Raw genomic sequence first — 72089 nt, forward strand, 5'->3', positions numbered from 1 at the left:
TGACCATCATGACAAGGGGGTATCAGTACATCAATATTTGCAACACATGTTCTTTTTATCTATTCAGATGGAATATGATTATATTCTTTTTTTTATTTACTTAAAATTGTAATGATTCCATGACATCATAATTCATGTTAAAGTAAATGGTTTTAGTGTTTATAGTATTTATCATTGCAAAATCATCTATTACAATGCTATTATTTTAGATATTTTTTCTAAAAATTTTGAATGTAATGGATTATACAATATAACTAATATGACACGCACCCTTTCCTGTAATACAATATATAATTAAATAAGTCGTGACGGCTTGACAAATAAATTAATTTCGCCACGTGAGTATTCACCACGTGTTATAGATATGTTGAATTATGAACCAAGTTCGATTTCTAATGCACAAAGGGTGATTGGGGGGAAATTGCTTAATTATTTTTATTTTTTGACCGAGAGTTTTTATTTTGATATATTTTGCTAATAATAAAATTTATATTTGAGGAGATTGTGTTTTAATTTGTGGGATCATTACATGCATACCGAAATCTAAACACACACTGCTTATTAACTTCATTTGTTATCCCACTGTATATAAAATTTTAGATAGCTTACTATGATGTGCTGATACCCCCTGCTAAATTGGTTACTTGATCATCCTTACACTATGGTAAACTTGTGTTCGATCCTACGGGGTGGTGAGAAAAGAATAAATTATTGCCCCTATGATTTTTTTCTTTTCTTCTCATCTTATGTACGAGTATATTTTATACAATTTCTAAAATCAAAATACATTTATGAGTATTTGTTATACAATTTCTAGAATCATAAACATAACTTGTATGATTCCGTGCTATACAATAGCTTCAACATCACATTGTCACTTAGTTAAGAAAGCAACCATTGTCACTTCCAATTCATCATTTTCAGTTTCGGAGAAAGTCGAATAATAACACATTGCCATATTTAGTTCTCTACTACACCTTGTTACACCTAGTACATCACAACTGAAACTAGATTAAATTTTAATGAAACTTTCTTGGTAATTTCATCAAACATGTTATATGAATCATTAAACCATGGAAGGTTTTTTAATGGCCGACATTTAGATGCTTCTAAAATGTCATATGAAACTCACGAACTCATTAACATAGTTATGGGTATCGAAAATGGCAGAAATTAAAAAAGCTTTCTCTATTTATGTGCTACGAAAATGGCAAAAAATTATGAAAAATTGTAAAACCTTTCTCTAGTTATAAATGGAAGAAATTGAAAGATGAAAATTTGGAAGAAAATGATATAAATTGAAGCTTTCTCTTGTTAGATACATATGAAAGTTTATGAAAAATGGTAAAAGTTTTCTCTAGTTGTTTGGCGCTCACCAAATTAGTTCCCGCTCAAGCTGACTTTGGGCGCAATTTGCTGAAATTTTTAGCGCCTAAAATATCATTTTCAGATTGTTTTCCCCCCTCTTTTTTAGTGGGATCAGTGAGGTGGCATTGTTTAATTGATGGTGTGCAAGATACCTTTGCACACTAAGTGTACTCCTAGCCTTTTTCGGAGTTTAACTGATTCATTTCTTGAAATATTTTGATTTTTATGAATTTATTTTTTCCAAAATTAGTGGATAGAAGATGAACAGAACATGATTTTACTTACCTAGGCCCCACTAAATAAGTTGAAATTTTGATAGAAACACATAACCAACAACATAAAATTATATGTGAAAAGTAAAATTGCGAGTGTACTTATGAAGTTGTGAGATTTTCCTTGTGCGTGCTTGTGGAGGAAATTTAGTTGAATAGCTAGTTTGGTTTGACTAACCAGTATGAAAGTGTTGGATAAATGGTTCTTAGCTGTTACTTTTTTCAGTTACAGAGTATAAAATGTTCAATAAGGCCCTGATTTTTTAAGTTGTATTTGAATTGAATGGAGTTAAACTGAACTTAATGGAATTATATGAATAATAAACAATAAACAATACACAATGAATAATATAAATTTTTGTAAATAATAATATAAAAATAGTAAACACAACAACAACAACAACAATAATAATAATAATAAAACAAATCAAGATAAACATTACAATATAATTAATAGAAATATTTAACATTGTGATAATAAAAATAAAAATAAAATAAGATAATAAATACGGATTTTTCATGAAATACCCCTCAATTTTCACGAAATTCACCAAATGCCCCTCGACTTTCAGAAATTCACCAAATGCCCCTCACCTTTAATATAATACTCAAAATACCCTTATACTTAACGGACGTTAAGTCGCCGTTAGCTTCCTTTTACTATTTTGCCCTTATTTTACTTTTAGTTATTTGCAGTCTTCTCCTTCCCAGATCTACATCGCCATTGTAGCACCTTCAACTGAGAGAGAGAGTGAACAAGTAATTTTCTCCCTCCTTCGAACTTGTGCAAAATCTCCAATTTTGTTCTCTCACTTTTCAAAGATCCGCATCTCAATCATGTCCAATATCACGCAATCAATGTCGTCGAATTTCTAGGGTTTTTGCAATTCGATCTAAATCCACTGAGAATAGGGAAAAATAATCAATCGATTGATAATGGAGTCACGATCTTCCCATCATCTTCACCATCAAGCGAGAATACATCTCAAGAACAAGCTCAAATTCATCTCTTTCAAGTAAGACGATTTTCGAGCAAAAATCTCTCACCAATTCTCAATAATCCCCACTCTTTTCGCTCTAGCGACGCTTCGTCGTGGCTTGGGTGGTGGTCTTCACCGACTTCGGTGATTTTTCCCGAATTCGCCCCGATTAATGCCTCCAAACGTGAAGATAAATTCTCGGCAATGAATGAGAATTTGGTGTTGCAGTAGAGATTTTCGCAGTATTTGGATGTGGTGGAGATGCATTTGGTGAAGGAGATATGGGTGCGGTCAAATTCGTGTGGTAATTTAAGTGTCAGAGCTCAACACCATTTTTTTCTGCTGCGTTTCTTGTGCTAGAGTTGGGGATGAGGCAACTGTAAGTGTCAGAGATCTTTGTGTGGTAATTTGTTGCGTTTCTTGTGCTAGAGTTGGGGATGAGTCAACTTTGAGTATAAGTTTGGGTGGGTTGTCTCAATTTCCTGGTTAGGCTTTCCTTCTCCTTCCCCTGTTCCCCTAAACCACCGTAAGAGTGATCAGGTTGGTAACTACTAACTAGGATACTTCATATGTTGATGAAGACAACAAGAACAACCTAGTATCGTAGTATGTATATCGTGTACGCGTGTTGGCAGAGATTTCGTGTACTCAGTCTATTACACGAGTCCTCCAGTGAAGCTCAGCTTCTGAAAAGTCGACATTGGACAACAAATGTCGAAACTCTTTGAATTTGTGCTATGCATAAAAGGCGTTTGATCATAGGTACCCAAAGAAGGGAACATCTCATGAAGAAAAATGCTGGTCCGAAATGAACATATCATACCGATGTTAATTCAATTTTCTTTTCTTATTGCTCAGAATTTGTTTAGGGCATTCCTGCTAAGCTTAGAAATAAATAGTATTTTGTAATAGAGCATCATTTTTTGATAATTAATGTTAAAGAAAGTGAACATGATGTTGAGTATTGTTGTACGGTTATCGAGATGTCGAAGCAGAAAAGGTGAGTTCCCTATTGAAACACCAAGCAAAGAAGAGAAAAATCTCATTGTTGCTGAAATGGGCTATTGGTGAATTATGTTTTAGAATAGGGTATTTGGTGATATAAGTATTATAATAGGGGCATTTGGTGAATTGGAAAGTAGGTTAACGGAGGACTTAACGGCACGTCATTAGTAAGGCTAGTTTGAGTATTATATTAAAGGTGAGGGGCATTTGGTGAATTTCTGAAAGTCGAGGGGCATTTGGTGAATTTCGTGAAAATTCAGGGGTATTTCATGAAAAATCCGTAATAAATACACACTACATTAATTGGACACATAGTTTAAGTAAACAAAATGTCTTGTATATACAAGGACCGAGTTTTTTTTGTAACTTTAACTAGTTTTTGTAACTTTTAATATGTTTTGATTAACTTTTATATTATAGAAACAAAGTTGATAAATAATCATTTTATAGGTTTAAAATTATTAATTTTATTCATTACTCCGTTAATTCGGGTTGCACTTTACGTTAATTAGTATGTTATGTTCAAGGCGACTCAAGACTCTACACAAGACATAACAATTAAACAATTAAACAATTAAACAATGACGCTTCATTTTAATCCATTAGGACTTGTGATCAAACATAGGACTCAAGTGAAATTACTCCCATTGTTCCTTCACAAAAACACTGTTTGAGATAACTCGACATTGCCTATTAACAAGCGAGGTGTGCCCTTAGCACGAATTGTCCTTAGTTCAATTCATATAGACTCTCTAAACATATTCTACCCCTATGGTAGAATAAACAATGCACTCCGGCAATATTCAATAGGCTCAAAGTATGCTAGACATCCCGTACTATAGAATAATCATAATAACATGCATGCGCAACACTCATACATGCTTACCAACTTGAACAACATGCTTAACATAATTCAACGATTATAAAAGTCCATAACATGATAGTTCAACATAATCTATAAAGCATAAATCAATTCATAACATGCTCGTTCACATAGATTCAATAACAATTCTCACATGCTTGTCTACACACCAAACATGAATTCCCAACACATAAGTTCACATGAATCGCATTCAATACACTTCATAAAGTCCTCAAGGGATGGGTGGTCACTCTAGTCTTGTACGTACCTGGAATACCTAAGTACGGGAGCCACTGTGCGAATCACGACTCACTAGAAATCAACTCCTATAAACACAAAGGATAAACTTAATTATTAATCATGTTTACTAAATTTCCAGAAACTATTTAAGAAACTAAAACCCTTGGTTTAATTAGAAATTAATCGTTATTCATTAAATTAATAGTCTCAAATAGTCAACTCAAGTCCTAGCATAAAAACATTGACTTTTTGGCTTTAAAATCATTAAAATCAACACTTTAAAGCTTAATAACAAATCTGAAAATTTAAGTTGATTCCCATAATTTAAATTGTCATTAAATTATGTGATACAATCTGTTGAACGATCGGAATTAAAATCCTACTAATAGATCATTAATAAAATCATGTTTTGACCTTAAAAATTGACACTTTAATTAACCTTGAAATCTGAAAATTATAATTCTTTTGAAATCAAAACCAATCTCATCAATTCGAATACTAAATATTAAAACACGGTGTCCCCATAACCGTTCCAATCAATTTAAATAACCCAAATAACTAAATAATCACAATTAAAAAATTAAAACAATTTAAAACTGAAAATTGAAAAGTTTAAAAGTATACAATTTGATTATCAACAATCAACAACACACACACACACACACACACAACAATTGATGTGTTGTGTGTGTGGGAGCGACGGAGCAACAACAACAACACACGGCACACGGGCAGCAGCAGCGCTGCGTGTGTGGGCGAGTGGGCGAGCGACGAGGCCTGGGCGTTGGGCGAGGGCACGCGAGGTGCGCTGGGAGAGAGAGAGAGAGGACACGCGAGGTGCGCGCACAACAGCAGCAACGAGCAGCGATGAGTGCTCGGCTGCGGGCTGGGAGGGCGAGGGAGATAGGGCAGCGAATGGTGCGCGTGAGGCGCGGCTGGGCACACGAGCACAAGGACTCGAGCACGAGGCTGGTGCCTTGTGGCTGAAGAAAAGGGCGGACGAAAAAGGAGAGAGAGAGAGAGGAGAGAGAAAATTCAGAAATTAAAGTTTGGGGATCTCATGAAGGGGAGGGATATTTATAGGTTCTCATCCCTTCATGGGCTAGGTTTTAAGGTTTAAGGTTGGGCTTGCTTACGGGCTTGTTTAATATTAATTCCTTGCAATCCTTGTTGAGTTTGATCATGGAATTTAACTAGGCTTTGATTAAATTAAATTCGTTTTCAAAATACGACCCAACAAATCGCGATTAAATAAATTCGTTGAATTTATATAATAAAAATACGGTTTTCGTAATTAATTAATAATTAAATTAATTAAAAATAAAATACATTTAATTCCCATTAAATGCAATTAAATTCATAAAAATACTTTATAAATACAGAAAAATACGAGGTATTACAACCTGGCCCTGTACTTTTTTTTATGAATGGCTAGCCTATATTTTAGTTTTAAATTAAAAAACAATTTTTTTCCTATACCTAGAACACTTAAAGCTTCAAAATAAAGGTTTTAAGAGAAATGAGGGCCAGAAGTCATCATTTCAACGGCAAAATCCCAATATTAATATAGATTCGATGCTGGTGAGCGGGTATATATAAGGATAACATGTACCTCACTTTATGGTGCGAGTTTAAATTTGCACTTAGAAAACTCACCCGATCTTAATTTTGAATTATAACTTTTAAATATTTTATGAATATTAGTATAGCTGATACAATTAATTTTAATAATAAAGTTATGTCAATATATTCAAAAGTTAGGTAAAGGCAAAGTGACTCATTTACCGAATATAGGGATGTTAGGTTGTCAGTGGGGTAAATCTTTTGGGAGATCCCTCGCGCATCCTCTCCAAGTGGGCGGGAATGAAGGAAAATTTAATTTGGTAGGTGATGGGGTTAAAAATGTATTTGTCGCAGGTAAAGGGGCGCGAATGGATTTTAGATAGGACCCGTATGCATCGCTTATCTTTCATCTAATTGATTATGAACATATGTACATTAATTTTACTACTAACGTACATATCATAATATTTTTTTATTTATTAAATTAATCGAATCAGGCAACTGAATTATCGAAGACGCCATAACATAGTTTTACAATTCAAAACCTTTTTACCAAAAAAAGAAAGTTGAATGTAAGGGTGGGTTTACATAGTGGGTGATGGAGCGTGGATGAATTTTGTACTCGGCCTCTCGAGACGGGGAATGGGAGGGGTGGGTAGGAGTTAAGTGATCAAATAATGAGGTAAACAAAGCGAATATTAAGTGAGTATGACTACCGAAATGAAGGGTGAATGAGATAACTTTATGTTTGACAAGGAGTGGTGATTGGGGATGAAAATAATTTAGTCCATGTACCATTATTTGGTTTGATTTTTTTAAAATAAATAAGACATTGAAAGGGAAAATAAAAATTTATTCGTCATCTTTTTTAATTAAGAGAATATCTATAAGCACTATTTTAATGGTAATTATCTACCAAACTTTCATATAAATTTATATTTAGATTACAAACCGTGCATCGCACGAGAACTATACTAGTTATGTCTAAACGCTACAAAAATAAAAATGCATCACTCGTATAGAACGAAGGGAGTAGATATATGATTGATAATGAAAAAATTAAAAAAAAATCCCGTACTCCCGTATAGAGCAAAAAGTAGGTAATGGCCCTATCCCCAAGGGCAAAGGCGATATGGTTGGCTATTGGCTAACCGTCTACAAGGCTAAATTTGCTGAATTGCTGACGTCATGCTATTGTTCGCCATACCTACATTTCTCTTTCTATTTTAACTAATGTTGGGTATTTTCCTTGATTTAAGCCGGCCCGGAACATTTTTCTTCATGTGTTTAGGTCTTTAGGACTTTTGGTTTATTTTGTTGTTGTTATCCTTTGGTTCATCCTTAGGGATAATTCGTATTTGGGATGAGTCTTGAATGGTTTGTGTTTCCAGCTTATTCCTGATTTCTTATGGTCATAAGTTATACGAAGTATGAAATTTAAATTATTTGGTAAATTCGGATACTTCATACGCTTATAGGTAATTTTATAGAGCAACTTGCTTACGCTGTTGATTTCAAGAAACTGATTTTATTAACTTTTGCATATTATTTTGACAGTGAATCATGGGTTTATATAAACGAGTAAATTGAGGTTTTATATATAGCGAGTATGAAATTATTATTTGACATGCCAAATTTATACCTCCAAGATTGTCAACCATGATGCATACAAGTTTTATTTGTACGAAAATGTTTGTAAATGTCTTTTCATAACTAAACTATTAAGACCAACTTAACATTAATTTTAATAGATACTCCATAGGATTATAGGTATTTTCTTCCTCTGAAAAACTGTCATAATTTAAGCCTCGTTTGTTTTGGGGGAAAACCAACCCGAAAGAAAATGATTTTCTTACTTTCCTCCGTTGTTTGGAAAACCCAACCGAAGGAAAAGTGGGACAAAAAAGAGTTTTCTGTAGAGTAAAATACCTTTTGCTTTGCAATATTTGAAACGCCGCATATTCCTTTCTTTTCCCCTACATCTCTTCTCTTCCAACGTGATTTGTCTCTCCTCCTTTGTTGTGTTATCGTCGATCTCAACACCAACCAAGTAAAAATTCATTGTTTGATTATAATTTGATTTTGTCTCTTTAGATTAATTAGCATTTTTTGTCTTAAAGTGATCGTAATTACTTTTATTTTAAGTTTACTTTCCGTAATTTCCCAAACCCGTAATTTTGGTGAAACTTTAAATTTCATCTTTTTTGAGTTGATTTTTTTCTCCTAATATTTTATTGAAGAAGCAATCTTCTGGTTTTACAATATAATTTTGTGTTAATTTCTTTTTTTTATATAGAAATTACAGCGACTGATTTATTATAGGTATTTTGGGTACTCTATTCCCCTAAAATTATTTTCATATAAACAAACAAGGGAAAATTACTTTTCATTTGGGGTTTCCTCCGGAAAATCATTTTCCTTTGTACATGTTTACCGTCTAAAAAATCGGAGCCTTAGTGAAAATTTTATCAATTACTCCCTTCGTCCTATAATGTTTTACCCATTTCCTGTTAGGTGTCCCAAAATATTATTCTCATTTCATTTCTTTCATTAAAATCATATTTGTTTTCCTAAAATACCCTTATAACTTTTAAATGAAAATTTTATAGAAAATTATGGCCACATTGAATAAAATATACATGGGTAAGTGCTTTTATTATTTTAAATTCAAAGACCAGTTGAAATAACCTCCCAACATTGAATTGTGCAATCTATACTATTATTAAATCTCCAAGGTAAATAATGTCACGCCGCCATGTGTCACCTTTTCTAAACATGACAAGGCGCCACATCAACAATATCAACAATGACATGGAGGATGTGCTTTTTTTATATTGATACACAAAATATTTTTGTTAGGGTTAGAACATGGAACCAACAAACAATGTAGTAAAAATCTTACCATCTTAGCTATACTATTATTTATGCTTTTTAACTCTATTTAAATATATTTAAGTGGGATAGAATTAGTGTACGTGTATTTATACTATTTTTTCACATGGGTTATGTTATTAATTTTATAATTTCACCACATAGTGATTGAAAGAAAATTTAATTTTGTTACTATTATTGAAAATGGTTTTGAATAATGACTGCATTTTTAATTTGTCCATTTTCTAAATACAATAGAACACGTTTTTCCATTAATCAGTAAACAGTTGTGTTAGCATATCTAGATCATAACATATACACAAAACATTTGTTAGATATTGGACATGATTTACAAATACTAATTCACAACCCAGACCAATTGAGGTTGGCATGAGTGGTTAAGGGCCTCTTGCTCCTTAACCAAGGTCTCGGGTTCGAGCCTTGGGAATGGAAAAAATCTCATTGGGAGGGATGCTGCACATCGAGGTACCCATGCAAACTCCCGCGGGAGATTAATTCACTCGCCGAAGGCGGTGGGAACTCCTCGTAAAAAAAAAAAAAAAAACTAATTCACAACCCAAAAAGGGAAGAACACTATTACTGAAAATTGATACGTACTACATACAATACATCACATCCAAATAAAATAAACGATCTCCGAATAGTTATTATAAAAATGTCAAACTCGCATACGCAACACATGCAAACAATGCGTAAAAATTTCGTATATTTTCCAACATTGTAATCGGGGCATCGCCCGAATCACACACTAATTTCTTATAAAAACACAAATACAAATGTATAATAATTGTAACTCTCATAATGTTTCAAATTCATTATTTACGGTGAAAAACATCAAGGGGTGGAGGGAGTGCTACCTAGCTTATATAATAGAGATTTATCATTACTACTTATCTGAATAAAAGTTGTCAATTACTCTCCAGTTTTATATGACAAAGTAACAAGTGATGTCAATTGATACCTTAATCTATTTTTCGGCAAATTAGTCGACTAATGATATAATACTTATCTCTAGTTATTTTAATATAATTTTAATGAACAATTGTAAGCACAATAAATACGTTATTGTTACTATATATGGTTGGGTGTGATATAATTTGGGTTTGACTCGTACAACCATACGTCATTTTATGGTTGATTTTATTTTTTATTTTTTTGTTCTACTACGAGGAGACTAATCTATCGCGAGAGTTTGTATGGGTACCTCGATGGGCAACATCCCACCCAGTTGAGATTTTTTCCATACTCAAGACTCAAATCCAAGACCTTAGTCAAGGAGCAAGAAGCCCTTAACTACTCATGTCAACCTCAATTAGTATTTTATAAGGGTGAATTTGACTACACATTAGCTTATGTATGATACTTTGTTATTAAGTGAACATATATTGTACATTTGTACCCGTACACTTCACTAAGATACGCTTGTATTTATTACGCTACTTAATTAAAAATATAATAATTAGTGTTTTAAAATCTCTCAGTATTTTGGGTCGATCGGACCCAAACCCGAAAACTTTGAGTCATGAACAAGCACTTGTAAACATGAACTCAAAAATGACCGACCCGAGTTAGTCTCGAACCGAAACTAATTTACTACTCCTACCGTCCCTAATTTAAAAGATTGCCCCAGTTTACTTTTTGGTCTGTCCCTTTGAGTTTGCCCTATTACATTTATAATATGTGGTACTCACATGTTTCCTCTCGTATTCTATAGAGTATTATTATTAGCAAAAAGACAAAACTACCAGCCAAAATACTTTCATTTTACATTATAGCGTGGGACAATCTGTTAGGGATGGAAGAAGTACGTAATTCGTAAAACCTGATCCGGTCCGACCCGACCCGACCCGGGTGGATAGTCTATGCACAGACGCACAGTACATCTAAGAATTTTTTTCAGTTGACAAATTGGGGGTTTCTGAAAATATTGAAAAAGAAAAACCAACCCTCAAGATTTGGCAGTAGATTTTGTGAATCGAGGAAGAGATAGATACACTATGATTACTGACACTCTTCTATGCCGCCATGCCGGCCTCTTCCTCTTCTTCTCCTTTAACATGACAATTTCCAATTAAAAACAATACAATAAATATTGATTTATATATATATATTTTTAATTTTATTTTCTAAAACCAACCCAAATGAATTTCCTCCTCATTTTCTCTCTCCTCAACTAGGAGTATATAAGTAAGAAGCATGAACCCTAAGAAACTTCAGACAACCTTTTAAAAAATAAAAAAATGGGTTATTGTCACTCTCAAGGAAAAAGAAGCTTAAACCCTGATGCCCCAGAATTCCACCCCAATTTCAACTGTTTTTCTACTAATCACACTAATACTAGTGTTACTAATTTAATTCGCCCTCCTAATCATATTCATGTTCATCCCCCTAATTACTATCATTCACATCTTCCTCTTCCTCTTCCTCACAATCATTTTCTCTCTCCTCCAATTCACCAAAACTACCCTTATAACGGTGTAGTCTTCCCTCACCTTAACCATCCTGGCCCAAGCCCCATGCAACCACAGCCGCAACCGCAACCGCAACCGCCGCAAAGGCAGCTAGCTGAAGCTCCTCTAGTGTGGCGGCCTAAAAGCCGAGCTGCTTCTAGACTAAAAGGCGGTGGTGTGGCTGTGAGAGGAAGAAGTACTAGTAGAAGAAGGGTTGAGTTTAGCAATAAAGAGAGAAAACAAGGGTTTGAGTATAATAATAATAATAATAATAATAATGATTTTAGTAAATTAGGGAGAATAAGTGGAGAGAAAATGAGAGAGAAAGCGGTGATTATTCCGGTGAAGCCTAATGGAACGGAGACTACTGCCATGATCAGGAACATTCCTAATCAATATACGTAATTCTTTTTTTTATCTCTCTCTATTTTTAAATAAAAAATTATCTTGCTTAATTTTTGAGTTGTTATTAGTAAATTCAATTTGGTATCAGTTTATATATGAAATTCTATCATCTTCATATTTATGCTTTTTGTTTTTGTTAAAAAAAGGAAAATACAAGAAATTGATTAGAAAATAAAAATGTGCTATTTTATTAAATAATTAAATTCATGCATTTTGTGATTTTTGATGGTGATCCAAGTTTAAGTACTCATATTTTATTTTTACAACATGAGAGTAAAAATGAAAGCTTTATCTTTTTGTTTAAAACTTTAAATAGGGAAGTCAAAAATTGAAATTATAAGGGCCGGATTTGATTTATTATTTTCTGGCCAAATTAATAATATGCATATATAAAAAATAAAATCAGTTCACCTCTATTTAATTTGTTTTGTTCCTTGGTTTTTTTTTTTTTGTCATTATTAATTTACCTCTATTTGTTTTGTATAGTTAAATAAATTAATGACTTGTTCATTTGGGGAAAATATACGGAGTAATTATGTTGCCTTCCTTTTTTTGGGGTGTAAATGTCATAATTGCCTTGAAAACACAAACTAATGTTCTTGCATTTAAAATAATAAAATGGATACATGCATAAGTACAGTCCTTTGATCTTCTCTCTTAATTAGATAAACTTGATTGATTGATTGATTGGTTTTTCCTATTTCAGAAAGGTCTATATATATTATATTGTAGCTTAGCTTAGCTATAAGTGGTACTATTAAGAAATAGGAGTAATTATTAGTTTTTCATATGAGTAAATTTTAATGATCACTAATTTAAATTTAAATATATATATATATATATACTCCACATTTGATAAACTTGTTGCAGGCGTGAGATGTTGATTAAGTTTTTGGATGAGTTCTGCCGTTTGGAGAATCAAAAATTGGAGCCGAATGATAAGCGTCAACCATTTGCTGCATACAATTTCATCTACTTGCCTATAGACTTCGTGTAACGATTTCAATCATTCTTTTAGTACATTTGGTTGTTAAAAATTAACAAACTAGTATTAATTCGCTTTATTTATGGGTTCGTTGTTGATGCATTTTAATTATGTTGGTACAATATAATAGGAGACGTGCTAACAAAGGGTATGCCTTTGTCAATTTCACCAATCCGGTCGCGGTGTGGAAGCTTCACCTTGCTTATAGTAATCAGACCTGGGATCATTTCAAGTCTACTAAGATTTGTAGGATCAATTGTGCTACCATCCAGGTATATCAACAATTGCATGCTTTGATTTAGCAATTATCTTAATGTTTAAACTGCGATGAATGTGCATGGGTTTGGGACTATAGTTTGTGGAGGTTTTATTAGGACTTTGGTGTATGCAGTATGCCCTTAACATGGATGGTTCCTCTTGAACATGAGAAGTTGCACTTTCTATTTTGCGCAACAATAATAACATGACTACTAGTCTTGGCCTTTTGTGTGTATATGTTGTTTCTTTCCACCGCCCTGTTAACATTAGCATTACTAGTGTAAGCCTCTAGTGTAGGAATCTGTTTGGTAACTCATTTCATTTAGCTTAAATAACCAGTTTGCTGAAATTTAACATGCCTAAAACAAATACATGTGCTTGGTATCAACCTGAAACATGTTTAAGTGATTTCCTCAACAACAAAAAAATGGTGTTCAGCTAAATTATTATTAGGAGTTACGAGTATGAAAATATGTAAACTATCAATATATCACATTTTATACAATATAATATCAATTCAATGCATATTTCATAATTCATCGAATAATTTCAGCTAATTAAACATTTATTTTTACTAAACAATTGTTGTAATTAGGTAACTTATAAGTTTTAGCTACTTATCAGTTCCAGTTATCACCTACCTTATCAGTTTCAGCCTCATTTCAGCTACTATTGTCAAACAGGGTCATAATGCACGCGATACAACTTATTGATACAACTAGCTAGCTTAAGATCGAAACCTTACTGTATGTTAATTAGCGTACTTGATTGTGTAGGGAAAGGAAAGTCTCTTAAATCATTTTGGTAAGAGCATCTTCGTGTGCAACCACGAGGACTACTTACCAGTTTGTTTTAGCCCTCCGAGAGACGGTTCTGGTGCGTCAGTGGAGGAAACTACGATTGGCAAACATATCTCCTCATCCTCGAGATTGATCGGTTGATGCAGTTGTAGGACATTAATTAAGCCTCTAGTCATTTTCAATTATTGATCGTTTATGATCATGGTATTTAGGGGTCTATATATGTGTACTACTATATATTTTGGTATCATCGGAGGGTTGAATTCGGCGCCTGATCTAAGTCTAATTTTCTGGAGAAGGGAATGTTACGTTGGATATAACACCGAAAATAGACTCCATTTCGTGAAGGTTTATTTTCAGTCTTATGCCCAGCTATAGGCATAGATAGGTGGTTGGTTCCACCCTTGATCAAGGAAGTTTATGTTAGTTAGTTGTACTAATTTCTCTAGTGTAATTTGTAATTCCAGTAAATCCTTCATTTGACTTTAAATGCTGTCGTTTGTAATGTTGCTTTATGGTTTACGGAGTATTATTTTTTGTAGGCTTGATCAAAAGGCGGATTGGTCCGGGTCACGACCAAAAATCAGCGTATTATGTCAGATAGCTAGGGCCGGGTCAAAGTTTGTCCAATTTTGTGTCCAAAACCCATCGGCCCAAGAATAAGGGGCTTCTAAGCCATTCTGTCTTCGGTCTTATTTATAACTTTAATTCTAGATTTTAATATATCTTTATTATATGAGTGAAAAGCTAAGGTTGTTTTAGTAAAACTATTTTTGATGTTCCCCTTGGAACAGCCGGCAATACCTCCACATCTACACAAATTATTTTAATTGAAAAAGAGAACATACTATATTTCATACAAAATCAATTCTGAAATCAAAAGATTTGAAGTTTGAAAAAAAATACTACTCCCTCCGTCTCTTTTTGTTTTTTACGTTTTCCTTTTTGGGTATTTCAAATTTTTTTTACATTTCCTTTTATATTATCACATAAATAACTTAGTATTCTATCAAAATTTGTGTCCAATCATTATTTTAACCAATCAAATTCATTGGGTTATTTAATCTCTCACACTTTTCCATTGGGACATTAAATTTTTCTCATTTTCCAATATCAGAATTTTGATAAAAGTGAAAACATTATAAATAAACGTAATTTATCTCGTTTAAATAAAAAAATTGAGGGATTTCAATGCAAATTAATTATTCGTTAAAACGCGTGAAAAATACCAAACGTAAAAAACAAAAAGAGACGGAGGGAGTATAAAATCAACGGATTTTTCATGAAATGACCCCGAGGTTTGCGTTAATGCACCAAATACCCCTAATGTTTCCCGAATGTACCAAATACCCCTGACGTTTTAAAAAATAACACAAAATGCCCTTAATGAGCATTTTCCGTCCATTCCGTTAAGTCTTCGTTAGCGTGAATTTACTTTTTTGCCCTTATTTAACTATTTTCTCAATTGATCTTATCATTAACCCTAATTAACTTAATTAAACACCTAAAAAAACAATTAAGTATAATCTAAAAAAAATATTAGTGTTCCGGTATTGGAATCGGGTGGTGTAGTCGGGCTCCGAGATCTTGAGTGTGGAGTGAGTTCCTGCAAAGTGAACCCCGGGTCCGGGGGAGGTTCCCCGGATCGGGGCCTCCGACGCCCAACATTAGTCTCCAGTAGATAATATAGAGAGAGAAAGTAGAGAGTAGAGTGTGAGAATGGAGGAGAGACCCTTACCTTCCCCCCATAAACCGGTATTTATAGGGGTTTTGTGGATTTAGGTCATGGACCAATTATGTTACATGGTTTGGGCCTTGAGTCTATGGGCCTTGGGACCCTTAATTGGGCTAAAGAGACTATGTGGCCTTGTACTTAAATTAGCCCACGGGAGTATCCCGTACAACTAGCCTCAAAAATTTTCTCCTTTCTCTTTCCTCTTTCTTCGACCCATCACTGAACCTCCAAGTCTCCAACAATGGCTTATCAAACAAATCAATTTGGAAATCCCCATTCATCCCATCAATCTCCATCTCTTTCCTCACCGTCACTTTCCTTAGATTCCTTCATCCCCCCCAAAATAAAAAGCCACCATTTTCTCTCTCCTCAAGCTACAACAATGGTGGTCTCGATTTGAAAGAGAGGAATAAAAACCCACCTTCACTCGGCTCCCTGCCTCCACCTCCGCACTGGCCGCAGCCACGCAACAGCACCCCAACCACGCAACACCACGCCGCACCGCCCAGGACTTAGTCGCGGCCCCCTTCTTCCTTCCTCGTCGTGCTCACCTTCTCCCGCCCTCCCTGCTTCCTTCTCCTTCGCGATGGCCGCAGCCAAGCAACACCACCCAACCGGCGTACCAAAATCAAATAGAAAACTATAAAAAAGAATCAAATTGCAAAATTGTGAGAAGAGGAGAGAGATTCTGAAACCCTAAAGAATTGGGGGCGTGAATTTGAAAAGATTGAGGGAGATTGATTGTGGAGGAAATTGAATTGCAAGTTGAAATTGCTTCTCCCTCAGATTTTTGACACGGAGTTCAAATCGATGTTCTTGGGGATTTTTTTAGAATTTTTTTTATTTGCCTTTTTTCTAAATTTCCGGGGATAATTGTGTCTGGGTTTGGGTATGAATTTGATGATTAGAATGATAAATGATAGAAACTTTTACTTTAATTGGTAGGTTTTGGAATTGGGTTGTAGAAATTCTCAATTAAGATGGGAGCATCAATAGAGGGTTGGAAGAGAAACAGTTTATGGGAAGGAGAAAGAGTTAAAAGAAAAGGGAAAAAAAATTAATTAATTAAAGTTAAGGAGTTAACGGAAAAGTTAACGGAATTGACGGAAAATGCTCGTTAAGGGCATTTTGTGTTATTTTTTAAAACGTCATGGGTATTTGGTGCATTCGGGAAACATTAGGAGTATTTGGTGCATTAACGCATATCTCGGGGTCATTTCATGAAAAATTCGTAAAATCAATTGACAATGTTCATTCAAAGGAAGATTTTTTTATTTAAGTATAGAAAGTTAATTTTTTTTTTTTAATTCACGAAATCAACTTTTGTCATAGTTAGAGCTGAAATCTTTGCGAACTTTTGTTCATATTTTGACATTAAAGAATATTTTTTTAAGAAAATAGGTAGTTAAAAGTTTACCATTCAATATATCAATTTTTGTCATAGTTAGAGTTTAAATCTTTGCTACATTTTTAGTCCATATTTTGACGTTAAAGAATGAAATTTAAAAATTAAAAAGTCATTTATCTCTATTCTATAAGGGAACACCCGATATTACTTTAGTAAATACATTTTTGGTGTCCCCTATAAAAATGACTAACATACCCCTAGCTACTAACCATAAATTATGTTAACAATAATTATTAGATACAATAAAAAGGAAAAAATAAATCAGTCAATAGCCACTAGCTAATACTTTAAGAATCGCAATTAAAGGTAAATTTCAAAAATAACGACCGCTTCTAAATCGGTCGGTAAATTAACGACCGCTTCAATACCGGTCGGTAAATTAACGACCGCTTCTAAATCGGCCGGTAAATTAACGACCGCTTCTAAATCGGCCGGTAAATTAACGACCGCTTCTAAATCGGTCGGTAAATTTTGTTTTACTGACTACTTTTATGATGGTTGGTAAATGTAGTTGGTAATCATGTGCTTTCTTGTAGTGAGAGTGTAATGCAATGAGCTACTTAATTAATTCCATAAATTATGCAATTTATAACCAACAATACAAGAAACTAACTTAATGAATTCAAGTAATTTTGAAATAACTATTTTAATTGACCGTGAAGCTAATTAAGGTCATAATTAATGTATTAATTTCATTTAATAAAATAATCAACATTTCCAATGAAATCATATCAGTATGTAAGTAACTTTTTACTCAAGGAATTGACTTAAATTAAGAAAAAGCTTAATTGAAAATTTAAAAAAAGAAAAAATTAAGGAAATAATTAATAAAACAACTTACATAAAATTTCCTAAAGAAATAGATTAAAATTAATGTTGAAGTTAATAACTTTTTTATTTGGTTTACCCGAAATTTGAATCATGGTAGGAACTATTAAAATGCCAGCTCAAACAACGATATGATGCAAAATCGAAATCAACATAAATTCGTAAAAATGTTTAAGGGTTTAAAACAATTTCATCTTTTTTTTGGTTTCTTTTAAATTCTTTTTTTCTAATGTATGTACTTTACTTTGAGCTTCTTTTTCTTTTATCTTAGTATGCACTTATCAATTCGTTGACAAAAGTTGACAAAATAAATAATTTGAGAGTCACAATCACGGTTATCAATGAACTATCCAGAGTCATATTATTTATGCACACGATACATGCTTGACAATTTTATAAAAGACTTCTAATAAAATCATATGGTATTTTAGTTTAACGAACGCATAACGTGCATATAAGACTAGTAGTCTAGTACTGTTATATTAAAAGACGTTGCGTAAAAGTGTCACGTAGAACTCTAGCTTCAATTTTGGAGAATAACTCTCATTACCATCTTAACCAACCACTAATTTTGTTTATCCATGCACATTCATTTATAAATACATGTTATATGAAGTCTAAATCTTTAGGTTACCTTTTATTTTTATGGATTATATTGGAGTAATAAAAAAAATTAAAACATTAGGAAAACCATGAATTAAACATGATATCTGATGTGGCATAAAAATATTTGTCCACCATGGACCAACCATAGCACGACACATGGCACCCAGTACGCCAAGGTGTCATGTGTTCTACGAAAGCAAGGATCACACAACGATCATAAGACAAAGTAAGCCATGCTAAAAGCCCAATGATAAGAGGAACACTAATCCCACTACTAATGTATAACAATGACACATGTCCCCTCTAAAGGAGTCAGCCAATCAGATAGCTAGGTTTTGGGAACAAATCCCCAAAACCCTACCACTATAAATAGTCCAATTCCCAAGGTGAAAGGACATTCAAGTGTCATTCTTACTTACCTTAACTATTCTGCTCTACCTTCTCTCTAAATAATTTATCTCTCTAGAAAATACTTACTTAAGTATCGGAGAAAATATTCCTACGGGAATATTCTTGTTTTGTAGGTTGTGAGAAGATTGTGCCAACGCATATCTGATACCTTTGTGGAAGTGGTGAAATGTCAGCACGACAAAAAACCAGACATCATTTGGCAACGTCTGTAGGGAGGTACAGTATCATGGTAGATCTCCAGCCTATAACTGAAGATGCAAGACAAAAGGATCGAGCAGCCACGACACCAGTCTCAGTAAGGTCGTTACGACAGATGGTCCGTGACATTCACCGAGACATCACTACGGAATGGCGAACGCAAGTGCAACATACCCTCCAAGGAGAAATCGCAAGATCCTTAGCCAACGAAGCCCGCCCAGAGTCAGGACCACTACAATAGAGAGCGCTGGAGTCTAATATCCGGAGAAATGAAGAGGAACAAACTCCTAACCCAATTCCAGGGGATCAGACGCAAGACGAATTGTCAGATACCGGGTCAACGCCTATGATGATGAATAATTCCTTAGAACCTCACATTTACCACATTAGAGAAGGGCGCCACATAAGTCATGGACGACGACATGGTTCGGTACATCATGTCTAGTACGGAGCTATGCCCATAGCTATGGGGCACGCGTCTCCTTTTGTGACGAGATCATGGCTGCACCAAAAGAACCTAAAGTGAAGGCATCCACAATGGACGCCTACGACGACACTACCGATCCTGACATGCACTTGCTAGCCTACTGGCATCACATGTATGTGCAAGGGACAAATGAAGCCACATGGTGCAAATATTTTCCAGCTACATTAAAGGGAGTCGCGTCCAAGTGGTTTGAGTCTATAAACTTATTTGGGGAACTAGAGGCTCTTTTTTCCTCTCGGTTTGTGGACCACAAAGAAGAGAAGAAGACAAGCATGCATTTAGGACGCATCCAACAAGGACACGACGAGCCTTTGAGGAGATATGTAAAGCGTTTCAATTTGGAGGCCGACCAGATTACAGATCTGTCAGATGGGGTAGCTTTCGATAACTTTGTCCACGGGTTGAAGAAGGGATTCTTCAAATTTTATTTGGTAAAAAAAACATGAAAAAAATGGCGGGCGTATTGGACGAGGCAGAAGCATTCATACATGCCACATAAATATGTAACGTCCCAAAAGATCAGAAGATTACTGATCCGAGTAACATCTCAAAAGAAAAGAGAGACAACTCGACTGTTCGGTCTAATGGCATTTGGGCCGTCAAGAAAGATACCAACAAGACGTCATAGGTTCAGGGACAAAAGAGAGAACGTCCGATGGCCGAGAAGCAGTATGAATATAGCACAGATTTTTGTACAATACTCATGGACGTAGGACGGAGGATAGAGATTGAACGACCATTTCCCATGAAATAACCCGTTGAAAGTAGAGACTCAAGTTTGTTCTGTCAACTCCACGAGGATGTAGGCCATGACACAAGGGACTTACGGAATTTGAGAAGATCCCTCGATGGCCTGGCCGCAAAATGCTTCTTAAATAAATACCTTCGGAGGAACGTCAGTGATAGTACTAGGGGACGCAAAAAGTCGTTAGCACCAACATTCGAAGATGAGGATACTCCCTATGACGAAGAATTTGTTGCCTTCATTTCAGGCGGACTAGCGTCTCGAGGACCAACGAATTGAGGGCGCTAAGATTATACACGAGGATTGAGTCAGAAAATGTTGAATGATTAAGGAGACTTCCCTCAGATAGAAATATCAGAGGCAGATTATTGAAGGACTACCATCCCGTATGATGATGATCCATTGGTTGTTGAGCTTAACATGACCAATTTAAAAGTAGAAAGAGTCCTTGTGGATACCGGGAGATCGGCTGATATAATCAGTCTCCAATGCTTGAAGCAATTTCGGCATGATCCTAGCGCTATAGCAGCCATCCACAGCCCCTTGGCGAGGTTTGGAGGAAGAATCATTCACCATGTAGGCATCATCTCCCTTCCCGTTCAGATTGGAGAATCTCTCCTGATGTCAAAACGCACAGTCCGTTTAATCATTGTAAAGGACCTCACAACATTCAAATAATACTGGGCCGACCAACATTGAACTGTATCAGAGCTGTAGTCGTCCTCCATTTGCTATTATTGAAATTTGTGGGAGAAAATGGAAGCATTGACACTATATAAGGAAATCAACAATTGGCTACGGATTGTTATCTCACCACGCTGGACCCTGCAGCCTAGGGGACAGATGCTAAGGAAGTCAGTCGCAAGCGCCAAAACCGAGAAAAGAAAAAGAAAGGGACGACATCCTTGGAGATATCGACGACCCATAATGAAGAAAGGGTCCTTAACCTGTAGGGGCACACTACGATATAGTATTGGATCTGGAAAGGCCGGCTCAAACATTTCTAATAGGAATTCCTCTGGACAATCCAATGGAAAAAAAATTGGTACAATTGCTACGAAAATATAGAGATTTATTTGCCTTTACGGTTGAAGAAATGCCTAGGACTGATCCAACCGTCGCAGTACACAAGATAAATGTGGATGAGAGTATGAAACCTGTTCGCCAGAAAATAAAATAAAAATAATGGCGAAACCAGAAATCAGGTTGCGGCAACAAAAGTACAAAAGCTCATGGATGCGGTTTTCATCCGGCCAAGCCAGTACCCAGACTGGGTGAAAAACGTTGTCCTCGTCCCCAAGCTCATGGATTAGTTTACTTGCCAAGCATTGCTATACAATTAAATAATGGTTAATTGAAATTCCCTTTATTCCCAAAAAACATGTTAAGGTTTGAAATTCTGGATTTCAAATTCTCATATTTTCCAAACACAAAATTTGAAATTGAATTCCAAGATTTCAATTCTAGAAATTGAAATACATTATTCGAAATGAATTACATGTTTCCAAACGTAACCTAATAGAAGTTGAGAGGAGATATGTGAGATCCACATACTACTAAATGGTATGTGCCCAATTTTAAGGGACAAACCAATAAGCAACATAAATACTTCTTCGTTCCACAAATATTGCACCATTTTGACTTTTTCACTATCCACGGTGTGCCTTTGACCATCTTTTGTAATATATACGTAATGAAATATGTAATAAGGTAGGTTCTTGTTAGATTCTTATCGATATATATTTTCTAAATATCAATATTTTATAATTTTTACTTATACGATGGCAATATTTAAAGAACGGAGGAAGTAATAAAATTTGGGAGGAGATTTTTGAGAAAACATACTATAAATGATATGTGCAAATTTTAAAGGGACAAATCGAAAAGAAATTTCGGTCAATCTTTTAGAGACAAAGGGAATAAAAATCAAATTTTAACGACCTATCTAAGCTAGTTCTTTGTGAGATTAGGAGTCAAAGTCATTTGTTGAAAAGCGTAAGTCAAGAAATCAATATTTAAAGGACGGAGGAAGTAATAGAGTTTGAGAGGAGATATGTCAGAAAAACATATTATAAATTGAATGGGCCAAATTAAAAGGGACAAACTGAAAAAAAGAATTGGTCAATTTGTTAGAGACCGAGTGAGTGAAAATCAAAATTTAATGAGATATGTCAGAAAAACATATTATAAATTGAATGGGCCAAATTAAAAGGGACAAACTGAAGAAAAAGAATTTATCCGATGTCAAAAAAAAAAAAAAAAAATCAAAATTTAACGACCTAAGCTAGTTCTTTGTGAATTGTGATCCATTATACAAACTCGAGTCTGTAACCAAAAAACAAAAATAATGGGGGCGTTCCGGGAATCGAACTCGGGACCTCTCGCACCCGAAGCGAGAATCATACCACTAGACCAAACGCCCTATGATGTTACACTACTAACGTAAATGTTATATAATAGAAATAAAACTAGAAGTTATATAACCTCCAATATTCCGTATTTCGGAATTCGGATAATAAAAATGGCGACCACCGCAGCACTAACCCAATTCCTCCTCCACCGCCACATCCTCCGCCCACTCTGCCTTTCAACCACCGTCTCATTCTCTCTGTTCCACAACCCAAAACTATCTATCTCTCTCTTAAAAACTCAAACACACCCACTTTCTTCATTTCCACCCCTCTTTTGCTCCCTTGAAGAAAACAAAAACCTTGTAGATGTCGAGAATTTGAAGGAAGATGAAGCAACCTCAGAACCTAAAATCCTTAAAATTAAGGAAGGAGAAGTGCCCAATTTAACAGTTAAGGAAAAGAAGGATCTTTGTTCTTATGCAAATAGTCTTGGTGATAAGCTCAAGTCTCAGCAAGTGGGCAAATCTGGTGTTACGGATAATGTTGTTTTTGCATTGTCTGAAACTCTCGAGGCTAATGAACTTCTCAAGGTTTAATTTGATTAATTATTTCTTGTTTTATGTTTTTAAGTGTGGTTTTGTTATTTTGGATGATATAAATTGTGAAATTTGTGTGTTTGATTTTTTTCTCCAAATATGGGTGAATTATGAGTTTAATGATTAATTATACTTGAAAATTTGTTTGAATTTGACTTTGAGTTTGTTTGATTTTAGTTGTTTGATTGGGGTTGTAAATTGAAGTTCAGGGGGTTAGGATTTTGCTGTTTGGTCGAATTTTGTTGATTGTAATGGTTGTGAGATTAGAAAATTGATATTTTTTGTATGGAGCACACAAAAGAAAGAAGCTTCTGGATTTGAGGGAGAACAATCGTGTTATCAAGTTTTATTCTGTATGGAAAGGGAGAATAATTGGCTTTTCGAGTTTTATTCTGTATGGAGTACATTGAAATGGTAAGGGAGTTACATTTTAGAGCATGCTTGAAGTAAGACGCGGGAATACATTAGGGGGGTAAGACTAATTAAAGTAAAGGTGGGGTTGTCACCGGTCAAGGTGGAGGTGGTGGTTATATAAAAGGCTTGGGTGGAGAAACCAATAGTGGCTAGCAGTTAATTTCCGAGGTTTGTAAATGGTGTTATATCTCGATTACATATTTCGTAATTACCCTGAATTTGTAGAGGGGTTTGTGAAGTTTGAAAAGTCGGGAGATTGTTAGGGAATTTTAAGCCTTTGGGAGTGTCATTTGTGATTCAATTACCTCTAGTACTTGTACTTTCTGGAGAAATCATCCCCATTTAGGTCTAGGGATTATTTGGGTATATTTAAGGATTTGGGAGTGGGATTAGTTAGTACTTAGTACTGTTACCTTCTCTAGAAACTTATTATTCATGTTTAGGACTCGAGTAAGGGGGACTTTTTGGGGAAATTAAGGCTTTGGTTGTGTGATTCGCTAGTACCGGTATTTTCCCGGTATACCGTATCTTGGGTGAAGAGTAATTTATAAATATAGTTTGTGTGTAATCAGTTCTCCCAACTATATGATAGTAGTAGCTTTTACAATTGGTCTTATGACTCTTGCCCTCTAATTGAATTATCTTGTTTCAGCATTGGTTTGTTTGTTCAATATTTAGAGTGGTATAAGTATTCTGCTGTTTGATTTCATTAAGCTAATATGGGATTGAGGTAAAAGTAGAAAGATTGGTTTGTCTGGTTCATTCTACATTGTATCTGGTTAATTGTTGCAAATTCAAGCCTTGTTCATTTCATGAGATGATGTGTTAATGCTGATTAATTTGGTTTCTTTTGTGATACTGTTTCTGCATTGTGTGTAAGGCCATAATCCTGGCCTTATTATGGATAAAGAAATGCTGAATTTTCTGTGTTCTTACTTGTTAACCAAGTTAATGTATTATGTATGGAAACGTAAGAACACTCCCCCCCTATCTGTAAAAGCAGCAACCTAAACTTGAAATTGAACCGAGTTACATAAACGAGGACTTGAAAAACAAGAAATGAGTGATGCACCTGTCAATTGCTGTGGCTATTTCAGATGTTTTTGTTAGATATTGTCATCGCTTTTGTTCCGACATATGCGACAGACAATTTGTAGTTGATTTTGGTAATCTTATCTCCTTTTTAATGAGCCTTGTTGCTAATTGTATGGGTAAAACAGCTTAAGATACATAGAACCTGCCCAGGGGAGATGGATGATATTGTTAAGCAACTAGAGATTGCTACTGCATCTGTTGTTGTAGGGCAGATTGGCCGAACAGTCATATTTTATCGACCAAGCCTTACAAAGTTAGAGGCCGAGAAGAAGAAAGAGCGTGCTCGTAAGCTTTTTGCTCAGAAGAGGGAGAGGTCCCATGCCGCTTTCATGGTAAAGAAAAATAGTCATAGTACACCCAATATCTGTGATGTAGCAATTCCTTTATGTACTGTATTAGTTTCTGAAAAGTTCTCTATGTGAAAAATGCAGAAAAGAGAACAAGAGCCAAGACAGCCAGGAGGCACTGGACGAGGTCAGTTCGGAAATCGACGATCTGAGAAGGTTGCCTCGTAGGTTAACTGTTTGCTATTGTAGCTCAAATTAGTAGCACCCCCTTTGTTATTAGTGTAGAATGTAGATTCATGTTTATGCTACTTTTTTGTAAAATTTTGAGTGTCTAGAATCCTGAGAAATGCTTATGTGCTTCTTTAAACTGAATCCTTTTTTGTTTATAAGAAATGAAATTATTTTGAGCCGAACGAGTGCGAGCCTCTATGAAAAAACTCATTGTAAATAGTTCCACACTCATCTTTGGGCAAAGTAGAGCTGTTGTTACAAATTTAACTGTCTTGTTTGTAGTTTAGAAAAGGATTACTGTAAAAAAATGAACTTTTTCGAAAAAATGGAAAATAAATTCCTACTAGTCACAAATCTTTAGCAAATAAATGTGGAGTAATTCTATAAACATCAATATTATCCCAATACCTTAAAAAGAGGCTTTCGCCTTAAATGAGACAATGGCAGATGACAATAAAATCTTCTACCAGAAATGCATGTTGACTCATTTAGTCATTTCTCATACCATTCATCAAATTCACCTAACCATTAATCTAAACCAGACCTAATCATCATTCATCATATGTGACATTGGATTTGCACATTATAGCGACAAATAATCTCATCCCTCCGCTTCTTTACCAAATTACTCTTTGAACCCGAAAGGAAAAGAAATAGCCTTGGTTGTATGATTTTTTTTAACCCCAACCCAAATTGACGAGGCTCACTAATTGGATGGGGCCCAAAAAATTCCAAGTACTGTACTAGAAGACGGCCCAGAAAAGGTGATCAGCCAAAGTTCCAAATTCTTGTTTGCAGCTTTTTAATTCTCATTTACCTGATAAAGTATAATCAGATTCTGGTTTCAGACTTCAGACAAAAGTCAGATACAAAGAAACAGAGAACGCAAGAAGAGAGAGGAAAGAGAGAGAGAGGAAAGAGAGAGAGAGAGAGAGAGAGAGCTGACAAATGGATTCTCGACAATTAGCAGCTCTACTCTCCTCTCTAATCTCTCAACTCACCCTCTTAATCCTCCTCCTGTACCCCTCCTCTCCCATTTCCTCTAATTCCGACTCCCACCCCCATTCCCCTGATTTCCATACCCTTTTCTCTCTCCTTCACCACTTTCTCTCCTCCTCGGACGTCGCCGCTACTATCTGCCGCAAACGGAGGCGTACCCACGTCTCCGATCACGATTCTGACCCGGAATCCCTTTCTGGGCACTCCAAACTCGGTCGCCTCGCCCGAGTCAACTCGGCCCTCGTTAAGGACCCTGGTTCATTCCGGGCCTTCTTCAAGATGACGCCCTCCACCTTCGAGTGGCTGTCCGGTTTGCTCGAGCCGCTTCTTGAGTGCCGCGACCCGGTGGGACCTCCCCTGAATTTATCGGCTGAGTTACGACTCGGAATTGGGCTGTACAGGTTGTCAACCGGGTCGGACTATTCAGAGATCGCGCACCGGTTCGGGGTCACAGACCGAGTTGCCAAATTCTGCTCCAAGCAACTATGCAGGGTATTGTGTACCAATTTCAGATTCTGGGTCGGGTTCCCAAACTCGTTGGAGTTGGACTCGGTGTCCCAAAAATTTGAGAACATAACAGGGTTACCTAACTGCTGTGGAGTGATCAGTTGTACAAGGTTTAAGGTAAAAGAAGAGAGCATAGCTGCCCAAATCGTGGTCGACTCGTCGTGTCGAATTTTAAGCATTGTGGTAGGATTCCATGGTGACAAAAGCAACACAAGGGTGTTAAGATCAACAAGTTTGTTCAAAGACATACAAGGAGGGAAATTGTTGAACTCAAACCCTAATCAAATTGGAGGAGTTAATAATCCTATACCTCAATATTTAGTAGGAACAAATAATGAATACCCTTTACTACCTTGGCTAATGATCCCATATAATGACCCAATACCAGGATCAAATGAGGAGAGATTCAATGCGGCCCTTGAAGTACCGCGAATTTCGATGTTTAAAACGGTTGCTAGCTTGAAGAATTGGGGTATATTGAGCAAGCCAATTCAGGAGGAATTTAGGAATGCTGTTGCATATGTTGGTGCTTGTGCTATACTTCATAATGCTTTGTTATTAAGGGAGGATTATTCAGGCTTATGTGATCAAATAGAGGATTATGAACTTATTGATCATGGGTTAATTCATAGAGATTGCTCTATAATGGAAGATATTAATATTCATGGGTGTGTTGTTAGAAGTGCATTGGCAACAAAAGTTAACAACTTTCAGTGAAGTGATTCAATATCAACACATTTTTTTCATAGGATTATTTTTTTGGATTGATTCTTTCAACTTTGATAGTGCAAAATTCTCAACGATAGATTTTTTTTTTTACCTCAATTTTGGAATTTTAGTTAATAACAAAGAGACATGAACATTTGGATGATGGTTTTTGCCACTCAGACATTCAGTTAATCTATTTGTGTAATTGAGGGTCAAACGATTTGAACAACCAAGAATGATACGGAGTACTTGGTACTAAAATGCAAGATAACAAACAATAAGATTTCCCAGGAAGATCGATACCAAAATTAGTGAATTATACGATTCTCCGTTTTTCATTTGAAGGATTCCTTAAAAAATGTTTCTAAGATATGATAATGGTATAAAACTTTATTGTAAAGATTTTGATCATCAAATCAATTGCGGTTGGAAAAGTTAAGATAAAGATATCTTAAATATACCTTTGCCAAAGCTATGGTCTAGCACTGAGTTAATATTATAATTAGTCAAGTGTTATTAGTCAAAGGAATGAAATCACTATTTATAATAATTAATTGGCAAGTGAATATGGGATGAATGACAAAAGCACCCTATTTCTCTATGGCCCTTCAGAACAGAGAGGACCATAATTAAGAGGAAAGTTGTAATTACATATTGGGATTAGGTTGTGCATTAGTTAATTAGTAATGTTTTAAGAGTTAGAACAAGTCTCTCAGCCTTACATAGGTGTTTTTTCTGAGTGTTAACAAGTCGAGAATCAATAGAAGACCTGGTTATTTTTATAGGTGAGGAATTTATTTAATCAAATAAGTTGTATTGAAATTTCGACCAACATTTATTTACTTTAAGAAGGATTGACACTTGATAAAGGGGTGAGGGAAGGTGGGGACCTAAGCGAAGAGGGGTACTCCACCAAGTACTCTCCTATTAGTCTAAGTCCTATATCGTTCCAATTTTATAACAAGTCTTCATAAAGGCCAACTAGCCAATCACTGTGGCATTTTTTCTTAAAAATTTCTCTTTTTCATGAGATTATCATCTGCTTTATACAACGCATTTGAAGCATTGTTATTAGGGAAGAAAAGTGGTCAAATATTCAGGGCTTTTCAATACTTCATGAATTTGATTTAGGCTTTATTTTGTTCATCGTATTTTCACTTATTTCGGAAAAAAAAATGTTAAGTTAAGTTCAAATAAGATAAGTACGGGAAAATAAGGGCTGCCCAAGTACTCTGTACAATTTATAAATAAAATAAATTATGATAAGTGATAATAAATTCAGAAAAAATAGAAGAAATCAAGCGAATAGAACGACAATAAAATAAAAATAATCTGATTTAGTAGTAACACATGAAACTGAGTGCCAGTGTATGAAGCATAAAAATGAGTAACAAACTTGCACTGAACAAGTTGTGGAAATATAACATCAACTACTTTTGTAGAATAGAAATCTACTATAGCTAGTTGTATAATTGCACCGCGCCACCAAGAAGGTTGTCAATCTCCTCGGCCTCATTTAGGCTTCAGAGAATAATGGTGAGCGCGACTTCAGGACCTGAATATTTGCTTTGGTTTTAAAGACACTCAAAGCCATCAACTTTTTAAAAGTTTAGTTCCTTGAAAATGGTTGGATCAACATCTAAGCTGCTTTTAGCTCAGCCAATTTGAAACGGAGAAGGTCCTCTGAAAACAGTACCCCACTCGGAGAAAGAAGGCGCTGAAGAGCAATAAAGAATCGTGCCTGAGCATTGAAAATTGGAAGGGGAATCCGGTCAGATAATGTTAGATAATGTATCAAAAGAGTGAAAGTTTAAACCCGATACAAATTGTTTAGTTACCCATTGAAATCCAACTAGAGCAGTCCAACAGCCTGCTAAACCATATCCTTGACTTCTCACAAGCTGTCACAGAAACAAAATTGAATGTACCGTAAATGGAAAACAGGACAATAAAGAATTCAACAAAGTTTTCAGCAGAGTAATACCAGCAATACAAGGGACCCCAAGACAAAACATCCGCTCATTGACGTACTAATGAATTTAAGGTCTCTTCCAGCCTGCATCACAAAAACCATTCCACTGCAGTTTAATGAATAGTTGAATACTCTCTACTGAAACTTTTACACCTAGACTCACTGTGACTTTTAACAAGTGAAATCCCTTTTTCTTTTTTCTTATGGTGATGCAATGACAATTTACAGGTAATATAACATTTCAGCAAGGAAAAGATGCCAAGGCTTCTATTCTTACCAGCAATGTTCCTTCACAGCTGAGTATACAAGGGGTCACACATAAAGAGAGAAAGAATGGGACACAAACTTTTTGCATCTGCAGTTATAAACAAACCAACTGTCGTCATTCCAAAAGAGCTAAGCAAACCAAAGGACTTTCAATTACTCACTTTTACCCAATTACAGAGCTTGCAACTGAGAAGCCTGCATCATCAAAATAACTGAGAAGTCCAACAAGCATTTGCAATCCAAGGATTATACTAAAGGAAAACGAAACTAACCTCTGCTATAACTGCAGGATCAGGAGTAAAGAATTGGGGAGCCAAGAAAGGAATGGATGTTGCAACTATTCCTAAAACAAGTCCCACAGAAGTCCCTATAATCAAAAGAGACTTCAGCAGATCTCGAGCCTGTTTGTAACATTGACATTTTAAGCATCAGTAAAACGAAAAAAACCATACCAAAACACTTATTGTATTTAATTCCTTGTGTTGATTCCTGGTTTTGATGATGACAAGCTAACCTTCTACTAATAGTTTATTTTGGAGAATGTCAGGAACAGGTTAATATTTAAAAGAAGGACAAATGCAACAACCGAAGCAAGCAAGGGAACTTTGAAGTAATTAAGTTCAAAGTACGTGGCAAGATTAAATCAAGGATTAAGTCAAGCAAATTCTATAAGGGTCGAAAGGTATAAGACCAATGTAATTTAGTACATGCTTAGTATGGGAACAGAGTATTTTGAAGAGTCCTAGTTATATCGTGAAACGAAATAAAACAGTTTTGCTTTTACAAAAAGATAAACATCAAATGTTTTTAAACTGATTTTACAAAACTGTTTGAAGTTATACTCTTGAATTTGAGTTAACATATAACTCTCAAAATACGAAAAGATTGATTTTCCTAAAACGCGTTTGAAGTAAGATTTGCGAAAATCTATCTATTAAAAAGAGTCATAAACTGGGTTGGATTTGAATCTAGGTTAAACACTTGGATTCGTATAAATACAACCTTTGTTCTTTGCTAAACTTTTTATCAGACTTATTTACATCAACCGGAAGCTTTCAGGTATCATCCTTAAAGTCTTAATCTTTGAAGAAGTCTGTTCCTGTTCCCATATAGAGCAGTATTTGTTACTTGGTCTTATATCGTATGTTAAGTAGTTAATTAATTCTTATACGTTTGATTAAAGTGTTGAGTTATTGTAAGTTAAGCCTGAGTCAGGCTTACTTGAGCAGGAGAGAAGATCTCACAAGAGATCAGTGAGTTGGAACAGTTGAGGGACTGTTTCCATAAGGGAAGGAACAAAGAGGGTTGTTCCTAGTCATCTGCAATCAGAGGCGATTGGCAGATTGTGGCCCGAGTAGATTAGGTTTGTAAAGAAACTAAGTTGTTTTGCCTAATTAGTGAAAGTGTTTAAGTCCCCAAAGGGGCCGTGGTTTTTTCCTCTCTATTGGGCCTAGAGAGTTTTCCACGCTAAATCTTGCTTGCATATTTTACTGTTTCTGTTCCGTATAGTTTAATTTTTATAAATACGTAAAATATCAATTCACCCCCCCTCTTGAGGAACTCCGTGAAACCAACAATTGGTATCAGAGCCAGAACCCTTTAAACTGCAGGTAACGCTGACGGGAAAAACGATTCTGAAGCTATGAACACTACGGAGAAACTAGAAGAGGGATACTCAACACAACGACCTCCAATGTTTAGCGGCAAATACTATTCCTACTGGAGAAACAGGATGGAGATTTTCATTAAGGCTGAAAACTATCAAGTATGGAGAGTGATTGAAGTTGGAGACTTCCAAGTCACTAAGCTGAACTCCGTTGGAGAAACTGTTCCCAAACCTGTTGATGAATTTGACAAAGCCGACTATGAAAAGCTTGAACTCAATGCCATGGCTGTCAAAATCCTTCATTGTGGACTAGGTCCAAATGAACACAACAGAGTTATGGGCTGCAAGAACGCAAAGCAGATTTGGGATCTGCTCCAGGTTACTCATGAAGGAACAAACGAAGTTAAAAGATCGAAGATTGATCTCTTAATGCACCAATACGAGCTGTTCACCATGAAGACATCTGAAACGATTCAAGACATGATTACTCGCTTCACAAACATTATCAATGAACTAAACTCTCTTGGCAAAATCATAACTCCTGAGGAACAAGTCAGGAAGGTTCTAAGAAGTCTACCACAAGATCCCTGGATGGCTAAAGTCACAGCCCTCCAGGAAACTAAAGACTTCACAAAGTTTAACCTGGAACAACTGGCTGGATCTCTCCTGACTCATGAACTTCAATTAAACGCGCGACCTTCAGAGAACACCAAAAATAGAGCTCTTGCTCTAAAAACCGAAAATGATGAAGACTCTGAAGAAGATGAAGAGACAGCTCTGTTTGCCAGGAGGTTCAGAAGAATGTTTAGGAACTACAAAGATGTGGAACACAGAAGCAAACCAAATAGAAAGTTCCCTAAAACTGACACTGGATGCCATAAGTGTGGAAACTTGGAACATCGCATTAGGGAATGTCCTCTATGGGATCAAGAACGAGGAAAGGGAAAGGAAACTACAAAAGACAGATTCAAAGACAACAGAAACTCCTTTTCCAAAACTGAGGTAAGGAAAGCCATGATTGCTGCATGGGGAGATACTTCTTCTGATGAGGAACAAGAACAACCCAACGAAGAAATTGCTCACCTGTGTCTTGTAGCTGAACATGAAGATGAAGAATCCGACTCAGAATCTGATAAATTCCAGGCAAGTCTTGTTCATATTAAAAGTAGGCTTGAATCCATGTCTAACGTAGAACTGTTTGACTTACTTTCTTGTCTCACTAGTGATTATGAGGATCTCCTAAAAGAAAAACTAGACTCAGACAGGAAACACCAAGACATTGTCAATAAACTCACAGAGGAGTTGGAATGGACCAGAAACTCAAACTTAGATATTGACAATCGTTTCTTTAAACTCTTTGATCAAAACCTTCATATAAAAGAAATGTGTGAAGCCTTACGCAATGAAAACTCCTGGCTAAAACAAGATATGATTGACCTAAAAATAGCCAAAACCAAGAAACTCTATAAAGAAGAACTAGAAAAAGCTAAGTTAGAACTAGTGAAAATTCACCAAGAAAAGACCCATCTAGAAAGTGAATTGACTAAAAGGACCAGACACAAAATAGAGGGAACACCAAAGTGGATAGAAGAAGCTAGAACCAAACGCACAGAAGGTTTAGGTTTTAACCACAAAAAGCATCATCCTAGAAAAACCAGAGTAGATTTATACAGTGACATAGTATGCACCTTCTGTGGTCAAATCGGTCACTATAGAGTTTCTTGCCCGAAAAACCAAAAGTACTTGGAAAAGAACATCGAATTCACCAAAACTAAATGGGTAAAGAAAAATGATTTGATTCCAAGTAAGGAACCCAAGCTATGCTGGGTTCCTAAAAACTCTAACTAAAAACTTCATGCAGGTCGAAGTGAGGGGGAACAACACATGGTACCTAGACAGTGGTTGTTCCAAGCACATGACTGGAGACAGAAATAGATTTCTCTCACTCACGACCTACGAAGGTGGAACTGTGACTTTTGGCGACAATAAGAAAGGTAACATCATTGGCATTGGTAAGGTTGGTAAGTCAAAGTCTCATTCCATCGATAATGTGTTTCTGGTTGAAGGACTAGGTCATAGCTTATTAAGTATTTCTCAATTCTGTGACAAAGGCAATTATGCAAAATTCTTCTCAAATAAATGTCTGATCATCAATAGTAACACAGAGACAGTGATCCTAGAGGGACAGAGGAAAGGGAACACATATGTGGTTAACCTCAACTCAGTCCCTCACTCCAATCTAACCTGTCTCAGTGTTATTGAAGATGATCCTTTGTTATGGCATAAAAGATTTGGTCATGCTAGCTTTTCTCTAATGAACAAATTAAAATTGAAAAATTTAGTCACAGGTCTCCCAAAAACAAAGTTTGCAAAACAATCAGTCTGTGATGCTTGTATCAAAGGAAAGCAAGTAAGAACGTCCTTTAAATCAAAAGGGGTAATCAGCACTACAAGACCACTGGAGCTGATCCACATGGATCTGTGTGGACCAATGAGGACACAAAGCAGAAGCGGAAAGAAGTACGTACTCGTTATTGTAGACGACTTCTCAAGATACACATGGGTGATCTTCTTATCCAACAAGGAAGAGACGTTTGAAGAATTTCTGTCTTTCGCCACAAAGGTTCAACGACAAAGCAATCATAAGCTGGTCCACATCAGATCAGATCATGGTACAGAATTTCAAAATAAAAGATTTGATGATCTATGTAAAGATTCAGGAATAGATCACAACTTCTCTGCTCCCAGAACACCTCAACAAAACGGTGTTGTAGAAAGAAAGAACCGAACTCTTGAAGACATGACAAGGACTATGTTGATTGCTAGTGGACTTCCAAAAAGTTTCTGGGCCGAAGCTCTAAATACGGCATGCTATGTACTCAATCGAGTGCTAATTAGAGCTATCAAAAACAAAACTCCATATGAACTGTACAAAGGAAGAAAACCCTCTATAACCCATCTTAGAATCTTTGGTTGCAAGTGTTTCGTCCACAACAATGGAAAGGATCAACTGGGAAAATTTGATGCACGAAGTGATGAAGCAATATTCCTAGGATATGCCTCAAACAGCAAAGCGTATAGAGTATTCAACAAAAGGACCATGTGCATGGAAGAAAGTATACATATTATATTTGATGAAACTGACTCCCAAAACTATGTTGCAGGTACAACTTCTGATGGAAACTTCGAACTAGGACTCACTAGAGAAACAGAAGACGAAGAGATAAGGAAAAGTTCCCAAACAGAAGAACAAACCCAAGTCGAAGAAACTTCTGAAAATAACATAGTTGAAGAGGAACCAGCACAAGCCGAAGATCAAGCAGAAACAAATGAGCAAGTTGAACAGTCGGTTATGGAAACAAACACACCTTTCCAACCCAGACCTTGGAAACATCAAAGCTCACATCCCCTTGACCAAATAATCAGTGATCTTGGACGAGGAACCACGACCAGATCCCAACTCAAAAACTTTTGTGCTTTCTATGCTTACTTATCCATGATTGAACCTAAAAATTACAAAGAAGCACTAACTGATTCTGATTGGATCATTGCTATGCAGGAGGAGCTTAATGAATTCGAAAGAAATAAAGTATGGCATCTTGAGCCTATACCACTGAACAATCGAGTAATAGGTCTCAAGTGGGTATTTCGAAATAAACAAGATGAGCATGCTACGATTACCAGGAACAAGGTCAGACTAGTTGTCAAGGGATACAACCAACAAGAGGGAATAGACTTTGAAGAAACTTTTGCTCCAGTTGCCAGAATGGAGGCAATACGCATACTAATAGCATTTGCATCATATATGGGATTCAAACTCTATCAAATGGATGTAAAATGTGCCTTCCTAAACGGAAATCTCAAGGAAGAAGTCTATGTGGAACAACCTCCAGGCTTTGAAGATCCAGAATACCCCGCACATGTCTACAAACTAGATAAGGCACTGTATGGACTGAAACAAGCACCAAGAGCCTGGTATGAACGTCTCTCACACTTTTTGCTAGACAATAAGTTCAATCGAGGTAAGGTTGATAGAACTCTGTTCCTTAAGTCAAGAAATACAGACATACTAATCGTTCAAATTTATGTTGATGATATTATATTTGGAGCAACTAACGAAAATCTATGCAAAGAATTCTCTGACCTAATGCAGCAAGAATTTCAAATGAGCATGATGGGAGAACTCAACTTCTTCCTAGGCCTCCAAATCAAGCAAACGGAACAAGGGATCATGATACATCAACAGAAATACATAAAAGATCTCATCAAGAAATATGGAATGGAGTCCGCTAAGAGCAACCACACTCCAATGGGAACAACTACGAGACTGGATGAGGATCAAGAAGGTAAGAGTGTAGACCAAACAAGGTACAGAGGTATGATAGGCTCCCTACTTTATCTTACAGCAAGCAGACCAGACATTGCATTCAGTGTAGGTGTCTGTGCCCGCTTCCAATCAAATCCAAAAGAATCTCACCTTACAGCTGTCAAAAGAATTCTAAGATATCTAAAAGGAACAGACGATTTGTGCCTATGGTACCCTACCTATGATCACTTTGATCTCAAAGGATACACAGATGCTGACTATGCAGGTGACCTAGTAAACAGAAAGAGCACATCAGGGATGGTTCAATTCCTAGGAGCATGTGCAGTCTCCTGGGCTTCAAAGAAACAAAACACAGTGGCTTTATCCACAACAGAAGCTGAATATGTAGCTGCGGCTTCATGCTGTTCCCAAATGCTATGGATCAAACAACAACTTAGAGATTTTGGTATGAAATTAAAGTGTGTTCCTATTCTATGCGACAACACAAGTGCAATCTGCATATCAAAAGACCCAGTGCACCACTCAAGGGTCAAACACATTCACATTCGACATCACTTTTTAAAAGATTATGTGGAAAAGGAACTAGTCAAACTTGAGTTCTGTCCCACAGAAGATCAAGTAGCTGACATCTTGACCAAACCACTTAACAGGGACAGACACGACAAGCTCAGGTTAGAACTCGGTATGATACGAATACAATAACACCGGTTGTCCTTATCATTTTCTAACCTCACTGGAAAATATCAAAAAAAAAAAAAAAAAAAAAAAAAAAAAAAAAAACATGTTCTTCATTTTTTTGTTATGCACCATATTTTCTGAATGGACTAACAACCAGGTTCGGATTGCAAAAACCAGCTGTGCATTACCACAGCCACGTCTGCACATTATTAAGGTAATCGCACTTTTTCCCAATACTTGCATTCAATTCGAGGTCTAAGTGGGAATTCTAAAAATGAATGGAAAGCAATTAATTTGATTCATCGAATCTTACAAAATCTGGTGCATGCATTACTATTCCATATTTACTCACTCAAACACGCTTCCCACACTCCGATTCCCAACACCAAAACTCTTCCCATTCTAATCATTCCGCCTATAAAAATCTCGGTACATCCCCTCCTTCTTATCAAATTCCCAATTTTAAAATTCAAAATTCACCTATCTCTCCTAGTAAATCGCAACAGCCTTGCCTATAAAATCATGACCCTCTACAAACTTCAATTCCCAAACCCTACAAATTCATCTTCTCCTTCTACACCCATCATCACCGTCATACCTCTTCAAGCCATTTATCCGGAAACGATGCCTCCCAAACAACCCACACCAAAACCACCAGCCACAAAATCAACTACAAAACTCTCCACCAAACGGAAACTGGTCTTGAAGAAGGAAGTTGCTGCTTTGACTCAGGGGGAACCTCATCTTCCAGCTGAGAAGAAGGTAAAACTCGAACCCACAAAATTTTTCTATTTTCCCCCAGATCGTATGCTCCCTGGTCTTAGCATAGATTTTGGTTGGTGTCGGGAAATAGGGTTTGTAGAATTGTTGGAGACGATCGAGTCTCAAGGTTGGACCTATCTTTTTGAGGTTTGTTCTAAAGCTTGCATGTATCCAGAAGCAATGGGGGAATTTTGCTCAAACTTTGTCAATAACAAGGGAATTTGTAGTTCTGAAGTCAATGGGAAACAATTTAGCTTCGATTCTGAGAAATTAGGGTCTTGGTTCAAAGTCCCAGTTTTAGGGGAGGAGGTCTATCACAAGGGAAAGGGTCCAATTGAGCTCGGGGGTGCAACAATGCAGGAAGTTTACTCATATTTTGGTGGTCAAGGAAAACACCCAAAAGCTCTCAACCAGTCTGTCCTCACTCCTTTTCAAAAGGTCCTTTTTAATGTGGTCCGACGAGGTATTGTTCCGCGTCATGACAAGCGTGCCTTGGCAAGCAGGTTAGATCTGATCTACATCTTTCTCCTCGAATCTCAGCGTCAAATAAATTTTCCTGTCGTTTTTATCTCCCATCTCACTCACTCCATCTCTCAGATCAATATGATTGGGTATGGGTCTCTTCTCACCTTCATTATGAGAAAAGTTGGGGTTGACCTTACTCGTTACTCAGCTGAACCTCTTACCCCTGCCCATATTCTTAACAAAGCTTGCTTGAATGGGATTAGCCTGAGTGTAGTGGATGGAGTCGTCTGTGTTGGTAAGACGAATGTGGGAGATACTACACCTCAGGAGGAAGAGGGAGAAGAAGATGTCGATGAGGAGGAGGATGATTTAGAAGGAGCAGAAGAGGAGCTTGATGAGGGAGATGAACTATCAGCTGCGGAAGAGGAGGCACCACTTCCTTGCCATGAGACAGAGGGTCAGACAGAGGGTGTTCCTGTTGACCTATGTCCAAAGGAGGCAAGTCCAATCAAAGCCACCTCCTCTCCCAAGAACATTCCAACCACATCATCTCATCAGCCTATCCGTCGCAGTAGCCGTCTAGCCAGCTCTTCCAAGGGAATTCCTCCGGTCTACAGGGTCGAGGATTCAGAATCAGACAAAGATGGTGAAACCCAATCTGCTGCTCCCTCTCCAGACGGTTCAGTGCAGCTCTTGGTGGCTAAAGTGGATCAACTGCAGCTGGACAATGTGGTTCTGTTGTCAGCTGTTACTTCTTTGCAGGAGCTCATTCACAAGATGCAGCAGGACCAGGCAGAGTTCTTCAATGATATGACAGAACGCCTTGCTGACATGATCGTCGAGGAGGTGACACATGCTGAGGATGCTGCTCCTGGATCTCCCCAAACCTGACCCTGCTACAAAATCCTTGCTTATCCTACCCCATATAATCTGCTGTCCATCAAACATTTTATTTTGTTTTTGCTGGCTCTTTAAACAATTTTTTTTGGTTTGGTTTTTGGATGCGCCAAGTTTATGACTAATGCTCATTAGTGCGCTTTTCCTACGTTCTGATAGTTGCCCCACTCTGACTTGTAGAATTTTTGCTTGTATTGTGCTATATGTTGCGTTTATCTTGTTCTGCTTGCAGGGGTGCGGTCAAAATCGTTGACCGACTTGAGCTGCATGATGACTATCTGCTTGCTAGGGTAATATGATTCCTATATTCTCCTTCTTCTTCTTCTCCTTTGGTTCTGCGTTTTTCCCTACTCCCTTTTTGATAATTCCAAAGGGGGAAGATATTGAGAGGACAACTTGTGTTCCATTATATTTGTTTTTATACTTGGGTTCACCACCCAAGCGACTCATCTGTTCCTGGTTAAGTTTTTGACTCTGGATTGTCAGGTTACATATCTCATTCCTTAAGTTATTTACTCCTATCAAGTTGTAAGGTTGTCATCATCAAAAAGGGGGAAATTGTTGATTCCTGGTTTTGATGATGACAAGCTAACCTTCTACTAATAGTTTATTTTGGAGAATGTCAGGAACAGGTTAATATTTAAAAGAAGGACAAATGCAACAACCGAAGCAAGCAAGGGAACTTTGAAGTAATTAAGTTCAAAGTACGTGGCAAGATTAAATCAAGGATTAAGTCAAGCAAATTCTATAAGGGTCGAAAGGTATAAGACCAATGTAATTTAGTACATGCTTAGTATGGGAACAGAGTATTTTGAAGAGTCCTAGTTATATCGTGAAACGAAATAAAACAGTTTTGCTTTTACAAAAAGATAAACATCAAATGTTTTTAAACTGATTTTACAAAACTGTTTGAAGTTATACTCTTGAATTTGAGTTAACATATAACTCTCAAAATACGAAAAGATTGATTTTCCTAAAACGCGTTTGAAGTAAGATTTGCGAAAATCTATCTATTAAAAAGAGTCATAAACTGGGTTGGATTTGAATCTAGGTTAAACACTTGGATTCGTATAAATACAACCTTTGTTCTTTGCTAAACTTTTTATCAGACTTATTTACATCAACCGGAAGCTTTCAGGTATCATCCTTAAAGTCTTAATCTTTGAAGAAGTCTGTTCCTGTTCCCATATAGAGCAGTATTTGTTACTTGGTCTTATATCGTATGTTAAGTAGTTAATTAATTCTTATACGTTTGATTAAAGTGTTGAGTTATTGTAAGTTAAGCCTGAGTCAGGCTTACTTGAGCAGGAGAGAAGATCTCACAAGAGATCAGTGAGTTGGAACAGTTGAGGGACTGTTTCCATAAGGGAAGGAACAAAGAGGGTTGTTCCTAGTCATCTGCAATCAGAGGCGATTGGCAGATTGTGGCCCGAGTAGATTAGGTTTGTAAAGAAACTAAGTTGTTTTGCCTAATTAGTGAAAGTGTTTAAGTCCCCAAAGGGGCCGTGGTTTTTTCCTCTCTATTGGGCCTAGAGAGTTTTCCACGCTAAATCTTGCTTGCATATTTTACTGTTTCTGTTCCGTATAGTTTAATTTTTATAAATACGTAAAATATCAATTCACCCCCCCTCTTGAGGAACTCCGTGAAACCAACACCTTGGAACTTGATGCATCTTCCAATATTCCTTAAAAATAATTCAAAAAATTCAAGTTTTGAATCTATACATCCAAAATTGAATAGTGCCTGTGATGGCAATAGCAAGCACCAACAAGGAACTAAAACAAATAAAGCCATTTAGATTTAGATAGGACTAGGAGCTGAAACAAGTTGACTGCTCGAATACCTTTACTAAGCTTCGGTCTACTCCATACAGCAGCTCTGGCATAAATGACTGTGCAGTCTGGGAAAGGGGTTCACCCCATACTGCACACATGTGGAATATTTGAGACAAGACCTACAAGTTATTCAGTTGATAATATATTAGCATTTTGAATTTACCTGTAATACACAGCCAAACATCATTCAAAAGCTCCAAACAAATTTAGCCCACCTGATGAGCAGCGATTGTTTGTGTTCCCATGGAAGTAGCGCAATAGACTATCAGAGAGTAAAAGGACACCTGAAACAACATTAGCATGTGCATCTCGAATATCAACTGATTTTTTCTTCAGAATAGCTATATGCCTATATTTGAAAATTTTGTGCTACTCTAGACCCATAGTTAGTAACAACCTTTGAAACTATAGTTATAAATATCGGGGCAGCAATTGCGAATATTTCTTGAAGTTCAGATAGTGAAGGAGCTGCAATGGAATACCCATTGTATCCTTTTTTATTTAAAGCATCAATCATTGTGTAGGCTGCAACAATCTGAACACAAAATATTCCAGCATTAGAGACCAGAAACACAAGAACAAAAATAAATGTGGTAAAATGGTGAGGAAGTTAAAGTAGTAAAGAGAGTAATAGCGATTGTAAAAGAACTTGACAAATGCACTGAACACACTTGTGATATTGCAGTTGCCCATGCTGCACCAGCAATCCCGTAGCCCAGGAACATGCAGAGTACTATATCACCAACGCCATTTATAACACTCGCAACTACCAAGGCCTTCAAAGGTCCCATTGAATCTTTCATGCCCAGACTAATAGCAAATGAAACATGTCCATATATTAACATAGAAGTAATCAAGGAGAAAAAACTTAATTTCAAATTGCTGTAGGTATCAATAGTGTGTTTGGATAGTAAGATTGAAGGGAAAGGAAAGGGAGGGAAATAGGAGGAAGGTCAGGTCCATTTCCCTCCAAATCTCTCCAATTCTGGAGGGATGATGTTTAATAAAGGGGGAGGGAAATGGTCCAAACAAGGGAACTTGTGCCCCTCCCCTTCTTTTCCCTTCCTTTCTCTCCGTTTCCTCTCATCCAAACAAAGTGTAATTGTTTAGAGTAATAAAATGTGCTTACAATTTTACTAACGCCTACTAAGTTAAACATTAACAGTCTAGCGAGACAGTATTCACTTTTATACAGGGAACATCATGTTTACCTTGCACTCTGAGCAACCCATCCCACAAGAATAGCAGGCCACGCTAAAGCTCGAATCTAGCAAGAAAAAGAAAAAAAAATAGTCTTGAAAGTCATAGGAACAAGATGAAGTGCAAATACGACTCAAAGATATCCTAGTTAGCAATTAGATTTGAACCAAAATACTAGGAACAAGTCTACTACTAAGTAGTACGCAAAGAACATTAATATGATGTCACGTGAAATCACCTCTACTGCTAAATTGTAGTTGAGGACTTCTAGACCACCGATTTATGCCGAACCCACATTGGACAGGAAGATCCTATTTTATACGGAATAGGATATAAATCCAATACCCCGAAACCCTACAGTTCTATCCTAGACATTTCACTGGTGTACAGAATGGATCTCTGAGACAGCTTAATTTTAAAGACAATTAAATCCTGGGTCTGGTATTATACAAAAAACTGATACCTACAATCCTATATAGGTCAATAACTAACATAAACTGCTAGCATAACAGAAAGGCAGAGCAGTGACCAGCTTCGAGGTGCATGGTTAGGAGTTGGGACACAGCCACACCCTTATTGATCACTGTCCAAGGGATGAACATTAGAAGATTGGTATGACATTTGAATGTAACCATAACATAATGTCATATATACTTGAAAGCGACAGCTTAAACAGTCCATATCATGAGCTCAAATTCTCAATATACTTAAAATCTTGAACGTTAGTGATACAACCAGGCATCCAAACAAAACATTGTTAAGTGATCATAGCAATTTGAACACAATCACTCTTACTTTTCCTCTATTCTTTTTAGACCAGACTAGTATCTCTTCAGCATTGCACGCAGTAATTTCCCCAACAGTGAGTCAGTGATCAAAACTAGAGCGAAAAACACAAGACACAAGAGTGGTCAACAAGTACACAAACCTGAACATAAGTATTTGCAGCAGGCACAATGTGCACATTCTTAGTTCCAGCAAAACCTGCAATAATAGGGTGCAAAGGCTTTGTAATAGGAAATAAGAAACTTTCTTAGAGGAAGCAAAAAATTATAAAGCATTTCACTAAAATCCAATATGTAGTAACAGAATATGTTCTTATACCAGTTTTATTTACCAGTTAAAGCCCATGAACCAAACAATTTCGTAAATCCAAGCATTGACACTCCACAAACTAAACCCACAAACAACAAGATTGATATCTGGTGTTGCACTTGCTTCTCATCCTGCATCAATCACACACAATATACCCAATAAAGTGCACATTTCGATATTGAGCCGTCTCAAATTAATAGGTCACTTTCTTATCAAAATTGAAATTACAATACGAACATTTTGGCCACAAATTTGATATGGAGTATAGCTTTTGTGTTCTTTAGGTGCACAATCAACATTGTGCACGTGAATGCAGATAATAGTCGTATTGTGGTACGTAAACACGATTCCTTAAACACAACTTTAATCAAATGCGGCCTATTATTTAGAAATAAAGTAACAAAATACAAATTGTTAGTGAGCAGAGTAATGTACCTGTCTAGCAAGTGAAGTGGCAACCATATTGGAAGTGGCAATTGAAAGAAACATAAACACATAACTCATATAATCACAGAGAACAGTTCCAGGACCTGCTCATTACAAAAAAACCAAAACATATATTAATCCCAGGTAAAATAAATCATAATCACAAATTAAAATTGTAAACAAATCCAAAAAAAATCATTAGAAAACTGAAAAAATTACCTAAAGCAGCAAGTTCAATGGAGCTGCCTTGCCCAATAACAGCAGTATCAATGAGACTCATCAAAGGTCCACAAATCCAAAGGCCAGTAGCAGGCCCAGAAAACTTGATAATCTCAATCATTTGATCCCATAGGCTTGAGCTTTGATTGGTGGAATTCCCACTTATGGGGTCCACCAATTCAGGGTTTTCTTCTTCATCATCATCATCCCTGATTTCAGATTCTGGAACATGAGCAGGGGTGATACAGTGAAGTTTTTGGGAAATGTGTAGAATTTTATGAGTGAAAGTCGGTAACTTTAGTGGAATTTGACAGGGTTTTGGGCGGAAATGCGAGGAGGGGAAGTGGTTAGAGGTAGGATTAACAGTAATAATGGTGGGTTTGATTAGAATTAGGGGGGAAAATGGAGTTATGGCTTTGAATTGCATTGTTTATTTGTATAGTACAATGAACAAAATGAAGAAGGCGATGCAGAAAAGGAAAGGTAAGAATCTATGAAGTGTTTGATTTGGAAATAATGGGGGTTGGTTGGTACTTGTAGTCATTTGGAAGTTGAAAGGTCTTGGAAGATCCAAGAAAGAAGTAAATGATAGGAAAAGATAGTGAAAGTTGAGCGAGTCACCTCGATGAATCGTGATTATTTGTTTTGTATTAGCGGTTTCATATTTCACAACTTCACGTGTGTGAGATTGAGCAATGTCAAACCAAATACTCCCTATTATCATTTGGATATTTTTTTGGAAAATTTGTGAAACATTTTAAAATTCAAAAATTATGATAAATGACCTTTAAAAAAAAAAAGTTGTGACATAAAGTTCAATTTGTTTTTTTGTTGTGAATAAAGATCAAAGACTATTTTTCGGTGGTCAACGCCAATTTTCCGGCGTTGACCGGCACGTGTTTAACACGTGTCCATTTTTTAACTAACTAAATTAGATCTCGTGCACGCATTGATTTTCTTTTTAACTGAAATATCTCCAAACTACTGCATCATTATAAAATTTCGAACATATCCATTTAAATTTATTCATCTAATATGCATATTTTAAATGCGTAATGGTAATTTAACTGAATATATTTTCCATTATTAATGAACCGATTTGACTAAAATATTACTAAAAAATATTTATCAAAATTATTATTATGCTGTATCTATTATTGTCATAATATATAAACTAATATTTTTCCCATACATAAATAGTTTATAAAAAAGGATAGATAATAAAAATAAAATTAAAACAGATACACTTTTTAGGAAAATGATTTTTGGCGGAAAAAAATTTGCACCAAGAAGTGACATGTGTCATTCCAGGTATTTGTTTTAATATAATAAAGTAATAGATTTTTTTAAAAAATCATTCCCTGCAATCCCCCCCTATTTGACCCAACTACCTAGTAACCTAAAAAAAACTTTGTTTTTCTCTCTCTTCGATGCTCTACTGCTTCTCCTTCCTCTACATCATTAATGGCAATTAACTGCTCCCGTCAGAATTCAATGAACAAGGGTTGTTGAAGTAGAATTTAAAGCATCTCATCATTGATTAAGATACGAATAAGAAACCTAATTTCAAGAGTAAAAAAATTGGAGATATTTGAGCAAAACAATTAGGGCTTTTACTGTTACCTTGTACGAAATTGCACGAAAAGCAAAAGGGTTGCGTGAATTTGGTTGATTTGAACCGCAGAGAAGAAATTCGTGGATTGAAATGAGGAAGAAAATGGCAATGCAAGAGAGCCTTGATGAGAGAGAATCGATTTTTTTTTAATCCTAGTAAGTTAGTTGGGTCAAATAGGGGGAGGGATAGGAGGGAATGATTTTAAAAAAATTAGTTAAAAATTTGAACACGTGTTGAACATGTGCCGGTCAACGCCAATTGTCAACGCGGAAAATTGGCGTTGACCACCGGAAAATAGCCTTTGTTCCTTGTTCACAACAAAAAAAAAACGAATTGGGGCTTATGTCATAATTTTCTTTAAAATGTCCTTTATCACAATTTTTGTGTTTTAAAAGGTCCTTTCTGACAAATTCTCCTATTTTTTAACTTATTACACTTCGCATGATATATATTTTAAAATACGATTATATCAACTAGCTTTGTTTGTAAAGTTTTGAGGGAGTGATATTTAGATATGAGATTGAATTCCAACTATATTATTTGTCACCTTGGCCTTTTGGCTCTCTCTACACCCAAAAAAAACAAAAAAAAACTTTTAACACAACGCAATTTTGTTCACATCTTCTTTTACAACATTTGGAAAACAAAATCACACAACAATAATGTTAGAATATATTTTGAATCAATCAAGTCCCTTACTGAAACGCCCCAACACGGGTATCTATTATTGTATACTAGGGTTTATCTATTTTGGGCTTACTTTTTGGCTTTTTCCGCTCTTGTGTATAGAGTACTATATAATATCTCTGGGTCATAACCTAGTCGTATTAGGTAATATGTATTACTCAAGATCTATAAAACTTTTCTCTCTTTTGCATGTGAACGTAGCTTATACATTATTAGTGAACCATGTTAAATCCATGTGTTCTTTATTTACGTTATTTATAATATTTCTTGCTTCCGCTATAACAAGTACCATAAGCCAGTCTCAAACAATATTTGGAAAATATTTACACAATAGTTTGTCAATTTGCTACTACAACCATAGTTCAAGACATTCGTATAAGATATCTAACCATTTTGGGACCTTTTTCCTTTCCCACCACAGTTGCCAACACTGAAGGGCCCAGAAATGTCTATCAAACAAAAGATAACATAGCCCATCGGGCTCCACTCCCTTTCCAGTCTCCACCCATTCAATCAGTGTGAGTTTGAGTTTGTGGGTAATAAAAAGTTGGATAAGATTATCTCATTTCCCGCTTAAGAGCGAGCTCTTACTTGTTCCAAAAGGTCTTGCGCGCACTAGGTGCACAATAAATTTATTGTACACCAAAATAACTTTTACCCATTTTTTTGTAACTTTAACATAGTTTGGATTAACTTTTATATTCATAAAAAAACACGTTGATAGATAACCATTTTAAATAGTTAAATGATTAATTTTATACATTATTAATGATTTTGAAGAAATAAGTTTTATTAAAATGAAAAAATTTATCACTAAAAAATGGATAACTTTTACATATATAAGCTTAACTTTTAAACATTTTGGGTTAACTTTTACTCTGGTGTACAATATTTATTGTACAACCCTTGTAAACAAGAATTTGTGTACTTGTTCTCTCTCTTTAAGAGCCCCTTAAGAAACCCCCTTATTCATGCTCTAATTTGGGTCTTGGGTCGAGTACATTGGTTTGAGTCATATCGGATAATAATTTTTGCAATATCATTGTGTAAATTGGGTCATTTTGGTTATTATCGGAGTATAGTTGAACCGATTCAATTTTTGATCTCTCTAATTGTCACTAGGGATAATATCCAAAATTCAACCACCCAAATCAAATTACTAATTCTAATTAGACTTTGAGAAATTTGCACCAAACAAAAATTAATAGTTCGAGCCTATCCCGTTTAAACAAGGTTAAGCCCTTTATTTTTTATAAAAGGGATAGGCTCTACAAGGGTTGAGTTTTAATGGGTTGTTAGACCCTTAAAGTGTTAGATTTAATAAACTTAATGGGTCCCATTAAAATCAACGGATGATTTTTATAGTTTTTTGTTTTGCTTTATTTTTTATGCAAAAGACCGTTTAAATTTACATTAACTAGATTAGATCCCGTGCACGTACGGATTTTTATCATTTTTTTCACAAAATAGTAACTGAATATCTCCCAAGCTAATGCATAGTTATATCATTTTTTACATACTCGTTTAAATATATTTATCTAATGTGTATATTTAGGGTGCGTTCTGTTCACCTTAAAAAAATAAGTTTCAGGTCCAACAAGTTCAGATAAGTTCACATAAGTTCCAATAAGTTCAGATAAGTTCAGATAAGTTCCAATAAGTTCAGATAAGTTCAGATAAGTTTCAATAAGTTCCAATAAATTCCAATAAGTTCCAATATTAATAATAATATTATTATTTATTATTATTAATATTAATAATATTATTTATTATTTATTATTCACGGGGTATTATTTATTATTTATTATTTATTATTTATTATTTATTATTTATTATTTATTATTTATTATTTATTATTTATTATTTATTATTTATCATTTATTATTTATTATTTATTATTTATTATTTATTATTTATTATTTATTATTTATTATTATTATTTATTATTTATTATTTATTATTTATTATTTATTATTTATTATTTATTATTTATTATTTATTATTTATTATTTATTATTTATTATTTATTATTTATTATTTATTATTTATTATTTATTATTTATTATTTATTATTTATTATTTATTATTTATTATTTATTATTTATTATTTATTATTTATTATTTATTATTTATTATTTATTATTAATTATTAATTATTAATTATTATTATTTATTATTTATTATTTATTATTGATTATTTATTATTATTATTTATTATTATTATTTATTATTTATTATTATTTATTATTTATTATTTATTATTTATTATTTATTATTTATTATTTATTATTTATTATTTATTATTATTTATTATTTACTTCGTATTATTTATTATTTATTATTTATTATTTATTATTTATTATTTATTATTTATTATTTATTATTTATTATTTATTATTTATTATTTATTATTTATTATTTATTATTTATTATTTATTATTTATTATTTATTATTTATTATTTATTATTTATTATTTATTATTTATTATTTATTATTTATTATTTATTATTTATTATTTATTATTTATTATTTATTATTTATTATTTATTATTTATTATTTATTATTTATTATTTATTATTTATTATTTATTATTTATTATTTATTATTTATTATTTATTATTTATTTATTACTCCCTCCATTCCTTTTTGTTGTTCCCATTTCCTTTTTTGGCGTTTCTTTTTGTTGTTCCCCTACTGAATCTTTACTATTTTTGGCCATAGTTTTTTTACCAATTTACCCTAAGATTCCCCAATATTTACAAAAAATACCCTAAGATTCTACCCTTTCCCACCCACTTTTACCCCACCCACCTTATTTAATTATTTAACCTAACCCTACCCCCCCCTCCCTTTATTACCCATCCCTTTCATCCCTCTGATTTCACTCTCTCATTCTGATTTCTCTCTCTCTCATTCTGATTTCTCTCTCTCACCTCTTCGGATCTCTCTCTCTCTCTTATTTCACTCTCTCTCTCTCTTAAAATCCCTCCCCTGTTCTTGAGAAAACCCTAGGTTTTCCGCCTCTGATCTAGGTTTTCCTCTCCAAATCTCACAAATCTGAAACGTTTTTGCCGAAAAACTTTCATACAAATTACTCGGATTGATTTTCCGATCAGATCCCCTCTATTTTTGTCCCCTTTTTGGTCCCTAATCGTCGCTGATCTTTGTTTTTCTGGTACGTTATGGGTTCTTCTTTTTCTAGAACTCGAGGTGATTCTGGGGTGGGAACTACTGGTCAAAGAATCCCCGATTCCAACTGTGATTGGGGATCCAAGTGCAACTGTCCCAATAACGAGCATTCCTACTCCGCCGAATATAAAAACAATCTGTATTTGGCCCAAAAAGAAAATACGAGTACTCGAAACTATTTGGAAGAATGGTTTCGGAAGAGGGAAGTGGAGCCAGGAGAGGAGGTTGAGTCAAAATATGACGATCGGAAACCCACTCCCTCAGATCTGCGTTTTTTCGGTGAAGGAGATTCCGATGAGGTATTACTTTTGATTTTTTGCGATTTTTTAAGGGTTATTGATGTCGGTTTTAATAAAATGGTTTGATGATTGTTTGCATGTCTAAAAAAGTGGGATTTGATAAATGTTGGATTTATTTGGAGTATTGTTCATTAAACTCGGATTATTTTTTGGATAAGTTGGTCTGATTTCCCATTGCATGTGTTAAAAATGCAGATCTGGTATTATTTCGAAATGATTGGGAATTTTTTGGAGATCTGTTGGATTCATTCGGGCTTTTTATGTTATTCTTTGCTCTGTTTTCTCATTGCATGTTGTTAAAATTGAGTTCTATGGGTATTTTGTGCTCTGTTTTTTCATTGCATGTTGTTAAAATTGAGTTCTTATTTTATTTGGAGGTATTTGGAAATTATTTGAAGAAAATCGGAATATTCCTGTGTTTTGTTGATCTGATTTCCCATTGCATGTGGTTAAAAATGGGATCTGGATGTTTTTGGGATATTATTTCACATTTTTTGGGTAAAAATGGGATCTGGATGTATTCGGATAATTAGTTGGATTTTAATGGAATTATTGTGTGATTTGCTCTCATTTATCTCATTGCATGTGGTAACCATGGTGATCTGAAATTATTTGGAACTTTATTTTGAGTTGTTTGATTAAATCTGATTTTAATTCATGGTCCCCTGTTATTTTATGAGGGCACTAATCATGTTGTTTGTCCCCTGTTGATTGCAAGGAACCAAGTGGGTCTGATTCATTTGATCTGGTGTATGTTGGAGAGTGTGAAAATGAGAATGGTGATGCTATTGGGTCTCCAGGACAACTTTCATCTGGTTATCCCTCCTCAAAGAAAGGAGGGAAGGGAAAAAAATCGGCTTCAGCGTCTGATGATGCTTAGATAAGTCTGTCTCCTTTCTCCCTTTTTTCATTTTATTGAATGCTGGCTAGCTGTGGAGTCATAAGGTGGATGCCAACAACTGTGATCTGTTGTTGGCCAGGGGTGTTGTTGTTTGGATGATGATGTTGTGATTAGTTGTATGGATGTTGATGTTAGATAATGATGTTATGAAATTGATATTGATAATGATGATTGGATGATGGTGTTTCCATATGGTTATGAAATTTTGTGGAATGTTGTCTGTGTGATGAACATGATTTGATGGCTTAATGTCCCCTGTTTTATGGTATGTTTTGTGTATGATAAATATGATGCTTTGGTGAGTATGAGATTTGATCAGTATAACTATGTTTTGGATTAGTAAGGGCATGAAATGATCATAATTTGGGGATAGGGTTTGGGTTATTTCAGTCCTCTCAGTGTGGCCTGGTGTTGAATGCTTAATGTCCAAGCATGTCCCTTTAGGATACAATAATGTCCCTTTATTTGTTGTGGTCGATGATGAGTCTTTTTTTTGCTGAGGAACAAGTCCAACTAACCACAAATGCTCGTGCTGCCATTAGTATCAGTAATGATATTTCTCGGGCGCTAAGTGTTTGTGGTTTGGAGTTGTTTTAATGATGCTTGGGGACATTCTGAGATCAATATTAGGAGGTTTGTGATCTTCAATGATGTGATTGTTGATATTCTGAGATCTTTGTTTTGATAATTGTCCTTTAACTTCTTTTGTCGAACGGAGTGAATGTCATTTCACACAATGGAATGTGAATATCAATCATTCCGTTCGGCAGAAGAATGTTAAAGATATGATAGTATTGAAACTACTTGATCAATGATGTGTGTCAATATGTCTGAGAAATGAAACCCTACATGTTAATGATCTGTTTAATGCTTCATGTCCCATGAATCAGTGGAGGTCTGTGATGAGTCTTTCATTTGATGAGGTTCAAACCCTATGTTTTGATCAGTTCATGGTGATCTGATGCATTGTTGATTGATATTGTTATGCTTGATCTGTGATGAGTCTTTCATTTGCTGAGACTCAAACCCAATGTTCCAATAACACTTGTGCACCATTAGCATCATTGATGCTCTTCCGGAGCTAAGTGTTAGGGGATAGGGTTTGTGTCAATGATGCTTGGGGACATTCTGAGATCTTATGTCAGGTTAGACAGGAGAGGCAATTCATGTATTGCAAAACATGTATAATGTGTTTCTGATATTCAATGAAGTTAGTGTTTCTGATCTGTGATGTATGTGTTGATAACCTGAGATATTTGATTCTAAACATGTCCCTCACCACCAATCACCAAAGGGAATACAGATCATGTCACATCATTGATTGATCTAGTATCCCCTTTGGTGAATTGGTGGTGAGGTTGTAAATCATTTAGAAACAAATCTGTCAATGATGTAAAACAACTTAACTGAGAGTCAATGATGTTGCCTTGTTCATTGCTTCCTTGTTTTTGCTGCTTTGTTCTTGTTTCCTTGTCCATTACATCTTTTGGCACATCGGCATCCAATGGGGAAGAATTTCCATCTGAAAATGATGTGATATGCATTCTTTCCATTTGGATGCCGATGTGCTTAGAGATGTGATGTGATAAAGTTTTTGTACTTATGCCTTGTGATCTGTGACGAGTCTTCATTTTATGAGTGTCAAACCCTTTGTTTTTCAATCAAACTCATGCACCATTAGCATCCATGATGTTTTTCAGGAGCTAAGTTTAATTGGAAAGGGTTTGATTCAATGATTTTTGGGGACATTCTGAGATATTTATGAATCTTTGTTTATGTGAGGCATATTCCATGTGTTATCAATGATGAATTGATTGTTTTTGTCAAAATTACATCTTTTGACGCATCGGTTTCAAAATGGGAATAATTTCCATCTGAAAATGATGTGATATTATTATTTATTTCCATTTTGAAGCCGATGTGTTTAGAGTTGTGATATTGCAAATGCTGCCTTGTTCTTAAGAACCCAATGCTGCCTTGTTTATAGTGTTGCCAATGCTGCCTTACCTCTTGTGCCTTGTACTTTTTCTGCCAATGCTGCCTTTTTTATTGCCTTGCCTTGATTACTCTATATTGATGTGAATAAGAATGAAGAAAACAAACTTTACTACACTTAAACATGAGATTCATTCATTGATGCTTCCAAAAGATATGCTTACAAAATGTTTTGCCTACATGTTATGCTTGCATTTAAGCTTACAAAAGTGACACATTGGTTTTACTTGTCAATTTAAAAACATGTCCCCAAAACACAAAAAGTTATCTAATTGTTTTCACTTTGCTTCACTGGTTTGCTTTCCATTCATCATAGAGTTGCATGCATTCATTAACTGCCCATATAGGTGCCTTGACTTGCTCTGGCAGTCTGCCTTCATCTTCTAAAATCTTCTTCTTGTTGTGTGGAAGTTGGTAATCATTGTTGCCTTTGTGTTTTAGAATCTCATTAGAAACAAACTGTAATGTCATCCACACATTAGACAATGTCTTAGGATGCAACTCATTAAAAGAATCATACACTGCTCCACTTAAGTCCTCCACAGTTTTAGGCATTTTCTTGTGCATAAGTGATTGTATTGACCTGAAAAATCCCAAGTCCAAGATGTTGCAATCTGGACTGTTTGCTGGCTGTTGAGTCAACACAAAAGTGAACCCATCTTGTTTGTAGTGTAGTTGCCATTCAGGATCACTTTGCAATATATGTGCCTTTGCATTATCTTGAATGATATATATGACCTTTTCCCCTTCATGTGGTGGCCACTTGGCCTTGATTGCTGGAAGGAGGTTGTTGATCATCATTGCCCTTGTCTCTATTTGATTTACAGACTTCACTGGCTTTGTTTCAATGGTCCCCTTGAGTCTGTTTTTTGATGTCCTCTTGGCTGCAATTGCATTTGTGAATGGAAATATGCCTATTTTACCATCAAATTCACATTCCCCATTTTCACCCCACCTTGGTCTGGCTACTGCTGCCATGAACATGAATTTTGGTATCTTGGTTCTTGAACTTGCACTTCTGTGTGGATAGGGTTCATTGTTTGCAAGATAAACTCTCTGGTTTTTTTGAGTCAAATAAAACCACTTCTCATCAATATGAATGAAGTCATACATGCTGTAATATGTTGGTTCCTGTGGTATAGTGTAGTCCATTATCAGTCTGATTGCCCACCTTATCCTTGCCATTTTGCATGCTTCTGAAATGCCTGGATGCAAGGGACTTGAGTGTGGCTTTATAATTTTCCTCTTGATGAGCCTCCATACTGTTGTTGGTCCCAAATTCAGCATTCTTGCAAGATCTACGATGCATGTTCTGTCCCCCATGCCTATTTTTGCAATTGAGTCATAGGAGACTTGAACCTTTTTCCTTCCACATCTGTGATATTGGCTTTGCACAATATATGAATTCATTGCTGCCTTCTGTTTCTTTGCTTTGTCCCATATTTTGCCTATGGTTTTTCTGGTGTAATCATATTCTATGACTGCATCCCTTATTGCCCCATACAACAAAGTTTCTGAATCTGGAATCTTTCTATTGAGCAGGAACACCAATATTTCTAGCCTCAATTCATTATTTATTCTTGGAGTCCTTGGCTTGTGATGATCTGTTGTGTGTGTTGCTGTTTGATGATGATGAGGTGATGCATTTTCTGATGGTGGTGGAAAGTTCAAATCAAAAATAAATGGTACCTCTTGAAAGTTGGTAGTTTGCTGCTGCCCTTCCCCTTCTACTTCTGGTACTTGCTGTACATATTCAGTGCTGTTTGGTACATCTTCATTAAACCCAATGTCCCCAAATTCAGCAGCAGTATTTTGAGAAGCTTGTACCAAGTCAGCAGCATCATCACCTTCCTCCGAGTCAGAATCGGAGTTAATGCCGTCGCCTTCATCATCAGAAAAACCGAGGAAATCGTCTTCCTCTTGATCTGAAGCCATTAAGTCCCCTGTTTTTTAGCTATTTAATGCTGAGTTGAGGAATAAATTTTGGTGTGTGTTTGTATTTATTGAACTTGAGTTGGATCAGAATTTTGGTGTTTTGTGGGGAAAGTCAGCCTATTTATAAAGGCATATCACTTTTTCTACCCCTCAAAATTTTGGAGGGAAACACTAAGTCAATGTTTAATTTTTTGGGAAAATTTCATGGAAATTTTGGAGGGAAATTTGGGAGTCTGTTTTTTGGGCAAATATTCCAGCCAAAAAAAACGTGACTCATTGTAATCTGATTGGTCCATGTAATTTCTGTTGGGTCCCCTAGCCCATGTGACTGAAATGTTTGTTGATTTAATTCAATACTTTAATAAATATCTACTTTTTCCCCAATTAATTTAATACTTTCTCTCTCTTTACTTTATTCTTTTTCTTACACACAATCATTATTCTTACACCCAATCATTACTCATATCCCAATACAACCCAAGATTCAGTTTTCTTAAAAAATCCCCAACATTCCTTATGGGTACAACAAAAAGGAATGGAGGGAGTATTATTTATTATTTATTATTATTATTTATTATTTATTATTTATTATTTATTATTTATTATTTATTATTTACTATTAATTATTTATTATTTATTATTTATTATTTATTATTATTATTTATTATTTATTATTTATTATTTATTATTTATTATTTATTATTTATTATTTATTATTTATTATTTATTATTTATTATTTATTATTTATTATTTATTATTTATTATTTATTATTATTATTTATTATTTATTATTTATTATTTATTATTTATTATTATTATTATTTATTATTTATTATTATTATTTATTATTTATTATTTATTATTTATTATTTATTATTTATTATTTATTATTTATTATTTATTATTTATTTTTTATTATTTATTATTTATTATTAATTATTTATTATTATTAATTATTAATTATTATTTATTATTTATTATTTATTATTTATTATTATTATTTATTATTTATTATTTATTATTTATTATTTATTATTTATTATTATTTATTATTTATTATTTATTATTTATTATTTATTATTTATTATTTATTATTTATTATTTATTATTTATTATTTATTATTTATTATTTATTATTTATTATTTATTATTTATTACTAGTTAATTATTTATTATTTATTATTTATTATTAGTATTTATTATTTATTATTTATTATTTATTATTTATTATTTATTATTTATTATTATTATTAATTATTATTATTAATTATTAATTATTATTATTTATTATTTATTATTTATTATTTATTATTATTATTTATTATTTATTATTTATTATTTATTATTTATTATTTATTATTTATTATTTATTATTTATTATTTATTATTTATTATTATTATTTATTATTTATTATTTATTATTTATTATTTATTATTTACTTCGTATTATTTATTATTTATTATTTATTATTTATTATTTATTATTTATTATTTATTATTTATTATTTATTATTTATTATTTATTATTTATTATTTATTATTTATTATTTATTATTTATTATTTATTATTTATTATTTATTATTTATTATTTATTATTTATTATTTATTATTTATTATTTATTATTTATTATTTATTATTTATTATTTATTATTTATTATTTATTATTATTAATTATTTATTATTTATTATTTATTATTTATTATTATTATTTATTATTTATTATTTATTATTTTATAATTATTATTATTTATTATTTATTATTATTTATTTATTATTATTTATTATTTATTTATTATTTATTATTTATTAATTATTAATTATTTATTAATTATTAATTATTAATTAATTATTAATTATTAATTATTAATTATTAATTATTAATTATAAGTTCCAATAAGTTCCAATAAGTTCAGATAAGTTCAGATCAGATAAGTTCAGATAAGTTCAGATAAGTTCAGATAAGATCAGATAAGTTCAGATAAGTTCAGGTCAAATAAGTTGAACAGAACGCACCCTTAAAATGTTAATATGGTAATTTGACCAAAATATTGAGTGATATATTTTCCATTATTAATATAGCGTTTTGACTAAAATATTACAAATTTAGAATAATTATTATTACGTGTATCTACTATTGCAATAATTTATAAACTAAATTTTGTTTCCATACATAAATAGTTTATATAAAAAAGGTAGAAAATAAAAATAAAATAAAACAAATACACTATTCTGGGAAATGATTTTTGGAGGGAAAAAATCGCACCGGGAATTGACACGTGTCATTTCTGGTGTCTCTTTTAGTATATAGTAATAGATAATAGATATTTGGTCAATAAAATCAATGGCTCTGATTTAATTCTAGATATGTACGTCTTAATTAAACAATTTTAGCGGCTATCAGATTATTGTAGCTATTGTAAAGTTATCTTATAATAATATAAGAATTATGTATGAAGTTTGTTATTTTTTGTCAATAAGGATGGGTTAAGAGTGGTTTATAATTTGAGAAAAGGGGCTGGGTTGAACTGGGCTTCGACCCATTTAAAAGCCATTGTACACCGGACTAGCACGACCGGTTTAAGCTTGGTTCGGTCCGACCCTAGCTGAGCCTGTTGAACATGTATAGTCATATGCGTAAGACTGCTAATGTCAGCATTAAAAAATATAACTATTTCACTATAAACTACAACTATTTGATTGTAGAGTACACGTTACCCTAAGTTTTGGCTGATGACTTGAATCAAACTTCCTGATGTTGTTGGTTTGTGTTCACAGTTAAGTGTTCGAGTTCCTGTGAGGAACTAAGGATAGATGTTGGAGTTCCTGAGTTGTAAATAACAAAGCTAGAGCATCAAAGCTAATACAAACCAGAGGAACAACTATTGCAATCGGATGATTTCCATAATAAGCAAAGAATGGTGAAGTTCCTAGTTCTGAGTTCCTCAATACTAAACGAGGAACTCACCTGTTTCGGAGTAGGAACAACTTAAGATTCTGAGTTGCAAGCTCCAGTAAAGGGAAGACACTAAGACTAGGTAGTTTATTATACTTATAATTCATGTAAGTTATTAATATTGTTAATGATATATTATGGAACTAGAGGAACTTAGATTTATTAGAATGTTTTATCAAAATATCTGGTAGCAAATTTTATGAAAAATATTTACATAAATAAATATTGTTTTCACGTATTAAATAAAATCAGATTTTCCTAAATCTTAATCTCCAAGTAAAAATTGTTTTAACTTTCCTATAATTTCTCCTAAGATTTTGATAAAATAATAAAAAATATTTTTTTTTTGAGAATCTTGAGTGTTTGAGTTGGTCTAAGCCAGTACCAACATTATAGGAGTTATGTGGGAAGTGGTCTTCCCTTGTTCCTCAAGACAAGGAACGTGAAGACCAAGGCCACTATAAGTGACAATTGAGATTCGAGGGGAACTAACCCTAATGATAAATCTCAATAAAAGGGCGAAACGTATTCTGGTAAAAAAACACAAACATACACTAGGTATTTTATTTCCTAAAAGCGTTTTAAAGAGTTTTCTTAAACCAGTTTGCATCCTAGTTAAATTCAAGTTCCTAAGTTCCTAATATATCAAGGCTTTATTAATACTAAATTTTTTCATATAAAGAATTTTATTTTTGGGTGTTCAAGGGTTGAGTGATCCTTGTAAGTCTTAGAGTTAAGTTTGAGAGAAAGAGAGGAAGAGAAGCGCAGTAATCGAAGGGGATTACTATGAGGAACTCGAGTTGGAGTGGAACTAGAGTTGTAGAGTTATTGTAATCGAGGTATTGCATTAATATAAAAGTGTTTGAGGTTTTCCCTTCTTGATTAGTATCAAGAAATTTCCTCAATTGTTCACCTTTTGTATCTTTCATTCACAGTTCCTTAAGTTGTTTTTAAGTTCAGCAAGAAACTTCACTAAAGTTTGAATTAGAATTAACCCTCTCTCTTGTACGTGTTCCTACTGGAATGTTAGTTGGTATCAGAGCCAGTACTCACGAAAAATACGGGAAACCATGTTTGAGTCAAGTTCCTGAAAGTGTGAACATATATGAGAAACTAGAGGAAGGCTACTCCACGCAAATGCCACCAATGTTCAATGGAAAATTCTACACATATTGGAAGAACCGGATGGAGATATTTATCAAGGTAGAGAACTACCACGTCCGGCGTGTCATAGAAGTTGGGGACTTCGAGGTAACAACAACTGATGCAGAAAACGAGGTAGTTCCTACACCAATGTCTGATTTTGCTAAAGAATATTTTGAGAAATATAAAATTAATGTCATGGTTGTTAAGATCTTGCATTGCGGCCTTGGACCACATGAACGTAATAGGGTCATGGGGTGCAAGAGCGCAAAGCAGATTTGAGATCTCCTTCAAATAACCCACGAAGGAACCAATGAAGTTAAGCGTTCTAAAATCGATCTTTTAATGTCCAAATATGAACGATTTGAAACGCTTTCCAAAGAAAAAATTCAGGAAATGTTTACTCGATTTATTAACATAACTAACGAATTGGTTTCTCTTGGAAAAATTATACCTACTGATAAACAAGTGAGAAAAATCATAAGGAGTGTGCCACAAGATGACCGTTGGAGAACCAAGGTTACTGCATTGTTCGAAACCAAGGACTCTACCAAATTCAATATCGAACAACTTGCATGTTCCTTGATGACCCACGAACTGTATCTTGGTGCTGTTGTTCCTGAGAGTTCCAGAAACCGAGGGTTAGCTATAAAAGTAGAGGAACTCGATGAGTCAGAACCAGATGAAGAGGAAGCTTCCATCTTGGTAAGGAAGATGAAAAGGCTCTATATATAGGAACTTCAAGCCAGGATACCAGAAGGGAAGGACCTTTGTGAGAAAATCAAATAGTTCCAAAATTGAACAAGGTTGCTTTAAATGTGGAGAAACTGATCACCAAATTCGAGACTACCCTCAGTGGGAAAATGATAAAGGAAAAGGCAAGGAGCAGTCCAAGGAATGATACAACAAATCCACATTTGCCAAGCCTAACTTCAAGAAATCCATGATAGCTGCATGGGGTGAGGCAACCGATTCTGAAGATGATGAGGAACAACCAAGTGAAGAAACTACCAATCTCTGTCTTATGGCTAAGATAGATGAAACCGAACGAGTTCCATCAAATGAAGTAAGTTCCTCCTCTCTTCGCTGCCTTTCAAAGTCTAAATTAATTGAATTGTTGCTAGAAACACTAGAAGATTACAAAAAGCATAGTATATTAAAAGGCCAAAGTGATAAGGCCTTGGAACTTAGTAAGAGACATATGACCTACCTAAACAATGTTAGATCTGATGTACGGGGTAGGTTCTTTAAATTAATCGACAGGAACACCACCAACACTGAGTCATTTGAAAAAGTTAAAAATGAAAACACTCTACTCTAGGTAGAACTCAGACAATACAAGATGTTTTATTAGAGTCTAGACCCTACTAGGTCCATGGAAATTAGTATGGGTTTTTTTAATGTCGACTTAGAAAAATTAAACAGTGACTTGATTACAGTAAATGAACAAAAAGAAAAACAGGAAAAGGAACTAGCTATTGCCAGGGCTCAAAAACATCCACATAAGGAACCTCCCAAATGGATTGAAAATGCTCAATATAAACAAATAGAAGGCTTAGGTTTCTCACACGAAAAGAGTCACAATAAGGTCAAAAAGTATGTGGAACTTCCTAGTGTAAAATTATGTTTCTTTTGCGGGAATGGTAATCATGTCAGCACTGAGTGTTCCAAGAAAAAGGAACAAGATGAGAAAAATTCAAATTATGTGAAACAAATATGGGTTAAGAAGTCAGATGTTGTAGTGGAAAAGGAACTCGAGGAAACCCGAGTTCCTACAACTAATCACTAATTTTTATACAGGTCCTAGTGAGGGGGAACAACTCGTGGTATCTCGACAGCGGGTGTTCCAAACACATGACATGAGACAAATCAAATTTCTCTCACTAGAAGCCTACAATGGAGGAACTGTGACATTTGGAGACAACATGAAAGGAGAAATTGTTGCAATTGGAAAACTTGGAAGGTCAAGTTCCCATGCTATTAACCATGTATTTTTGGTTGAGGGCCTCATGCACAATTTATTAAGTATTTCCCAATTTTGTGACAAGGGAAACTCTGTAAGTTTTACTTCTGAAAATTGTCAAATTATTAACGACACTTGGAAGGTTATTTTGGAAGGAACTCGTAAAGGGAACACATATACTGTGGATCTTAATAAAGTTCTAAAGAACAACTCAACCTGCCTTAGTGCCATTGAAGATGATCCTCTACTATTGCATAAGAGATTCGGACATGCTAGCTTTTCACTACTTGACAAACCGAGATCAAAAGAATTGGTTTGAGGCCTACCTTCAATCAAGTTCCTAAATGATAAAGTTTATGATGCCTGTGCTAAAGGCAAGCATGTCAGGGGCTCTTTCAAGCCTAAGAAACTAGTCAGCACACCGAAACCATTGGAACTCATCCATATGGACTTGTATGGACCAATGAGGATTCAAAGTAGAAGTGGCAAAAGATATGTTTTTGTTATTGTTGATGATTATTCTCGTTTTACTTGGGTTATTTTCTTAGCCAGTAAGGATGAAACGTTTAACGATTTTTTTTCCTTTTCAAAGAAAATACAAAAGAACCACAGGTCATCCACTGATCTGTATAAGATTGGATCATGGAACAGAATTTGAAAATCATAAGTTCGACGAGTACTGCAAGGAACAAGGTATGGATCATAACTTTTCAGCTCCTAGGACTCCTCAACAAAATGGAGTCATTGAGAGGAAAAACAGAACCTTGGAAGACATGGCTAGAACCATGTTAATTTTCAGTTCCTTACCAAATGAACTTCTAGGCAGAAGTAGTAAACACAACATGTTATATAATTAATAGAGTAATGATTCGTGCCATATTAAACAAAACTCCTTATGAACTGTTAAAAGGAATTAAACCCAACATCTCCTATTTCAGAGATTTTGGGTGCAAATATTTTGTCCAAAATAATGGCAAAAGGAACTTGGAGAAATTTGATGAAAGAAGTGATGAGGCAGTATTCCTAGGATATGCCTTAAATAGTAAAGCTTACATATTCTACAATAAAAGATAAATGTGTGTAGAGGAAAGTGTACATATTATTTTTGATGAAACTAACAATATTGATGAAGTTCAGGAACATGAGGATTTCGAAATTGGTTCAATTCGTGTTACAGATAATGATGAGGACATTCCTCAAGCTAGACAGCCTGTTGAACCAGGAGCTCAACAAAACCAAGGAGTTCCTGCTCTAGAGGAACATACAACTGATCCTCGAAATCCTGATCCAGAGGAACCAGAAGAGATTCTTGAACTTGTGGAACACCTTATTGTTCAACAGGAAATCCAGGAAACAGAAGGAACTGGGGAAACTGTGGCAGTTCTTGTGACTCCGTTTCAACCTAAGTCATGGAAACATCAGAGTTCCCATCCAATGGAACTCATCATTAGTGACATTAGAAAAGGAACGCAGACAAGATCACAACTCATGAATTTATGTGCTTTCCATGCGTTCTTCTCCATAATTGAGCCAAGGAACCACAATGAAGCATTGGAAGATGCTGATTAGATAACTGCCATGCAAGATGAATATAATGAGTTCAAAAGGAACAAGGTATGACACTTGGAACCAAAGCCGAAGAATCAAAAGGTGATCGATTTAAAATGGGTGTTCCGCAACAAGCTCGATGAACATGGAACAATAATCAGGAACAAGGCAAGGTTAGTCGTAAAAGGTTACAATCAACAGGAAGGTATTGATTTCAAAGAATTTTTTTCTCCTATTGCTAGAATAGAAGCTATTAGAATCTTGATTGCTTTTGCAGCCTTTATGGGATTTAAACTATATCAAATGGATGTCAAATGTGCTTTTTAGAAGAGGATGTGTATGTGGAACAACCTCCTGGTTTTGAAAATCCTGAATTTCAAAATCATATCTATAAGCTTGACAAATCTCTCTACTGGCTGAAGCAAGCTCCTATATCGTGGTATGAAAGATTATCAAAGTTCCTTTTACAAAATGGTTTTAAACGAGGCAGAATAGATAAAACCTTATTTTTAAAATCTAAAGGAACCGACCTATTAGTTGTTCAAATTTATGTTGATGATATACTGTTTGGAGCAACTAACAAAATCTTGTGCAAGGAATTTGCTGACTTAATGAGCAGTGAGTTCGAAATGAGTATGATGGGGCTTTTTTCTTGGTTTGCAAATCAAACAAACCGAAGAAGGAATCATGAACCACCAACAAAAATATGTGAAGGAACTCCTAAAGAAGTACGAGCTAGAGTATGCTAAAGTAAATCATACACCCATGGGAACTTCCATAAGACTAGATGCAGATCCAATTGGCAAGAGTGTGAATCAAACGAAGTACAGATGAATGATTGGATCACTATTATATTTAACTGCCAGTAGGCCTGACATATCTTTCAATGTAGGTCTATGTGCTACATTTTAGTCCAATCCAAAGGAGTCTCACGTGACTGCAGTAAAAAGGATACTTAGGTATCTCAAAGGAACAGACGACCTATGTTTGTTCTATCCAAGAAGTGGATCATTCGAATTAAAAGGGTATGCAGATGCAGATTATGCTGGTGACTTAGTAAATCGAAAAAGCACATCAGATATGGTTCAATTCTTAGGTCCCTGTATGGTTTCTTGGGGTTCCAAGAAACAAAATATTGTTTCTCTATCCACAGCTGAAGCTGAGTACGTAGCTGCTGCAGCTTGTTTCCCTCAAATACTATGGATAAAACAACAGTTAAGGGACTTTGGTATCATATATGATAGTGTTCAAATTTATTGTGATAATACAAGTGCTATTTGCATCTCAAAAGACCCGGTGCATCATTCCTGGGTCAAGCATATCCATATTAGGCACCACTTTCTTAAGGATAATGTAGAAAAAGGTTTAATCAAATTAGATTTTTGTCAAACTGATAACCAAATTGCTGATATTTTGACTAAGCCTTTAAGCAAGGAGAAACATGAGAAAATAAGACTGGAACTTGGAATGATTAAGCTAAGATGCATGCAATTGAAATTCCTCCATGGTAAAGACAACAATTGTGGTGCATGATACTGCTTATTTCAAACATAATTTTACGTGTGCAAACATAGTTGAAGTTTACCATCGTAGAGGATCGACTTAATCAACAAACATGCTCGGTAAGAAGCTTCCTTATAAATTAGTAATACGAGATACAAAAATAAGCAAGTAAATTTTTTTCTTTCTTTCCTTATCTTTCGAAAATTAATTTAGAAATTAAAATTAATTTTCAAAATTCAAAAGATCTCCAAATTTCAATATTTATTTTTTCCGTGTTCCATTTATTCATTAGAGAAACCCTTCCACTTCTTCATTCATTCCCCTTCTTCGAAACTCTTCATCTCCCTCACTCGTTTTCACTATTGTTCCACCCAGGCCCGGTCCTGACATTTTATGGGCCTTGGGCGAAACAAGAAGAAAATACCCCTTATTTAAAAATATCTACTAACTTTGCAAGAATAATACCTGTAGGGGGCTTTTTTTTGTGTGTCCCGTTCTACAAGGGGGGGGGGGGGGGCGCGGTTCTTTAGAGAACCGTTGTATTTTTGCACCTCGAAGGAGTCGCCACCAAAAATAGTTTAAATTCTCGTTTGGAAAGACCGCAATTGACTCTATTTTGGATAAGGCTTTGAATCCTCGAAACGGATGGGTGAGATTCGGGCACGGGAACGAAATACTTATTCCGCGAGCTTTATAAATATTCAAGTACGTTGGCACAACATTTTTTCGAAAATATACCCTAGATTAGACTATATGGGTTTGAATTTAGAGCAAATAGAATCTCTAATTGTATGGTGGTCACTTTGCTTTAAAGATTGATTTAAAGGAACCTAAGGCCGGTTTGTCCAAGAAATTATCTATGTTAAGCGTGATGTAACCTTGTATTTTGTTATATTTAGCATGTGCGGTGATGAAGGCAAGAAAGCAATAAAGCAAATAAAGCAACATCACAATACTAAATAAAGTGCAGAATTAGTAAATACAAGACCCCCTAGAGATGGACTAGGGAGTAGGTCCACATTGCCTAGAAATGGACTAGGCAAGTAAAGGTGCGGAATTGAAATTGCGGAATTAAAAGGTGCGATATTGAAATTGCGGAATTGAAACGTGCATAATTGAAATTTCAATATAGAATGGTGCATAATAGAAACTTGTACTTGGGCACATGAGATTCGAACGCCAAGCGGCTCCTTAAAAATAAGTGCGCCCGACACGAATTCAAAGCCAAAAAATCTCAACTTGGGAGAGGTTGCTCAACCCAAATATCCTAGATTTTGCATATTGAACTTGAACTTTGAAAGCTTGAATATTGAAGTATTGAATTTGAAAGCTTGAATATTGAAGTATTGAACTTGAAAATGCTTGAACTTGAAAGGACTCTAGTTTAGAGAAGTAGCCATGAACAACCCTAAACATGGTGGGATCTTGAAATTTGAAAACTTGAACTTGTATATTAAAAAATGGAGTTTTGAATTTCAAAAGACTAAACCTTTAAGGATTAAAAGGTATCATCTTTGATTACTCCATGTTTGAAAGTGATTCTAGTTCAAAGAAGTGATTGTAAACAACTTGAACATCCTTGAATCTTGAAAGTTTGTATTTTTGTATTTTGAAAATTTTTGATTTTTGAAAAACATGTATGATTGTTGCAAGTGGTATTTTTAATAATAAAAATACCAACTTGCTAATCATTTTGAAATCAAAACAACATAATTGATTGGAGTGGGATTCAGATTTACCTAGTTAGGTTTAGGCAAGAGCTCCCAATTGCTTTTGAATTAGAGATTTTGTATGTGTTTTGAAGGGTTTTTTATTTGTATTTTGAGGTGTAATGACGGTATTACGACGTTGTATTATGTTTTTCCTTCCTTTTTGATGCTGATTATGAGGGGTATTTATAGGAGAGATGGGTGCAAGACGCCAGCACACGCCAGCGCAGCACACCGAGCCAGCGCTGGGCGCTGGTGACGTGGCATGGATGCCGCCAAAAAGGACGGAAAGATGCCGTCCTTGATTTGTCTTGAAGTGCTGTACCTTTGTACGAATAGTACTAGGCTTGGCTCTTTGTGTTTTCTTGGAGGTTAAGGCATTATTTTGCGTCTAAAAACAAGCCTTTCTCGGGTTTTGAATTCCGGTTGTACGGGACGGGGCCCGGCATGCTCGGTTTTGTGGGTCGGCGCCCGAATTTGACTTGCCTTATATGATTTTGAGTGGAAAAGGCCTAGTAAAACTAATGGGATGGTCTACTAGATGAGATTGTACTTGGATTTTGAAAGTTGTATTTTGTACCGAGTTCCGGGAGGGGAACGGCCTCGGGAATTGGATTTTGGATTTCGAATTTGGAAATATTCTTAGCAATTGGGATTTCCGCCTGGATTTATTTCAATCACATAGTAAGGATAATGGTATCGTCATCATCCCAGAGGGGAGACACAAATTAGGTGTCTACAGAAGCCCCCACTTTGACTGAGCATTCGGTTAGGAAAGCGCAAGTCAAAGTATTTCGAAAGGGACGGAGAATGATCAAGATGTTCTGCAATCGAGACCACTCTTTGTACGCCGGTACCTGCATAAAACAGGCGTTAGAAAAAAGATAGAGTCTACCTTGGTGCGGTTGTGACGACTCCGATTTGTACTTGTACTTTTCCGCCTTCAGTTCAGGACGGAGCTTGGCATCGAAAATTTTGAATCTTGAATTTTTGAATCTTGAATTTTTGAATTTGAACACCCGGAGTTGATCCGTTGGGGATGTGCTTTGCTGGGGATAAGAGCTTTTTACTGGCCCTTAAAATTTTGAAATTTTGACTGACTTTCCCGGAGCTTGGGTCTGTTGGGAGTTGAACGCCTGAGTCGTTGTATTTTTTGGACTTTTTATTTTTGAAATATCCATCTCTTTGTACTTGGAGATACAGGTGTATACCCGTTTTTTCGATGGATGGCCTGATGCGATGTTTGATGCTTGGTGCGGAAGACCGTAGCAGCAAAGGACGTGCAATCAGCACGGGAGATCGTGCGCGCTGAAGATTCGCGCATGCAGCGGGCAGCGCTGGGCGCTAGGTCGGCGTACGGCGCGGGGTTGCGCTATATAAGCGCCCCTTGCCGTGCCATTTTGAGGAGCAACTTCTTGTTTTCTTGCTCTCTTTCTCTCTCAAAGGTCGAATTGCCTTTCTTTGGTCTTGTTCTTGCCTTATCCATGTAAGTATTTCATGTTTTGCTTATGAAATAACTCTAGGATCGCATGTAGTTTTGATTTTCTCGTACTTTGAAATGATGCTTGTATGATAGTAGGCTTCTTGAATCTTGTAGAAAATTGTTTGATAGCCACTTGAACTCGAACTGTTGGAACTTGTAGTTTTGAATTCTTTGAAAGTTTTCTTGAATGTCGTACCTGGTAGTTGTAGATAGTAGTCTCACTGGTGACCTAGCGGGGTCTCAGGTAGAGAAATAGGCTAGGATGCCTTAATGTTGTTTTGTAGAGTTTTGAAATGCTGGCTTCGGCATGGGTAGCCTAGGAGTTGATGTTGAACTTGTATACCTTCTTCGGCATGGGTAGCCTAGGCGTTGGTGTTGAACTTGTATACCTGCTTCGGCATGGGTAGCCTAGGCGTTGGTATTGAACTTGTATACCTGCTTCGGCATTGGTAGCCTAGGCGTTGGTGTTGAACTTGTACTTTGAACTAGAAGTCCACTGGGGATTTGTTTTGACTTTGTATAGGCTAGTATAGGATAGCCCCCAGGTTAGAATTTTGACACTTTGTACTTTACTTGATTTAGTATGCCTCGTCACACTCGGAGAAAGCTTGCCGAATCGTCTGCAGTTCGAGCTGCTGAGGAGGATGCCTCGGATGATGAAGCGGCTGCAATAAACGCGCCAGGTGGGGGTATGGTTCCTCGGGAGGCGCCCACTTTTGCTGGGACTGGTTGGAGTCCTTCCGACCTGGTATTTCGGCTGGAGTGGCACTTGTCTCAGCGGCCTCGCGCTAGCTTGGTGAGTCTTGTACTGTGTTTTGAGTTTGTATCTTTTACTTGTATAGGTTTGGAATTGACTCGTTCACCTGTAGGCCGATGGAAAGCCGTTTCGTACTTTCTGGTCCCTGGTGGAGGTTCAGAAAGCTTTCAGAACCCTTCGTGCTGATGAGGAGGCCATGGAGATTTGGTCGCAGACTGGCCTGGCTGATTTCTGGCGTGCCATGGGAGGCACTTCGACGAGAACGGGGATCAAGCCCCGGCTGTGGGCTTTGTTGGAGCGGTGGTGGGATACCACCAACACTTTCCACATGTCATGGGGGGAGATCACCATTACCCCCTTTGAGTTTGCTATGATCACGGGTCTTCCTTTTTCTGAGAGGAACGTGACCTTTGATCCGGAGCTGACGTGGCGCTCTGCCGCTGCCAGGGACTTGCTTGGCCCTGTTGTTGACTTGTCGGAGGACGACACCCATGCCTCTGTGACGGCGATTGTGGAGGCTATATGTGGTGTAGGTGTGTCTGCGGAGCTGAGAGTTAGGCTCTTCCTCCTAGTTTTGGTAAGCAGAGTGATGGACCCGAGCAGGAACAGTCGGGTGCACATCAGATTTTTGTCCGTTCCGAGGGACTTGAGGGCTGTTTCGAGCTACAACTGGGGTGGTTTGGCGTGTAGCCACCTCTTGTATGAGATGAAGCAGGCTTCCCGGACTGCGCCGGGGAGTGACCCGAGCATGGCTTCTCTGTGGAGGTATTTAAGACTCCTTGTACTTTGTATGTTATACTTGTATGTTTCTATTTGAACTTGACTGATGTTTTGCTTGCTTCATGAAAGATTTGGATATATGAGCACTTTCCGACTTTGGCGCCAGATCGTACTAGAGATGCGGCTTACCCGTATGCTGCCTCTTGGATAGGAGAGGTGCGCGTTACGGTGCCTCTGGCGACTTCCCGCAGAGCTTGGAGAGTTCTACCTGCTACCGAGGTAATCTTTTGTATTGTTTTTCTCTCTTGTATTTGTATTTGTGTTGTTGCCTAGAGTTGTCTGCTTTGCAGGTGGTGTGGCGTCCTTTTGCCAATGCGCTTGTACCTGCCTCGACTGCTCGTGCCCATTTCCTGTCTGGGCGACGGGTTTTGCTTCCAGGGGTGTACCGCCACATGTGGTACCTGGGGGAGCGAGTGTCCCTTCAGCGCAATTCGGGGGATAGACTTGTCCCCAAGGACCCACTGGGGTCCATGCTGGCGTTGGATGAAGAGCTGGCCCGACTCTATGTGGAGGCTAGGGGCGATGCTGTTTGCCGCTCTTGGAGGGATTTTGTACACATGAAGGGGAGCTGTGACAACTTCCTGAGGAGGCTGGCTCCACCAGTACGCTTCGTACTCCCGGTGAGCTTTTGAACCTTGTATCTTGTATTCTTGTATTCTTGTATTCTTGTATTCTTGTATTCTTGTATTCTTGTATTCTTGTATTCTTGTATGATTGTATGATTGTATGATTGGATGATTGTATGTAGGAGGAGGAGGTTGATCCTGAGGACATTCCCATTGCTGATAGGATCCTCCGCTATGAGAACTCGGACGGGGAAGAGGTAGTGGAGACCATCCTTGTAGCTTCTCCTCCGCACCGGAGATCGTATGATGCTGTACCTGAGCATTATGCTGCTGTAAGTACTGTTGCACTTTCTTGAAACTGACTGTAATATTGTATTTGGAAATTGATCTTGAATTTCGTATGCAGGCGCCTCGGGCGAGAGTGCGTCGCTGGATGCTTTTGCTTGATTCCTGGAAGAGGCATTGTGCCAAGCTGACCCGGAAGCTTTCTGGCCGGGACAGAGAGGTGCCTTACTTGATCTTGAAATTTGTATTTTGCAAACCCGAACTCGGATGTTGACTCTTGAAATTGCATTTTGTATAGGAGCGCCACCGAGACCGTAGAGGATTCGTTGACAGAGAACCCCAGGCGGAGACGTCTTTGAGGCAGGAGGGGCCGAGCTTGGAGCTGGGACAGGGGTCCGGTGCTGGTGCTCATCAGAGGCATTCTGATGCTGAGCGGGGAGCTTCCCCTTTTGTACATGTTGATCCCACCAGGCATTCGTTTGGAGGTGCAGGCAGTTCATGGCCCTTTGTTTCTTCCCCTGGTTACTACTTGGGAGGAAGTGGTCCTCAGCCCTGGGGTGTAGATTCCTGGGCTTACTATGCAGAGATGGAGAGGATGCGCCAGGCTCAGATGTTTGGGTCGTACCAGTATATGGCGATGCCGCCGCCGTATCAGTATTCCTCTCCTCAGCAGGGAGTTCATCCCTCCACTGGCACACTTCGTATCTCGGAGCAGGATCCTAGTACCCTTGGGACGGAGTTGGATCAGGATCTGGAGCGCCTTAGGAGGCGGAACAGGGACAAGGCGCCTGTGGTTGATATCATTGCTGGTGACGACTCGGACTGACCCTGCATGGTAGCGAGTTCCAGCTTGCCTGGATTGATTTTGTATAGGCTGGATTGTATCGTATTTGTATGGATTTGAAACTTGAATTTTTTTATGGTTGTATGGCTTTGAACTTGAATTGGTTTGAAAATTTTTTGGATATTGGTTTTTGTATGCTTGAATGTTTGGAATTGTATGCGTTGTGTGTGCCTTGAAATTTGTGGCTAGATGCATGCATGAGAATTTTGCCAAAAAATTTGAAAAAATATTTGCCCCATTTTTCGGGTGTATATACCCACTATAAGCCCCCACTTTGACTGAGGTTTTTTGGTTAGGAAAAGCGCAAGTCAAAGTATATTCAACTTTTGCTTATGCACATGCAGACTCGACTTAGGACGCCGATCTAGGACTAGAATGCTTGAATTTTGAAATTGATCCGAAATCTGCCCGGAGCGTTGATCCGGACTGCTTGAAATTGCGCGGCTTGCGGCTTTGGAATTTTGAATAATGGAGGTTGTACTCTGCTGTCCGAAATACTAAAGAGTGTGTACTCGGAGTCATAAAAGAGGACGGTGGCCTCGTCCTTCGGTGCAGGCCCCTGCGTCTGGCGCAGGCTTGGCGCCTGGCGCTTGTGAGCTGTCGTGCAAGCCGACTCTTGTATAAACAGGGAGCTTGTTGGATCACTTCTTGTATCAATCCTTCCCTGCTATCATTGCATAATGCTTCCTCTCGAAAAGAAAAGAGAATATTGCTGTGTCCTTTGAGAGTGCCTTGAACTCGTGGCTTGTGTAGACACCTACTTTTGTCCCCGTTCCCGCAAGGGAAAGGTTCGATGATGAAAGCATAAAAACTCCACTTGACAACGCATCTCCTATAAAATAAACGAATCTCGATTCCCCATTTCATTTCACCCGAAACCTGCTATTTATGGAAACCTGCTAAAAATAGTAACTGCCGTAAAAGGTAGCGTCTAAAAGTGGCAAATCATAAAAGATAGATACCTGTCAGAATTAGGTGTTGCACTCCAACATAAATCCTAAATGAGATAGAAAACCGCGAGAATCCTATTCCTAATAGGATTCGGAAATAGGAGTCACGTATTAATTAAAATCCTAACGAACCTAGAGTTCGTAACGGGCCCAGACGCATTCCGTCATAAAATTGATACGCGCTAAAAGACTCGAATTAATCTCAAACTCTACGGATTTTAGGAATCCGAATCTGACTAAACAAAACTGCCCAGACCCTATTTTCAACGCCTGGATCTGGGCGCCGAAATCTTCGGCGCCCAGGCTTGGGCGCTGAAAATACCTGGGTACGTCTCTTTTCCTAATTCTTTGTGGATTAGAACTCTGCAATTCTATCTTTCCACGAACTCTTCCCTATAAATAGGCCCCTAGTTTCGACGTGAAGGAACACACAACAACACACAATTATATTCTGAGTATTGACTCCAACCCTTAGCCTAAGCCTCTCGCTGCGAAACTGTTCACGCGTTCTGTCGCAATCGATCCATAAATTGAACAGAACGTATCCTGTCCCATAATTGAGATTCGTTAAATAAAAAGGAGAAATAGCAAAGTCAAAGTGGTTAGTTTTCTGAGAACCGTGACGCACCTCTCAAGGGTGCGTCGTAATGTGTCCCTTTTCGATGATTTAACTGCTTTCCTCGCCCTTTTTATGAACTGTTAAACTAACCTAATCTGATTGTTCTATTACGCCTAACAAATATAATATTTTTGGGAAATCGGATTATCATGCTAGGTCCCTTAATGCTATTTAAATCAGATAATCACGATCGAATTAGTATTATATGTTGCATATTGCTAAAATCAACTCAGATTAGTTTAATAGTTAACGCATGTCCCTTCAATTATTTATGCTGAGCTAGTAAGGATATCCTGCCTCTGGAGTTATCGACGAGCGAAGTACTCCTCTCGGTAGTTACAGTCCCCCGAACCCTCAATCTCTACCTTGCGGGTGTATATTGAGAGATCCCCACACCAGGGATCACAAGGGAACCTACGACCGTCGTGGTCAAACATAATTGCACTCCCTTTATGTCACGATCACCGGGTTTTGTCAGTTTTTCTCATTGTCGTTAAAAACTGAATGGCGACTCCTATATTACTAGTCAATTGGGTGTATACTCACAGGAAATCCAATTACACTTGATTGAATAAAAAGAATCGTCACACCCACGAGGGACGAGGTCACGCATTAGCCTCGCGCTCTTTCGACCCCCTCACAGTGGCGACTCCACTGGGGATAGTGAAGGAAATACTCGTGCTTGTAGGTAATCAAAATAGCCGAAGGGTGAAACGATCCTACCCCGCGTTTATTTCCCCATCAAGTTGGAACGACCTGAAAATCAGCATATTAATGTGAACGGGCAGAACATCATAACGAATCTCGGCTCCCTCGGGAGTTGGGACTAAGGATACCTTTTTTCGCCAATAGGGGGGTGCATACGCCACGCATGTTTCCCACTCGGTACTTGTGCAGGTAGTACACCTATCCCGAATCCAATCG

At 36.0% G+C, this 72089-nt stretch overlaps 5 protein-coding genes and 1 non-coding gene across 6 annotated transcripts; 4 read left to right on the top strand and 2 right to left on the bottom strand.

Moving 5' to 3' along the window:
- The first annotated feature begins 11415 nt into the window (after window positions 1–11415).
- On the top strand, window positions 11416–14710 carry LOC130459743 (protein terminal ear1-like). The gene is made up of 4 exons (XM_056827269.1): window positions 11416–12033; window positions 12908–13030; window positions 13153–13294; window positions 14057–14710. The coding sequence occupies exons 1-4, from the start codon at window positions 11423–11425 to the stop codon at window positions 14219–14221; spliced, it is 1041 nt and encodes a 346-aa protein (XP_056683247.1). The 5' UTR covers window positions 11416–11422; the 3' UTR covers window positions 14222–14710.
- A 5054-nt stretch (window positions 14711–19764) lies between these two features.
- Window positions 19765–20199, top strand: LOC130471992 (uncharacterized). Its single transcript, XM_056842384.1, has one exon. It carries the CDS (start codon window positions 19765–19767, stop codon window positions 20197–20199), a length of 435 nt encoding a protein of 144 aa, XP_056698362.1.
- A 2649-nt stretch (window positions 20200–22848) lies between these two features.
- Window positions 22849–22920, bottom strand: TRNAP-CGG (transfer RNA proline (anticodon CGG)). The gene has a single exon. It is a non-coding gene; the product is annotated as a tRNA-Pro (tRNA).
- Window positions 22921–23001: 81 nt separating this feature from the next.
- LOC110789568 (uncharacterized) lies at window positions 23002–25654 on the top strand. Its single transcript, XM_021994268.2, has 3 exons — window positions 23002–23439; window positions 25080–25286; window positions 25386–25654. The coding sequence occupies exons 1-3, from the start codon at window positions 23020–23022 to the stop codon at window positions 25467–25469; spliced, it is 711 nt and encodes a 236-aa protein (XP_021849960.2). The 5' UTR covers window positions 23002–23019; the 3' UTR covers window positions 25470–25654.
- Window positions 25655–26420: 766 nt separating this feature from the next.
- On the top strand, window positions 26421–27695 carry LOC110789551 (protein ANTAGONIST OF LIKE HETEROCHROMATIN PROTEIN 1-like). Its single transcript, XM_021994246.2, has one exon. It carries the CDS (start codon window positions 26421–26423, stop codon window positions 27693–27695), a length of 1275 nt encoding a protein of 424 aa, XP_021849938.1.
- A 1288-nt stretch (window positions 27696–28983) lies between these two features.
- Window positions 28984–44065, bottom strand: LOC110789569 (protein DETOXIFICATION 47, chloroplastic). The gene is made up of 14 exons (XM_021994269.2): window positions 43437–44065; window positions 43227–43321; window positions 42814–42922; window positions 42625–42680; window positions 41708–41763; window positions 41168–41306; window positions 40894–41031; window positions 40712–40780; window positions 40505–40615; window positions 30198–30326; window positions 29936–30013; window positions 29671–29742; window positions 29525–29587; window positions 28984–29427 (listed from the first exon to the last, which is right to left on the bottom strand). Exons 1-14 carry the CDS (start codon window positions 43861–43863, stop codon window positions 29326–29328), a joined length of 1644 nt encoding a protein of 547 aa, XP_021849961.2. The 5' UTR covers window positions 43864–44065; the 3' UTR covers window positions 28984–29325.
- Window positions 44066–72089: the final 28024 nt, after the last annotated feature.

The sequence above is a fragment of the Spinacia oleracea genome, chromosome 4, assembly GCF_020520425.1.
Source record: "Spinacia oleracea cultivar Varoflay chromosome 4, BTI_SOV_V1, whole genome shotgun sequence".
Classification (NCBI taxonomy): domain Eukaryota; kingdom Viridiplantae; phylum Streptophyta; class Magnoliopsida; order Caryophyllales; family Amaranthaceae; genus Spinacia; species Spinacia oleracea.

Coding starts and splice junctions, on each gene's coding strand:
- LOC130459743 (XM_056827269.1), top strand. CDS start 11,423: ATGGGTTATTGTCACTCTCAAGGAAAAAGAAGCTTAAACCCTGATGCC. Junction 13,031..13,152: donor TACTTGCCTATAGACTTCGT/GTAACGATTTCA, acceptor ACAATATAATAG/GAGACGTGCTAACAAAGGGT. Junction 13,295..14,056: donor TCAATTGTGCTACCATCCAG/GTATATCAACAA, acceptor TTGATTGTGTAG/GGAAAGGAAAGTCTCTTAAA.
- LOC130471992 (XM_056842384.1), top strand. CDS start 19,765: ATGGCTGCACCAAAAGAACCTAAAGTGAAGGCATCCACAATGGACGCC.
- LOC110789551 (XM_021994246.2), top strand. CDS start 26,421: ATGGATTCTCGACAATTAGCAGCTCTACTCTCCTCTCTAATCTCTCAA.
- LOC110789568 (XM_021994268.2), top strand. CDS start 23,020: ATGGCGACCACCGCAGCACTAACCCAATTCCTCCTCCACCGCCACATC. Junction 23,440..25,079: donor AGGCTAATGAACTTCTCAAG/GTTTAATTTGAT, acceptor TGGGTAAAACAG/CTTAAGATACATAGAACCTG. Junction 25,287..25,385: donor GGTCCCATGCCGCTTTCATG/GTAAAGAAAAAT, acceptor TGAAAAATGCAG/AAAAGAGAACAAGAGCCAAG.
- LOC110789569 (XM_021994269.2), bottom strand. CDS start 43,863: ATGCAATTCAAAGCCATAACTCCATTTTCCCCCCTAATTCTAATCAAA. Junction 41,764..42,624: donor CTGCAAATACTTATGTTCAG/GTTTGTGTACTT, acceptor TTTTCTTGCTAG/ATTCGAGCTTTAGCGTGGCC. Junction 29,588..29,670: donor TGGGGTCCCTTGTATTGCTG/GTATTACTCTGC, acceptor TTTCTGTGACAG/CTTGTGAGAAGTCAAGGATA.